This window comes from Pinus tabuliformis, chromosome 7 (genome assembly GCF_031772625.1).
Source record: "Pinus tabuliformis cultivar Carrire ecotype Pingquan chromosome 7, CPIR1, whole genome shotgun sequence".
In the NCBI taxonomy this organism is placed as follows: Eukaryota; Viridiplantae; Streptophyta; class Pinopsida; order Pinales; family Pinaceae; genus Pinus; species Pinus tabuliformis.
The window spans coordinates 2,041,958,419-2,042,030,507 of NC_142293.1; positions in this window are offsets into that span (position 1 = coordinate 2,041,958,419).

Sequence of the window (72,089 nt, forward strand, 5' to 3'; positions counted from 1 at the left end):
TAGTCTTGGAATTAAATGTAGAGTTCTTTTCAAGATGTATAGCACTTTGGCTATCACTGTATAACCTGCCCAACTCCTACTTGTTACCCAATTCATCCAGATACCTTTGTAATAAATCATTTCTTTACTAGCCTCTGTAGTAGCAACATACTCTGCTTTTGTTGTTGAAAGTGCAACAAAACTTTGGATTTTGAAACCCATCTGACAACTATTCCACCTACGGTAAATACATACCCTGTTTTGCTCCTCCTATTATCTCTATCACCTACCATATCTACATCAACATATCCCTATAGAGAAATGCTTGAACCACCAAAGCATAATGCTTGATTTGTGGTACTTCTCAAATACCTTAGAATCCACTTCACCACCATCCAATGTTCTTTTCCTAGATTGTGCATGTGCCTGCTTACAACTCCCACTGCATGTGCAATATCAAACCTTGTGCAAAGCATTACATACATTAAGCTTCCAACTACTGATGCATATGGAACTTTAGACATATGAGCCATTTCTTCCTGAGCCTTGGGACACGCCTCCTTACTTAATTTGAAATGGCTAGCCAAAGGTATAGTAACTGTTTTTGCATTCTGCATATTAAACATTTTCAACACCTTTTCTATGTACTCACTTTAAGACAATGTTAATTTGTGATTCTTCCTGTCTTTTATTCTCATACCAAGGATTTGTTTTGCAGCACCCAAATCCTTCATTGCAAATGAGTTTGTCAATTTCCTTTTGAGCACATTTATTTCCTACATGTTATAACCTGCAACAAGCATATCATCTACATACAATAACAATATGATATATCTGCCATCATTTTGCCTTTTGAGATAAACACAATGATCAGAGTGACATCTAGTATAACCTAGTTCAAACATAAACCTATCAAATTTTAGATACCACTACCTTGGAGCCTATTTTAAGCCATACAAGCTCTTCTTCAACCTACACACTAGTTTCTCCTTCCCTTTTACCTCATATCCTTGCAGTTGCTGCATATATATCTCTTCCTCCAAATCCCCATGGAGAAAGGTTATCTTTACATCTAACTGCTCAAGATGCAAATCTTCAACTGCTACTAGAATTAAAATAGTTTTGATTGAAGTCATTTTAACAACAGAAGAAAATATTTCATCAAAATCAATACCTTTCTTCTATGCAAACCCCTTCACTACAAGTCTAGCTTTGTACCTCTATTTTCCTCCATCTTCTTCCTTCAGCTTGTAAACCCATTTATTCTACAATGTTGTTTTACCTACAGGCAACCTAACTAAGTCCCAAGTCTAGTTATGTGCTAAGGAGTCCATCTCTTCTTTCATGGCTTGCTCCCACTTCTTCCTGGTTTCTACCTGCACTGCTTCTTCATAACATTCTGGTTCACCAGAATCAGTCAACAATACATAATATAATGAAGGAGAGTATCATTTAGGGGGTCTACTTATCCTGGTAGATATTCTAACACCACTTTTAGGTGTTTGAAGTGATTGTTACTATTTTGGTTGTTGTTCTCGTTGTTGATCATTATGATTTTCAGGCACCATCACTTTTCCTGTGATATCATCAAGCACTGTGTATTCTCTATTTTTTTTCTTGTTTCTTTTCTTGCAACTGATTCTTATACAAGACCTTTTCATTGAATATTACATCTCTGCTCCTAATGATTTTGTGATTTTCATAATCATATAAGCCATAACCAAAATCATTAACACCATATCTAATAAAGGTACATTTCTTTGATTTTGCCTCAAGCTTTGTTCTATTTTCTTTGTTAATGTGGACAAAAGCTTCAGAATGAAAAGTCTTTAAAAATGAGTAGTTTACCTTTTTACCCGTCCATGCCTCCTCTGGAATACCACCATCCAAGGAACTTGAAGGCCTTCTGTTTATTAGATAAACAACAGTATCTACAACATCTGCCCAAAATTGTAAAGGCAATCTTGCATGCAATCTCATGCACCTTGCACGCTTCATGATTGTCCTGTTCATCCTTTTTGACACACCATTTTCTTTTGGTGTTCTTGGAACTGTCTTCTCTCTGCAAATTCCATTCTCTAAATGGTACCTATCAAACTCTTTGCCGCAATATTCACCTCCATTATCTGATCTGAGACACTTCATCCTTTTCCCTGTCTCATTTTCAACCAAATCTTTCCATTTCTTGAAAGTATCAAATATTTCGAATACAATAAATCTAGGTTTTTCTGGTTGCATCATTAATAAAAGTAACATAATAACGAGAGCCACAAAGAGATGATACCTGAGCAGGTCCCCATACATTTGTATGCACAAGCTCTAATTTTTCGCTCTTCTTTTCTTTCCCAACTCTAAGAAATCTAACTCTCTTATGTTTTCCATAAACACAATTCTCCCAGAATTTTAAATCAACTTGCTTCAAACCTGGCAACAAATTTCTTGAGTGAAGAATCTGCATCCCCTTCTTACTCATGTGCCCAAGCCTATGATGCCACAATGTCGTATCTTCTCATGTAGAGGTTAAAGCATTGACAGAATTAGAAATACCATTTCATAAATACAATGTACCAACCTTTTCTCCTTTCGCTATTACCATGGATTCTTTAGTGACCTTCCAGGTTTTATCTGTGAAAGTAGTTATACAACCTTCACCTCCCAACTACCCTATTGAAATCAGATTTTTCTTCAGATCTAGAACATGCCTTACATTCTTCAATAGCCACTGATTTCCATTTTTTTGTTTTATGAAAATTGTACCCATTCCAACGATTTTATAGGGTTTATCATCACCCAATCAAACCTGTCCAAAATCTCCTTGAACATAATCATGAAAATGTTTCTTATCAGGTGTGGCATGGAATAGGGCCCCTGAATCTACTACCCAGGAATCAATAATATTTTCTAATGAAAGAGTCAAAGCATCTTGCAACACATCATCTGTTACATTTGCTTCATGATTAGTTTCTTGTTGTATATCTCCTTCTTTTCCCTTCCCAGACTTGCAGTCTTTCTTCAGGTGTACTTTCTTCCCGCATTTCCAACACACTATCCCCGATCTGGATTTGGATCTACCTTTTCTTGACTTATTGCAATATCTTGTGTTCTTTCCTCTTTCAATTTTTCTTCCCATAGTCTCTACAGTCAAAGCATTACCTGATGTCTTATCGGATCTTTTCCGTTACATTTCCTCGCTAAGGATTGCATCGACAACATCATCAAACTTTAAAGTACTAAATCCAAAGACAAAGTTACTAATGGCCATAACTAAACCATTCCAACTTTCTAGCAATGAGCACAGAAATAACAGAGCCCTATCTTCATCATCAAAATTTACCCTTACAGAACTTAATTGACTTGTAACTGTATTAAAATCATTTAAATGATCTGCAACAGATCCACCTTCTGACATCTTCATATTAAATAAACGCTTCATAAGAAATACCTTATTTGAGGCTAAGGGTTTTTCACATAGTTTGGTCAATGCAAACATTAAACCTTGTGTTTTCATTTCCTTTGAAATATTAAATGCTACTGACGTCGCTAGGTACAGTCGTATTGTTCCAAGTTCCTTTCTGTCCAAAATATCCCATTCTGTGTCTGTCATAGTCGTCGATTTCTTTGTCTTTCCGCTCAATGGTAGGTACAGACTCTCTGATACAGATAATCTTCCATCTGCATCTTCCACAGCTGGTATTTTTGGCCGTTGAATTTTTCAACCCTAAACCTACCATCTTCCTCCATTGCTACCACTCGAACCAGGAACCCTTCTCTCCTGCGATTTTATCAGCCAAATAGACCTTCGACTCGCATACCAGTTGTTAGAAAATTATATATTACAGTGAAATGGAACACATAAATTTTTGTAGAAATATAAACACATAAAACAAGAGAGACACAGATATACGTGGTTCACCCATTTTGGGCTACATCCGCAGAGAAACAACCAGTCCTTCCTTTTATATTATCTAGCAATCTGAAGAGATACAACCTACAACAGATCCGCCGTAACACCCTCTTCGCTCTCAATCTCCTCTCTCTTCCTCACTCAGAATCTAGATATCCATAGACACAATACAATTCCCTCATATATAGTGAGGGGTTACCTTCTAGAGAAAAAAACCATAAATTAAACATAACTTCTGCTGTCATATTATCCACCTAATGAATGGCCTAGATTAACTAGAAATTACTAGACTTTTACAAGGAAATTTTACATCTATTTTTAGCTTCGGGGGTACTGCCCCCAAACCCCCGTCGGGGGACCACTGGTCCCCAGACACCCCAGCAAGGGGGGAATTTACCCCCCTACAACCCCCCACGTGGAGGGGTGTATAGTCTTCCTGGGGTATACATTCGTCTAAAAAGTTTGAATACAGAAGATAATCAGGCTCCACACCCAACAAGAAAATTGAATGAGATGCCATTGCATCCCTAGGTAGTCCTCGAACCTTTTGAGAAGTGGGCAATTGTTTTCATTGGGCCTTTTAACCCACCTTGTCATTAAAAGTTTCACATTCTGGTTTGCACTAATTATGTGACTAAGTGGGTGGAAGTTAGGGCGGTTGTGAAAGCAACAAAATAGGTGGTTGCAGATTTTCTTTTTGAAGAGATTTTTGCTCGATATGGTACTCCAAGGGAGATTGTTTCAGATGGAGAGGCATAGTTCACATCCCACATGATAGCAAGGTTTATGCAGAAATATGGGGTCAAACACATGGTGACAACTCCTTACCACCCCTAAGTGAATGGACAAGTAGAAAGTACAAACAAGGTATTGGAAAATATCTTGACAAAAATTGTAGCAATCCATCGTTGGGATTGGTCTCAAAAGCTTCCAAAAGCTTTCTGGGCATACAAGAAAAAATGGCGGAATACAACCAGGTTTTCACCATTTCAGTTAGTTTATGGGAAATCCCTTTTGTTTCCGATAGAATTTGAGATCAGTGCACTTATAACAACTTCAGAGGTAGGATTCGATCTATCAGAGGACCAGAAACATCGGCTAGAATAGCTCAACGAGTTAGATGAAATTCATTCAGTGGTTGTTCAGAGAAGTACTGCTATTCAACATTAGAGAATTAAATGGAATGATAAATTTATCAAGAAGAAGGTGTTTCATACAAGAGATTGGGCACTACTCTATGACTCTCGTTTCAAACATTTTAAAGGGAAGCTTCGCACTCACTAGATGGGACCCTATGAAGTGGATGTTGTGCTTTACAATGGAATAGTCAGACTGGTTAAAATAGATGATACTCCTACTTCTTTCTTATTGAATGGACATCGTCTGAAATTATACCACCATCCAACTTCTAAGGATGCCTTCATCAAACATCTCTCTGATAAATCTAGTTTGATGGTTGTTGGTGCAGAGAACGTTCTCTTTGCCTTTTAATCTTCCTTTATATATATATATATATATATATATATATATGTATATGTATATGTATATGTATATGTATATGTATATGTATATGTATATGTATATGTATATGTATATGTATATGTATATGTATATGTATATGTATATGTATATGGATATGTATATGTATATGTATATACGTATGTATGTATGTATGTGTGTATGTATGTATGTATGTATGTTGTTACTAATTACATGTTTGTCTTTTGCAGGGATAATGATCAAAATCTCACAAGGAGGAGCTGACAAGTTGATGTTGTTACTCCATCATTGTTATTACTCCCTTGGTGTTGTTACTCCGCCACTGCTATTACTCCTGAAAATTTTTCAAAGTGTCGGATGTTGTTACTCCACCATTTTTGTTACTCCGTCGGTGCTATTACTCCACCGTTGTTGTTACTCCTTCGGTGTTGTTACTCCGCTACTGTTGTTACTCCTGATAATTTTTCTAATTGTTAGATGCTATTACTCCACCATTGTTGTTAATCTGTCTGTTCTATTACTCTGCCACTGATGTTACTCTGTTGGTGTCGTTACTCCACCGCTACTGTTACTCCACCACTGCTGTTACTCTGTGGATGTTGTTACTCCACTGGTTACTGTGTTGTTACTCCACTGCCAGGTATGTATCCATTGACTCTAATGGATTCAATTAAAATATTCCATTACTGATACACATATGTGCCACAGACGACCACATTTAAGTTTGGAGGGTCCCATCATAAACAAACGAAGGTGCATTAAAACCATAATAATGATACATCATTACCAAATCTGGTCCAAACGGTAACCCAAAAATTCCGTGATTTCGTAATAATTGCCTGACGCATTGGAATTTGAATTATGTACATTCAATAACCAATCGATCTTTTCCAATTACATACAAATTAATCACTGTAATCATTTAACTGTATTACTAGGATTTTCCATTATTCTTCACATTTTTCAAAAATTTACCGACTGCTTTCACCGCTTTTCACCCCGCGCTCCACCATGCTATCACCATTGTTGTTAATGTACTTGCTACTACTCTCTCCCCAATAACCGACTGTGTCCAAGTGTTGTTACTGTTTCCACAATGATGGGTGGGTTGGTTGTGCGTCACGAACCGGAAGATACCACATTGGTCCACAACAATAGGCAAGTATTGTATATTTTCGTTGATGTAAGTTGGGATGTTTATTTTAACAAGTTTCATGGATTCGATGAAGAGATTGCAATATAATTCACACTTAGTTTGGGTGAAGAGAGCTCTCGGATCAGAGGGATAGAAATCCCTATCATAGAGGAGGCTATCGTAGAAGTTAGTGGATTGCCCCAGCAGGGACAGATCTAGTTTTCATGAAGAACCTCCCTCCCAGAGTTCCCTGAGGCATTTCTGTAGGTTGGTGAGAACATTGTCCAAAAAGGTCGGGGGTATGATCAAAACGCGTTACCGCATCCATGGGGAAAGGTGGCAGGTTTTGTAATGAAATAAATAACTTGCAAGGGGTGATACACCACTGTATTTAACTATCATTTCACGGTGTTAGCTCACCTTCGATTTCCACAGCGAGAGGTATTCTCGTTGAACATGCCATTCCTTTTGCTCAAGAGCCTCCAATTGTTTGCGCATTCTGCTCAGCATTCGCGATAAGTTGCAACAATCATTAATAACCATGGCTTGGTTCAGATATTGGTTATGCATGCACCAGACCGGTTTCAAATTCCGTGGGCAACATTCCAAGAATCAAAAGAAGAGGAGATAGTAGTTGTTATAGCTGCTAGAGAAGAGGAACAGGAAGGAATGGAGGAGGAACCAACAGAGGTTGAATACCTAGCCCAAGAAGAGCTGGAAGAGATGGAAATGGAGGATGAAGAAAGGGGGCTTGAAGTGGAAGAAACAATCATGGCTGTTCCACAAGAACCAGCCTTGACTGTGGGGCCAATGGAAGAAGAGAGACCATGGGAGGAAAGATTTGAAATAGAAGAAATTATTAGTACCACGGCTGAGGCTGTTCCACAAGAAGCAGCCTCGACTATGGGGCTGATGGAAGAAGATGGACCAAAGCAAGAGAGGCTCAGAGCAGAAGAGACCATGGAGCCAACGGAGGAAGGAATCATGGATACAATGGATGGGTTTGACACAGTGATACAAAAGTCCACCATTATTAACAACGTGTCAGAGGGGACAGTGCCAGCACCATCTGCTCAAGAAGTGTTGGATATGGGTGGTGGTGTCACACAAGAACCACCACTAACCCATTCAGTACCAGAAAATGTAGAAGGAATAAATCCTAAGGTTGACACTGCTCCACAAGAACCAGTGTCAACCATGGGATAGGAGGCAACACAAGAAGGAGCCCTAGGCCAGAGCGGAATTGTTGCAGATGAAGGGAAAGAGCTCGAGGTTACAATCAGAACTAGTACAGACCAGGAAGAAAACATTTTTCAGTTACCTTTCTGTGCCTCCATTCCAAGAGGAGTAAGAGTGTCTCATTCTCCTTGACGCTCAGAAAAGGAGGTTGATGTTCCTCCCATTTTAAAGTTTGATGGGTCGGTTAAAGGTTCGATTGTTGTTAGTATGCTGGTTGCTGACTCTTAGCAAGGCCATTCTGAAAAACAAAGGGATAGAGAACATCATGTAGAAGAACAAGAATAGCGAGTGGGTGAAGAGGGTGTTGTTCGGGGAGCCCAAAAGGGAGGAAGAAGTGGATGTTTCTGAAACAAGGGGACCAAGAAGGGAGGTTTCATTTCAAGTTAATTATTAAAAAGGAGGCACGTTCTCCCGAGGAAGGGGGGCCAAGCAAGGATGTCCTGATAGGTGGACCCATGGATACTCCTTTGAGCAATCCACCACCTAAGGAACCAGCTGCAAAGTTGGTTGAATTGGTTGTCAAGCAAGAAGTGATCGAGAGAGAGGAACCAAGGGATAAGAACCTGATAGAAAGACCAGGAGATACTCCTTCGAGCAATCCACCACCTACTGAACCAGCTGTAGGGCTAGACGAAGTAGTTGTTAAGCAGGAGTGGATAGAAATGTGCGAGCAAAAGAAGCCACCCCTTAAAAATAAATACCATTTGCAATTGAAAGAGATGATGCAACTGAAAACAGAGGTCCGAAGACTGAGAAGACGGGTGCATCGAATTAAGAAGTAGGTAAGGAAGTATAAATGGCGATTCAAGAAGCCTAAAGCTACGACGATCGAGGCAATAACACCGGTAGAATATGTGCTGACAACCTCTTCTACTACTCAAACGGATCCTATCAAGCACTTGTTCGAAGGCCGTGAATTCTCTTTGACAACTGAGATTCAAACTTGGAAATCCACCATGGCCTGTTATCTAAATGAGGTGAAAAGAATTCAGGAGGAGTTGTCCAAGGCTATCTTCGAATATGTAGAGCAAGTGGACATATTACGGCCGAGGCATGTAAAGCAGCAGCTCAAGGTAGAACGGTTGGAAGGACAAGTGCTGGAATTGAAGGCAGACAAAGAACAAATGTTTAGTTTGAACAATAGGTAATGGCATGTTTCCCTCCTCCTTCTAGTTATGCCTTGTTTTTACATGAGCAATCCCTTTTCTTCTGTTTGGAAATCATTAAGAAGGAGGCCAATCATGAGATCGAGGACTCTGTACATTTCCTCCGTATATTGAGAATCCATGACGTAGTAACCCAACATTTGATGTGCGAGCTCTATTTTCATGGATACTTCCTGCATGATGGAAAAGAATTTAACCCAGCCTCATATGTGGGGGACATTCATTTAAGGGCTCTCACCTCTTATACTCTCAACTAGATAAACGGGCAGAAGGCTTCCAATAAGTTTGAGTCAAATCAAAACACGAAGCCTCTTATGATGAAAGGAGAGAACGAACAGTCTGTAACTATGTACAATAATCACACCACCTTTCTAGAGATCTAGGGAAATAGAGAATGGATTCTGAGCACATAGAAGTGGTGCATTGATCTTTATGTCAAACAAATAGTCACGTTTCAAGATGAGGCCCTTGATAGTTGTCACAAAAGGTGGATGATGTCACCTACATCTGTTTGGAATAGGGAACCTTTTGGAGCACCAAATTTTGCACGGGCTAATTCTAATGCCAAGGTATGTTTCACGCATCCAAACATGCATGGTCCAATTGATGGGACTACGGTTCAGGTTCCCTGTCATTTGGCTACCAACACAGCATTATATCCCAGCATATAATGAACCAGATGATTGGTGGAAGGATTTACTTCTCTATGAAGGATACAAGGTCCCAGGAACAGATATGGTAGAAGAATATGATCTCACCCAGCTCCACGAGGATCACAGTCATTCTAACCCAGACCTATAGAAGCGGAAAGCTACATGAGGGCATGCAGAAGGCTAGTTGGGGGGAGATGTTGGGCACCAAATTTTCTTATCTTTTCCTTACCTTTTCACCCATCCTTCCATCCTTTTTGCACCAATTGATATGAAATTATTTTGATAGACTCATGAGGTAACCCTTCTTTCTTATGTCTCTTGGAATATTTAATTGATGAAGTAAAGTCATGGGGGTTTTACCTATGCAAACTACTTAAAATTTGTTATTTTTGCAAATTTCAGTGAACAACTGTCGCATTCACAACATGTAGCAATAGTTCCGTGATTCAAAGCATCTATTTGGCAATGCTGTGATAGCATAACCAACTCACAACTGTTTTCAAGCTTATTTTGGATCGTTTTTGTTCTCGCTCTCTGAGAAACTAGTTGTTGTTCTAAACTATTGTATATTCTGGGCATTTAGTTGCCAGGTTTTGGGGAATATGTTATTACCCATGTATTGTATAAAAAGGGTTTTATTCATGTGAAAAGGGTTAGATGCATAGAGATATGTATTGTAACAACTCTTTTACATATTAATATAATACAAGCAGTTTTTTTGTTCTTTCCTTAGCTGTAAATTAACGCAGCCCTGATCAGAGAGTTGGGCCCGCTCTTCTGATCAGGTGTTGCATATTTCTTTTGTGTATGTTGTTCTACTCTTTGTCTATTATTCTTATTGTTGTTACAGATATCTATTGATTGTTGTAAATCCTTTTTAAGTTCTGCAATTTATTTTTCATTACTATTAAAGTGATGCTTTAATTTCTTAGTCACAAATCCTTGGTTGATGTGAGATTGTAACCTTTCCCCTGTATATACCTTCTGTGTTACCTTGAAAATTGTACGCACCTGGATTGATGAATTAATGTAGGAAAGGGTTGAATAGTTTATTCACACTCGGACACCAACATTAAGATTTTGAAAAAAATTCATGAGCAATTGCAAATCCACACCATAATTTCTACATCATATCATAACAGGATTCACATTAGAGCAGGAATTTCGAATTTGTTTCTCATGAGGTTCAAATTTGCAATTTAGTGTAGCAATATCTCTTAAGAGCTGAGAATATGACCTTCAACGGGCTGAGGCTACAGTATGCCTTCAAAGGAAAATCTTCATTGACTAGAAGGATCACATCGAGGAGGTATTCGATGAAAATGGATTGCTAGAATACATCAAGAGAGATGTTACAAAACCATCATGAATCTGATTCCCAGCTCAGTGGAATAAAGTTGTAACCAAGGTGTGGAGAATAATATTGAAGGGAGTACGGGACCACATTTTCAACAATCTCCATGGGAAAGAAAATCCTTATGCAATGTGGTAGGCACTGACAAATCTATTCTAGACTAGTAGTGACCACAAAAATTTGGTGCTCAAGGATAAACTTTGAAACATCAAGATGTAGAAGAATGAATTTATCCTGCAATATCTGAGGAGGTTCACACAAGTTCGTGATGAGCTTGCAAGAGTTGGTGTTACTATTTCAAAGGATGACTTGGTAAGCATATCCCTTCTGGGCCTTCCCAAGAGTTGGCATAGATATCAAGATTAAGTGAACGGGAGGGAGAAACTACCGAATTGGGAACACTTATGGTATGATTTGTTATAGGAGGAAATAAGGCATAATACTCGAGATGGAACCTCATCCAAGGGCAAGGAAGAAGAAAAGTTTGCATCAATTGGAAAGGGAAAGAAGGGAAAAGGTAAGAAATCTCAAACCAAACCAAAATCTAGCCAAGGGGGAAAGAAGAAAGATTTGTCAAAAATTAAATGCTTCCATTGTCATGAATATGGGCATTATGCCTCGAAGTGCCAAAAAAAAAGGCAAGAAATAATACCTTAGGAGGAATAGCGAGAGAATCCTTGGCTTCATAGTTCGACCTTGACTTTACCCTTATCGCATGCATGTCGAACACAGTGACGAGGAGTGTGTGGTACATAGGTGCATTGTTCCACATGACAAGCTGTAGATATTTTTTTAGTGACCCAGAGGAGAAATATCTCTATATGCACATCGAGATAAGGGATGATGGAAGGTACAACATGACCGATATTGGTATAGTCACCTTTCAGAGGGAGTCAGGCTCCCCTCTCCGGCTCCAGAATGTCATGTTTGTTCTAGGCCTAAAGAAAAATCTCATCTATGTTGCAATTTTGGAAGACCGTGGTTACAAAATGATCTTCAAAAAAGGAAAAGCATTCCTGAGACACATAGCCATGGGACTGATCTGGATTTAAGCAAGAACACAACAAATTACAGAGATAACCATATACACAAAGATGCAGCGGAAATAATACTTCATTTCATTAATGGAAATTACTGAAATATGCTTACAACCAGAAATGGAAATAAACCAGCTAGGGCGATGGTAGCTTATCTCTGAGAAGAGATGTGGTGGCTACATGCCTCTGAACTGTTCTGAACTATGTTACAATGAGGCTCGAAGGCCTATTTATTGTTGAGAAACAATGGAAAACCCTTCACATCCCGAAACCTAACCCTAGAAGATGAAACGCCAAATTGTGGGCCCCGTTTGGGTAAATTGGTACATCAATTTCCCGGGGTCATAACTTTGGCATACGATCTCCGTTTGATGCGTACGATAGCTCGTTAGAAATATCTATTCGAGTTCTACCACTTTGGGAGGCAACATCGATCCACGAACCCATGTTGCCCCAGATTCCCAAAAAAACGTCGTTTAGGGCCTCAAAACGGCTCCGGAAGTTCAGGACCCGAAAAACTGCTAAAAATAGTAAATTGTGCTACAATTTAGGAAACAGAAAAGACTGGAAGAGACAGTTGTGGGGGTCCAAATGGGATAGGTGGGTGGCCACCAACATCCACCTGGATCATTCCTCCCCCCTTAGGAAGCAATGGTCCCCATTGCGTTGAGTTCCTCCCTGAGATGAGGAAGCTTCTGCTGAGCTGGGTCTCTGGTGAGCTGTTCTGCAATCTTTGATGTGTCCAGAAATGGTGGAAAGCATGGTCGACAATGGTTCACATTGAACACTTGGTGCAGGCGAAGGAATGGAGGAATGATGTGCTCCAAAGCATTGTTCCCCATAGCCTTGGTACTGTTGTAAGGACCATGTCTGAGTGGTCTGAGCTTCTGATGGGTTCTGGTAAAGTGTTCTTTCTGTCGATGCAACCAGGCTTTGTTGCCCACATGAAACTTGTGTGGTACCCCTGTGGGTGAGGAGAAGTTGTTCCTGTGTTCTGCCATGACCGTATCCCTTTGCTGTTGCTGTTGCGTGGAGGAATCTTTTTTGGGGGCCATGGATGTAGCAACGATCTTCCCCATACAGATGAATTTCCTGGTCTGGGAGATGAGCTTGCTTTCTTTCTTAGCGGTGATCAAAGATGTGGCAGTAGGTGGGGCTACCTCCGGTATCCTGTATAATGAATTATTTAAAGAAATAATGACAGTACGAGGCCTCGAATCATACACAGCATGTCGCCTCCATAAGTATGGTTGGCCTAATAATACATCACAAACATCCAGAGGTGTAACATCACATAATACCTCATCTGTGAAGGGCTTGATGCTGTACGGAAGGCGGCACTACTGACAAAATTTTAGATCTCGTCCTTTGTGAAGCCACCCGATACTGTACGGCTGTGGGTGTGGTGTTATCGGTAGGCCCAACTGCTTCACGACCTCTGCTGAAACGAGGTTCTTTTGGCTACCACTGTCGACAATGAATTGTAGCAGTGAACCCTTCACCCACATCTGTGAGTGGAAAAGACGCTCCTCCTCCTCTAGATCTTCGGGTTCATTTTTCTGGATCTTGGCGGTAGCAACAGTGGCGTTGGGATCTGCATCAATGATCTGCTTCCCTTTGCCATTCCCCTTGTCAGGTTCTGGCTCAAGATCGGAACATGCATCTGATTCGGAAGTCTTCAACTCAACCACCAATGACTGCTTGGTCCGACACTCACTTGTGTTATGAGTGGGACTCTCGTGGAACTCACACCACTTTCTTGTGTCCTTCTTCGGCTTGATGGTGTTGTTCTTTTCTTGCGGCCTTGACGGGTTGTCTTGGGTCACCCCGCCTTGGCTTTGTCCTTTGGGCTTCGGATTTGCAGATCCAAAGTCTCGCTTCTTCTGTTTGAACTTTTGCTCGATTTTGACAGTGTATCGATAGGCTGTGCCGAGTGAGGAGATGTTCAAGAACACCATCTCTTCCTGGATGTATCTGTACAGGCAGCCACGGTATTTGAGTACCAGATGCAGTTCAGAAACTTTGATACCCAACTGTGTGCGAAGGGTATGAAAAATGTTTGTGAACTCTGGCACACCTTTGTCTCGTCCCTGCCGTAGTGTGGTCCATTTGATGTATTTGTCCTCATAGCTTCCGACAGGGTAGTACTGCTCCTTGATGGCATCCCAGAAGTCATTCCAAGTGGGTGCGGCTGAAAATAGTGAGCCTGTACTTTCATCCTTCTGTTCGCAGTAGGTTTCCCACCAATCCTTGACGTGTGGGGCTGCTTTGAGAAGATCGAAAACAATCTTTTCCCAATTTGAAAATTCATGAACAGAAAAATACCCATCTAGCAGATTTAACCATTTATCTACGACATCTGCGTCTATTTGACCCTCGAATATGGGGATTTCAAAATTAACTTGTACCTTGAAGGGTGTGGCATTTCCAGAGTCGCTGTTGGAAGTCGATGCGTCGCCTCTGGGTAGCCGCTGAAGAATCTGCGCGAAGCTATCCATCATCACGTTCCTTTGTTGCTCGAGCGCTTCTTCGAGCAAGATTTTGATAGGATCTCCTGCCCCCTCGTCTTTCTTCTCATCCGCCATAGGAGGCCGTCGGGATTTTCGAGGCTGGTCTTGCAAAGGTTCAACCAGTTCAAGCCCTAACTCCTTATATCCTGACCTCGTTGGGGACATGCAAAGAAAAACAGAGAAAAAGGAGACCACTCTGATACCACTGATCCGGATTTAAGCAGGAACGCAACAAATTACAGAGATAACCATATACACAAAGATGCAGCGGAAATAATACTTCATTTCATTAATGGAAATTACTGAAATATGCTTACAACCAGAAATGGAAATAAACCAGCTAGGGCGATGGTAGCTTATCTCTGAGAAGAGATGTGGTGGCTACATGCCTCTGAACTGTTTTGAACTGTGTTACAATGAGGCTCGAAGGCCTATTTATTGTTGAGAAACAATGGAAAACCCTTCACATCCCGAAACCTAACCCTAGAAGATGAAACGCCAAATTGTGGGTCTCGTTTGGGTAAATTGGTACATCAATTTCCCGGGGTCATAACTTTGGCATACAATCTCCGTTTGATGCATACGATAGCTCGTTAGAAAGATCTATCCGAGTACTACCACTTTGGTAGGCAACATCGATAGATGGACCCATGTTGCCCCAGATTCCCAAAAAAATGTCGTTTAGGGCCTCAAAACGGCTCCGGAAGTTCAGGACCCGAAAAACTGCTAAAAATAGTAAATTGTGCTACAATTTAGGAAACTGAAAAGACTGAAAGAGACAATTGTGGGGGTCCAAATGGGATAGGTGGGTGGCCACCAACATCCACCTGGATCAGGGACACGTGAAGAAGATTGAGGTTTCCATGAAGAATCTATATAAGTTAGATTTGGAAGATTGTGTTGCATTAAGCACTAAGGAAGAGAAAGTTCAGGGCCGCGATGTAGGTGAACTTTACCACTAGCCTCCTTAAAGGAGCACTTGAGCAACACGATGTATGCAAAGGATGTACCTTGGGGAAGTACACAAAATTTTCATTCCATGATCAGGAAAAAAAATCACATGTAGTCCAAGAAAGGATCCTCTCTGATGCCTGTGGATATTTCTCGATAGCCTCCACTATGAGACAAAAATATTTTGTCCTTTTTATTGATGACTTCTCACATAAGTGTCGTATCTCTCCATGCGGAAGAAATATGAAACATTCTCCAAGTTCGTAGAATTCAAGGCATTGGTTGAGAAATAAACCAGCAAGAAGGTGAAGGCTCTCAGGAGCAATAATGGAGGTTACTATGTGTTGAACGAATTTATAAATTTATGTGTGAAATAAGGAATTTGATGAGATTTGATAACACCCCACAACCCACATCAGAATGGGGTGGTTGAGAGAAAGAACCATAGCATTTCGGGAGAAACGTGGGTGATGTTGCACGAAAAAGGCCTACCTATGCATTTGTGGGTTGAGGCATGAAATACAATAGTCTGTTTGTAGAACCGAAGTCCTCATCGAATTCTTAGCATCATTACACCAAAGGAGGGTTTCTCGAGAAGAAAGCCAGATGTGTCACACTTCAAGATTTTTGGAGCCTCTATTTACTGCCATGTCTCCAAATAATCAAGGAATAAGATTTAGTTGACCGCAGAATTGGGTGTATTTGTGGGTTACACAAGTTCCCCACAACTAACATTTGTACTTTCCATCACTCATAATGATAGTTGTGCAAAGGGTGTAAATTTTGATGAGGCGAAACCTATGTGGTGCTCTCTTGATATGGAACTTTAGATCCCGCCAAAAGATGAGATTTTGGCTCCAAAAGAGGAACCTAAGGAAGTTGTAGAGAAACCAAAAATTATGGAGCAGAGAATGGAGACATTCACTAAAGCAAAACCTCCATAGAAGGTAGAAAAATAACTAAGGAAGTTGTTAGACTTGTGCAGGATGTGAGGGAGAATTTGGGATATCCTTCAAATTTTCATAAGCAAAGGAGGTCACCTGAGAGGTACACTCGCTACATGGCTCTTATGACTGGGCTTATAGAGATTGAGCCATCCTATTTGAGGAAGAAATAGAGTAACCTGTATGGGTTGATGCAATGGTGGAGGAATATGAATCCATTGGAAAGAATAGTGTTTGGGAAAATATCCCAAGACCATCATATAAATCAATAGTGGGTTTGAGATGGATCTTCATGGTGAAGCAAACAACAAATGGAAGCATAGAGAAGTATAAGGTTATATTTGTGGCCAAGGGCTACTATCAAGTTGAGGGAATTGACTCTGAGGATACCTTTTCTCTTGTAGCAAGGTACTCATCCATTAGATCAATTCTTGGTCTAGATATGCAAATGGCGTGGAATATCCACGAGATGGGTGTAAGAACAACATTTCTCAATGGGGTTATTAAGGAGGAGGTGTACATAGAGTAACAAAAAGGTTTTGAGACATTTAATCAAGAGTCTCATGTGTGAAGACTCAAGTAGCCTATTGAGAGGATTGGGCGAGTAGCCTATTGACTTGTACTGCCTCCGACAGTGAAATCCCAAGATGTTTTACATGTATCTTTTCTTAAGAAGTATGTTAAATATGATGATCATGTAATTGACTGGTTTGTATTGTAGGTGGAACCAGATGGAGATTTCCAATTGGAGCCTCAGTGTATATTACAGAAAAAAGGTTCTCATGCTCACCGAGAAATCGAGTAAGTTAAAGAGTAGTGGAATCACTTTGGGCCCAATGAAGCTACGTGGGAGATAGTGGATCATATGTGGGCCATGTATACTTCCTTGTTTTCCGCTTGGCGAAAAGTACCTTGACATGGTGGTTTGGTATTTTCTTATTGTGGTTTGGTACTTTCTTATGGTGTTTTAGTATTCTCTTATGGTGGTTTGGTATATCCTTTATGGTGGTTCGATATATGACTTATGATGGTTTAATATATGCTATATGATGTTTTAATATGTCTTAGATATGATGACTAGTATATGTTTGATATATGTTTTGGTATATGATTTGGCATATGTTTTGGTATCTATATTTATGATTATGTTGCTTGTTGTGTTATAAAGCTCCACTATGTGGTATGGGTATCAAGTCATTATGTTTATGTTATCATGTTATTATGTTATCATATGGTTATGTTATCATGATGTTATGATGTCATGTGGATTGGAACTCAGCATAATGATCATTGTAAATACCGTAATGAGCTGTGATATAAAGCTCCACTATGCAATATGTTGTCATGTTGTCATGATGTTCTTCACTTGAGCAGATATTTCATTGTAAATATTGCATCAAGCCATGTTATAAAACTCCATAGCAGTATGTCTTCTTTCAGCAGGTTGTTCATGTATATGTGTGATTGAACACCTAGGATGGTGTCCCCCAAGGGGGAGGGTTTTATAATAGCTCTAGTGAAAATTCCATGTAATAAAAGTTAAAAACAAAAACCAGTGATGAATGGGACACTTATTCCAAGCTAAATGTAGGGAAAGACATCTTAGGGGGCTTTCATTTAGTTGTTTATGGCTAAAGGAAATTAGCAAAGGAAACAGCTAAGGCTTTGGAAAGGCAAAATGGCATTTTTGACACAATTATTTATGAAGATAATGGAAATTAGGAGAAAAATGAGCTGAAAGGTCAAAGGTTGCATGTGAGGAAGTGGAGCACTTTGGCATTGGAGCAAGAAAGGAAAAGAAGGCAAGAGGAAGAAAATATCAAGCAACTACAACAACCTTCATTGTAGGTATCGACTTGCATTTTTATTTTCCTTGCTAGATTTGGCATGCATGGGATTGCATGTGTTTCTTTTCTACCACAACATGGGTTTTTCTAGGTGTGACAGTATTTTCAACCTAGCCTTGCCATTTCCTGATAGCTTTGATGAGATGGGTTCTCCCATTCATTTTATGTGGGATGGCGAGATTGGATTCGAAGCTGAGTGGGGTGGATCTCCAAATTGACAAACACATGGTGTAGTGTTCCCTGAACCAAACTGAGGATGCATGAAGACACTGGCCTAATAACCCATAAACTAGACTGTGGGTTTTGGTAAAGCCAGATTGTGGGCCTCGGTGGGCATAGGAATCCTTGTTGGTGAATGGTGGGATATACGATAAAGCCAAGAGGTGGATTTTCTCTCTGTTGGGCCTAGTGATTCGAGGATGGAATGCATAGTAAAACCTGGAGAGTATGTCTTGGTTTAGGGCCTAGTGATCCCTCGATCAGACTACACATGCACGGTAAAGCCTGAGAGACCATGAGGCACTCAAATTCCTCACGGCGAAGGTAGAGAACCCTTGTGGCATCCACATTGATTGATGTTTTTTATGTGTTCTATGAGTCGAAATTCATGCTTGGAATATGTCACGGGGGTGATTAGTTGAAGAGATTCTTGGCTCGTCCAATCTATGGTTGACTGGAATGTGGTAGTCCCATCACTGGTTGGTTCATTGCATTGATTAATGAGAAATTCATTCCATTCATTTTCATGTGTAAAGTGACTGGTGTATATATGGATTTTGATAGCTGATATGTTTATTGTATTTATGTCCCTATTATGTTGGTTACATGTACATTTTATGGCATCAGCTATGAATGGCTGTCAGCATGTTTCTACTTGTATATGAATGGATAAAGTGTCAATGACATAATAGATGAATATGCAACAAATGACATGAGGGAACAATGGTTTATAGGGATTCAAAGATAAGTATGAGATCCCTACACTTAATTCTGTTGTTTACACCTATTGGTTACATGTCGAAGATATGTTTGACGAAATTCCTGTCATGGCTAGTAGGAATCTGGTTAACGTCTTATTGATCTTATTGCTTTTTTTGCATTGTTTCCGTATAATTCCCATGATTTCAAGCTTTCATTCCATTTTGGGCAATGGCCTGGGCTATGGGCCTGAAAAAGTGGCTTAAATTCTAGGGTCACTGGCATAGAACTGGAAATTCTGGTCCACAGTTGTTGGTAGGTAGGCCTATGAGAGCAACTTTGGGTTTCTAGTCACTCCCTTTCCCATAGCATGAGAGCGACTATGGTCTAAGAGGTCCAGAATAGTAGTGGGACCCAGGGACAAGCTGTCTGAGTGGCTGACTTGTTTCCTGAGGGGTTTGTTGATGATGTTGGATGATTGTGTGTGATGTTTCATCGATTCCACTTCCTTAAGGTCACATAGGAGGTCGAATATTATCATAGTAGCCTCTTGTCTCATGTTTACCCTAGTTGGCATGGTTACTTGGGTGGATGTGGGAGGAGGGTGTTACAATAAACACAAAAACAAACACATATACAAACAAGGTGTACTCAAAGCTTGCCTTTCCAATCTTTACTCTTTTATGAACAAGTCTTCAACTTGAATATGTCAAAGAAATAACAGAGTCCACACACAAAAAACCCTAACTAGTTCATCTTCGCATAATTTTGTTCAGATAATTAAAAAACCCACAATGTGTCTAGACCTCCTCTTGTTCCTCTAGTATTTTTCTTCCTAAATGCACATTGTGGTTTCAAACCCCATGGCATGAAACCAAATAATTCACTTGGAACGTAGAGATACAAATTCACTTAACGACATGATTTTTCTTCCATTTTCTCTACACCAACACATCATGGGTTTGAATCCCAAGCATGGAGTGCCACAATAAAAGTGAGAGTTGCGTAGGTCAAAAGTTGACCCAAATTGAAGAACCCATTTTCTAATTCCCTAAAGTTAATGTTAACTTCCACAATCATAGTCTTCTTGTTGACACTCCCCTAGACCTAGGGATTCCGTGGCCAATATAGGGTGGAAGTTCAAATACCTCAAAGGTCTATATCTCCCCTAGATCTAAGGAGGATGTGGCTTCCATAGTGCACATGTTCGAATCCCTCAAAGATCTATGTTTGACTCTATCACTATGCAAATACAAAAAAAAATGTGTAAAAAATTCCTTCCTTCATTCATTTCCACTCACCCACCCTAGCAACACCCTCTCTGGATCCCTTTGCAAACTATTTTTTATTCCTCATTTTATTCATTTTTATTCTTTCTTCTTTTTCTTCTTCATTTTAAATTGGTTTTGTGGTTTTCATTATGTCGTTTTCTAGAGCACCTAGGGTTGGATACAATAGAAGATTATGTGTTGTAGAGCACCAAGGGTTGGATACATTAGAAATAGGTAACTCAAAATTGCACACACATAGAGAAATGGTTGCAAATAGAGGTGACAAAATGATAGAGCTACAGAAAAATATTACCACAAATAGGCGATGTAATGGGTAACGATTGACATGGAATTGTACACCTATCAACGTATATGTGATAGACTCTATACAATGCTGAAGGCTATGTCCAGTACCACAAATTCATGGATTTTATACTGTTATTGTGCTCATGAGAATTTAATTTTAATTGTTAATAATTTATTCTTTGCCATTCAATTTCACCTTTTATTTGAATTTTCCATCATTTCGTACAACTTAGGTGGCTTTGATTCCTTTTCTTGATTCAAACTCTCTCTTGAACATGAGGTTCCTTTCTTCATTTAAACTCTCCTCAATACTACTCAAACTCCTTTCTTAAATGTCAACTTCTATTTTATAAGGGTAATTCGTATGTAAAGGTACTTCTTTGTTAGTAGGCCTAGGAAAATGTGCATATGGTTATCCAAATAAAATCAATTATTTAATCAAGCTAATTCCTTTGAATATTTTGGATACATAATTGGCTTATAAAATGTTTTTGTCCTTTTGCTATGTTTGAGAGTTAGACCAAAATATTTGAATTCTGATGTGAAAGGTAGGACCTAATTTGGAAACTTTATGTTAGTGTCATTAATGCGAAATGGAAGAAATTTTCAAAGAGGAAGGTACGAAAATTCCCAAATTACAAAATGAGCCCAATTTGGAAATGTGAAGAAATTTTGGCTATGAAGGAATGAAGGATCCTCAATTCAAAGATTCGTCTTGGTGTATAAATCAAGGTATAGAGGAGGAACAATGTATGAAAGGAGAAAAAAAAAAAAAAAGTATCTTGAAAGCAAAAGAAGAAAATAAGAAACATAACTCTAAATTTAAAATATAACTCAAATATAATTGCTAGTAACAAGGGCCCTAATTTGAGAATTTAGCTTGACTTGGAAATATACAAGGAAAAAAATGAAGAAGTGGGATTGATTTTCAAATTGGGCCTAATTGTGAAATAGGGTGGTGAATAAGGGAAGAAAGGGTCTTATTTGGAAATTAGTCGTGGTTTCCAAATTGGATCAAGGGAAATTTCAATAAGTCCAATGTTTGAAATCAAGTAATAAAGATTTAAATAAGTGTAAAAGATCAAAGAAAAGAGTTTGAGGAGAGGAGAGAAATTTATGGAGTTTATGGACATGAAAGAAGGACCAAATTTGAGAATCAAGTTTTATAAGGAGATCAAATAATTCTAGGATGGTAAAGGAAAATAAGTGTCCCAATTTGATAATTAAGGATCAAGTTAAAAAAAACATGAATAGAAGAAGCGTGACTTCAATATAATGTTTGATATAAAATAATTACAACAAAGGAAATTGAATTTAAAGAGATGAAACAAAATCTCATTTTATGAATATATAACCGGGAAAGAAACAAATCAAAATTAATTAAGTAAAACATGAAAGTTCATCTAACTTAACTATAAAGACAAATAATCAAGGTGCAAGGTGTGACAAACTAAATTCAATATAAGTTAAAAAATTCTTTTAGCAAATAAATTAAAAATTAGGGTCTCCAAATTTTTCCTAGTACTTATGGGGTTTTTCAAGCTCATCATGACCTTACACTAGTTTTTTTAGTCAATCAACTTGTCTAATTAAGTGCTTCATTTGCAACATTGCTTATATTATTCATGATGAATTTATCCATTAATGAAAATAGAATTGATTTTAATTAAATTTCATCTTTATTTTTAGAAAAGTGAATCATGAAAATATTAAATTCGTAAGCGAGGAAACACCCTCATGACATGCACTCTCCAAAAAAATAAAATTAAAATAATAATAGTAAGAATATATATATATATATATATATATATATATATATATATATAATTCAATTCACATTAATAATAAAATAAATCCAAAATATAACAAAATTCAATTCACAATAATAAAAAAAGAAATGTGTATTAAAATGAAATTTATAAAGCCAAATTTCCCAGCAAATAACTAGGAGTATGACAACGTGATAGGGGTATTTGTCTTCCTAAAAATACGTTTTATACAACATATACCCAAGAAACACCCATTTGTGGGGAACAACGCTAAACCAAATTAAAATGAAAATAAAATGGAAGAAAGTTTAAAAATAAATAAGTAAAATGAGGAAGAAAAATAACCTATAATGGCAAAAGGGATATGCAGAGGGAACACAAGGTGTGCAGGACAAGAGGTTGGGTGAGTGGAAATAAATGAAGAGTTGCACACTAATTTTGTATGTGGATAGATACAGACCTAGACATAGATATTTTAGGGATTCCGAATGGCGGCCATCGCCTCCACGAGAGTCATAGACCTTTGAAGGATTTAAACCTTCACCCTACAATAGCCACAACCTCCTCATATCTAAGGGGTTTTCAACAAGAATAACATGGTTTTCAAATTCAGCATGCACTCGAGGGAATTATAATGGGTGTTGTTCAGTTTGGGTCATATTTGCACCTTGTTGGTGAGCAGTGCTGCTTTTATTGAAGCACAAACGTGTTGATGGAATTTTCGTGCCATAAAGTACATTATATCTATGGGTTCCGAGCAGCTTCTTTGGTTGCACATCATGGGGTTCGTAACACATCATGGGGTTTGAAAACTATGATGTGTGTTTAAGAAGATGCAACGCGGATTGTTTTATTCTTAGCACAAAATTATGAGGAGAACTAGTCAGGGTTTTTTGTGTGCAACTTTTATTATTTATTTTAATAGATTCGAGCCAAAGACTCACTCAATTAAGATAAAATACTAGAAAGGCAAGCCTTTCTATTTATATATTTGTTCATTCTTAAGTTCAAATTCTATGCTTTCAAAGATGTTTTGGGGGATTTTGGAGTTTGTCCGAGGAGGGCTTTTGCAGTGCGTTTTGTAATTATTCTAATGGGGTGCTTGTGCAATGAACCCTCCACGAGGGCTACAGATTATGAAGAGACATTTGTGGAGAATGGGGCATCCTTCAATATCCAATATTTATCTATGGTGTCTCGGTGGTCAATAGCACCCGCTACCATTGGCCAAGTCATTGAGGGTAGGTGTTGGAAGTACTACACACCTACATGCGGACTCTTAGTTAGAGCATGTGACTACATGCAAGATTCCTTTTTCATGATTTACTCCTTGATTTGATCCTTCTTTAACTCTGCAACTCGTTAGTTCTTCTGCATTATTTACTCCCTAATTTGCTCCTTATTTAACTCCGCAACTCGTTAGTTCTTCTACATGATTTACTCCGTGATTTGCTCCTTCTTTCACTCCGCAACTAGATAGTTCTCTCCGGAACTTGTTGTAGGTGTTGATTCTTCTCATTGATCACCACTATGGTGCATTACCTTGGATCTTCACCCAGTAATGCTATATCATGAGCATTGTAACCTGTCTTCTAATGAATCATTCTTTTGTTCTTTCGATTTTCTTTTAGTGTTTTTGCTCTGCAACGCTGTGTGTTCAACCTTTACTAGCTAGATTCATCTGTGCAGGTTTTCTAACACATTTACATGGTATTAGAGCCCATAGGTTGCTAGATAAAAGGCAAACGAGTACTTTATTTTGCATGTATTAAATCTTGGAGATCGAAGATCGACAGAAAAATGGAGTTTCCCAAAGCATCGATCCTAACACCGTACAACTATCACGAATGGAAGGACCAAATGTCTTGATACCTTCGTCAAAAAGGGTTGTACAGGATTACCATGGCTACAGAGGTGTAACCTACTTCAACCATAGAGAAATAAAGGCACCTCAACCGCATGGATGAGGCCCATGGATCCATATGCATGTGCATCTCTCTAGAGTTGCAATTTCATCTATCTGTCTGCAATACTCCTAATGAGATTTGCACAAAGGTTGAAGAACTCTACGGGAATGAGATGAAAGGACATCTGCTCGAAGTGGAGCTGTTGTCATTAGATCCATGGAACTATGACAAAAGTCAAGACTTCTTCACCAAATATAATGATCTATTGTTGCAACTCAAGGGTTGTGGAATTGACAAATCCAAGGAGGAGAGTCTCCTTCTCTCAAAGAATTCATGGAGTACCTTACTTTTGAGCAAGATAAACTCATTAGCGTGGGGAAAATCAAACCTCCAAAAATGCATGAACTTGTTGTGCATGATGGTAGCCATAGTAAAAATTACAGATCTGATTCAAATCAGAAAAATCAGCAACAAAAAGACAAGGGAAAAGCACATTCCCATCCAAAGAAGGAAGGGTACACCAAGCCCTTCAATGACTCCTCCGGCTCAAGAAATGAGAAAGGGAAGAAAGGAAACAGATGAACCTAATGTCAAAGAGGATTCCATCCAGAATCCTCTTGCATGAAGAAACAAATTGACCAAATGGTAGAAATCCTTCAGAAGCACAACCTTGGGGACCACATCCCTCAGGGTGCCAAGAAGAAAACTGAGGATCTCCCACATGGGAAAGGTAACAATTTTCATGCTTTAGTTGTAATTAATTCTTCCCCTGATGCATGGATTATAGATTCTGGTGCATCACATCATATGGCTGCTACAAAGAAAGTCTATTCCTCTTTGGATGCATGCAAAGGGCCTCCCATCCTCATGGGAGATGACTCACCTATTGAGGTCACCGGAAAAGGTAGAGTGGAAATTTTACACGGAAGCTTTGAAGATGTGCTTCATGTTCTAAAATTTTCGGTAAACCTACTTTCAGTTTATCAGATCAGTCATTCCAGCACTGGAAAGAGAGTGGAATTCACTTCAGATGCAGTGAACATACATGACCTACATAGCAGCTCCAAAATTGCAACCGGTGAGGTAAACAATGGAGCCAGACTGTATACATTTTCTGAATTTATTGAATCTGAATCCTCCTTATTGCTTACACATGATGATGATAGTAGTAGGCTTTGGCACAAGAGGTTTGGTCACTTAAATTAGAGGTATATGCAGCAGCTAAGAAAGCATGAGATGGTGGAAGGCTTGCCAAATATCAGTTTCTCCAAAGGAGTTTGTGAAGGGTGTGTCCTTGGCAAACATCCTAGAGAAAGGTTTGACACCGGCAAGACTCACAGTGCATCCTCTCCTCTAGATCTGATCCATAGTGATCTCATGGGGCCTTTTCCTCATCCTTCCATCAACAAAGCAAGGTATGTGCTTACATTTATTGATGATTTCTCACGATATACTTGGGTGTATCTTCTTAGGGGCAAATCTGAAGTTTATGCGCACTTTGAAGATTTCAAAGCACTAGTTGAGACAGAGTGAGAGAGAAAGATCAAAGCCCTATATACAGATAATAGGGGGGGGATATGTTAACACAACACTTTGGAACCTTTGCCTTCAGTGCAGCATACAGTTGCAGTACACAGTTCCATACACTCCGCAGCAGAATGGAGTTGTTGAGAGAAAGAAAAAATCTCTCAAAGAGATGGCTTCCTGCATGTTGCATGCTAAGTCACTGCCTCATAAGCTATGGGCTGAAGCACTTAATTGTGCTAACTACATCGAGAACAGATCTCCTAAAAGGTTTTTCAAGGATCAGACCCCCTTTGAGGCTTGGAGCAGCACTAAACCGGAGGTCACCCACTTCCGTGTTTTCGGCTCCTAAGCATGGGCCAGGATCCCCTCTAAAAAGAGGAAACCTCTTGATCCACATAGCATTGAGTGCATCTTTGTTAGATACCCTAATGGTGTGAAGGGATCTGGTCCCCCTTCCTTCTGGAAGGAAACTTGTCCGATGCAAATGGGTCTACAGGACCAAGAGTGCTGCAGATGGGAAAATCACGAGACGGAAAGCAAGGCTAGTAGCTAAGGACTTCCAACAAGTGCATGGCATTGATTATGACAAGACCTTTGCTCAAGTAGCATAGATGGATTCCATACACCTTACACTTGCCATTGTGGCTACCTAGGGATGGGGAGTACATCAGATGGATGTGAAGAATGCCTTTCTTCATAGAGACCTATCAGGGGAGATCTACATGGAGCAGCCACATTGTTTCGTTCAGGATTCATCTTTGGTCTGCAGACTGAAGAAATCTCTCTATGGCGTTAAGCACGCCCCGAGAGCTTGGTATGTGAAAATGGATTCTTTTCTCTTATCACAAAACTTCGAAAGATGTAAGTCTGATCTGAATGTTTACATGCTGAGGACACATGATCCTCTTCTTATCTTAGTTTTGTATGTGGATGATCTCCTGATCATCGGAAACTCGTTTTCAACCATTGCTGCAGTCAAGAGGGCCTTGCATGATAGGTTCTTGATGACGGACATGGGTCCATTACACTTCTTTCTTGGTCTTGAGATCAACCAGGATGCCACATGCATCAAACTCTCTCACGCTAAGTATGCATGGGATCTCCTCGAGAGATTTCACATGACTGACTGCAAGCCAGCACCGACTCCTTTTCTGTCTGGGGTCTGCTTTGAGGATTGAGGTGACACTCCATTAGTTGACAACACTCTCTACCGACAGCTAGTGGGGAGCTTATTGTACCTCACCCACTCCAAACCAGATCTCTCATATGCAGTAGGGGCAGTTTCGAGATATATGCACGAGCTGCATGAGCTACACTGGAATGTTGCCAAGCGCATCCTCCGATATGTGCAGGGCACCATCACCTTCGGGATTCACTATGCAGCACGCATTGCATTGAATCTCCTTGGCTTCACTGATTCTGATTGGGCGAGCGAGAGTATTGATCGCAAGTCCACCTCCGAATATTCACTTAGTCTAGGGTCTGGCCCTATCTGTTGGTTGAGCAAGAAGCAGGCTGCTATTTTTCTCTCTTCAGCCAAGGCCGAGTATAGAGGAGTAGTCAACATCACCATTCAGGGTCTGTGGCTACAAAACTTCCTCACTGATTTGGGCGTCTAGCTCCACCAGCCCATTGTCATCTGGTGTGACAACTAGAGCACTCTCAAATTTTGCAGGGATCTAGTACAGCGGCAGTGGACGAAGCACATAAAGATCCATGTGCATTACATCAGAGACTTAGTACATGATCGGGTCATTGATTTGTAGTTCTGTCCTTCAGCAGAACAAACTGCAAACATCTTCACCAAGACATTCACTGAGCAGAAGCTTCGCTCCCCACATGATCGTCTTGGAGTGAAGGACACAGTTGCTTAGCAACTATCTTTTCTTCCCCTTTTCTTTTGATTACATTGTACTTTGAGGGCGGGGGGGTTTCCCACAAGGTTTTCCCTCTTTCCTCAATTTTAGTACAAGTTGCACTATATTTTGGGTGACCTTTGGCCTTAGTTACCAGGGCCCATTTTCTATTTTTCGCCATAGTGGTGTTCAGGGAGGGTGTTGGAAGTACTACACTCCTACATGCGGACTCTTAGTTAGAGCATGGGACTACATGCAAGATTCCTTTTGCATGATTTACTCCTTGATTTTCTCCTTCTTTAACTCTGAACTAGTTAGTTCTTCTACATGATTTACTCCCTCATTTGCTCCTTATTTAACTCCGCAACTCGTTAGTTCTTCTACATGATTTACTCCCTTATTTGCTCCTTCTTTCACTCCACAACTGGCTAGTTCTCTCCGGAACTTGTTGTAGGTTTTGAGTCTTCTCATTGATCACCACTATGGTGCATTACCTTGGGATCTTCACCGAGTAATGCTAAATCATGAGCATTGTAACCTATTTTCTAATGAATCATTCTTTTGTTCTTTCGATTTTCTTTTAGTGTTTTTGCTCTGCAACACTGTGTGTTCAACCTTTACTAGCTAAATTCATCTGTGTAGGTTTTTTAACACATTTATAGTAGGAATAGAAACAAGGGGGATTATAGGAATGAATTCGGAGGAAAATAGAACAATGGTGTTCACGCATCTCCATTTCTTTCAAACGAAGCCAAAAAGGAAAGATGCTATCAATACCATCGATAACAGTAGCATCATCCTTTTCATTCTCAGCATTTGCAACCACAAAAAATATTCATTCCCAACACCAATTCTAATCCCAGACTTGGGAATCCCCCAGGCACATGGAAGGTGAGAAGGCTACTACAAGATGCCAGCGTGACTTACTGTTGTTGGTGGTTAGATCAAACATTGGTTCCCGCATCTGGTCGATTGTTTAGAGAAGATTGATAAGGTGAGTAGGCTTCATGTATCTCATTTTATGCAATCACTATAAAGAGAATGATTTAATTTTTACAGAGTAGGATAAAATATTGAATGAAAATATGCATGTTACCATAGAAACCTAAAAAATTATAGGTTGATTTGAGATTTAATGTTTTTATATCATGACTTCAATTAAGCATTGTGTGTTAACATAAATTACTCCAATGCGGTTCTATCCCTTGTCCATCCGCAAGTGGAAATCAAAAAAATGTGGATATAGATAGATTCATCAGGTAGTTATAAGGCCCTATCAATAAAAAAAAGGGTTGGTGGGAAGGGAAATCTTTGGCCCTAATGGCAAAGAATGGTTGTGGTGAGGGGAGTTGTAGATTCATGAGGTAGGGGAAGGGGAGTGGAAGAAAAGATAAGCAAAGATTTGCCCTATCAATAAAAAAAAGGGTTGGTGGGAAGGGCAGTCTTTGGCTCTAATGGCAAAGAATGGTTGTGGTGAGAGTTGTAGATTCATGAGGTAGGGGAAGGGGAGTTGAAGAAAAGATGAGCAAATATTTCTCTAAGTATGGGGGTTTACGCAGTGCATTATATTAGATATCATTTTTGGGATTCAACTGCGTTAAGTAAGTCATTCACGTATGACCATTTCCATGAGAGGTAGTCGTAACTCACTAATTTCTCATGATTTTTGAATAGTTCACTTAGCACTCATTGCATCGGGTGATGCTCACAGGGGTGAAGAACTGGGATTGAAACTAGTGAAATAAATCACATAGCATCAATCATCATTTCCGGGGCTTGCACCTGGTAACTAGGACTTCCTAGGAGATCACCCATCCCAGAACTCCTCTGGCTCAAGCGCGCTTAACTGTGGAGTTTTTCCCACAATCATGCCCACTTAGCTTGCTGCCCCATTTGCAAAACCTTAGCAAGATGAACCATTCAAGTAGAGATCCCTTGACTCTTTTTGAATTTAAGTATGGGGGTTTACGCAGTGCATTATATTAGATATCATTTTTGGGATTTAACTGCGTTAAGTAAGTCATCCACGTATGACCATTTCTATGAGAGGTAGTCGTAACTGACTAATTTCTCATGATTTTTGAATAGTTCACTTAGCACTCATTGCATCGGGTGATGCTCACAGGGGTGAAGAAGTGGGATTGAAACTAGTGAAATGAATCACATAGCATCAATCATCATTTCCGGGGCTTGCACCCGGTAACCAGGACTTCCCAGGAGGTCACCCATCCCAGAACTCCTCTGGCTCAAGCGCGCTTAACTGTGGAGTTTTTCCCACAATGAAGCCCACTTAGCTTGCTACCCCATTTGCAAAACCTTAGCAAGTATTGTGCCTCATGAACCATTCAAGTAGAGATCCCTTGACTCTTTTTGAATTTAAGTATGGGGATTTACACAGTGCATTATATTAGATAGCATTTTTGGGATTCAACTGCGTTAAGTAAGTCATTCACGTATGACCATTTCCATGAGAGGTAGTCGTAACTCACTAATTTCTCATGATTTTTGAATAGTTCACTTAGCACTCATTGCATCGGGTGATGCTCACAGGGGTGAAGAAGTGGAATTGAAACTAGTGAAATGAATCACATAGCATCAATCATCATTTCCGGGGCTTGCACCCGATAACCAGGACTTCCGAGGAGGTCACCCATCCGAGAACTCCTTTGGCTCAAGCGCGCTTAACTGTGGAGTTTTTCCCACAATCAAGCCCACTTAGCTTGCTACCCCATTTGCAAAACCTTAGCAAGTATTGTGCCTCATGAACCATTCAAGTAGAGATCCCTTGACTCTTTTTGAATTTAAGTATGGGGGTTTACGGAGTGCATTATATTAGATATCATTTTTGGGATTCAACTGGGTTAATTAAGTCATTCAGGTATGACCATTTCCATGAGAGGTAGTCATAACTCACTAATTTCTTATGATTTTTGAATAGTTCACTTAGCACTCATTGCATCCGGTGATGGATGGTCACAGGGGTGAAGAAGTGGGCACCGGGTAAGTAACGAGGACTTCGGAGGAGGTCACCCATCCTAGAACTCCTCTGGCTCAATCGCGGTTAACTGTGGAGTTTTTCCCACAATCAAGCCCACTTAGCTTGCTACCCCATTTGCAAAACCTTAGCAAGTATTGTGCCTCATGAACCATTCAAGTAGAGATCACTTGACTCTTTTTGAATTTAAGTATGAGGGTTTACCCAGTGCATTATATTAGATATGATTTTTGGGATTCAAGTGTGTTAAGTCATTCAGGTATGACCATTTCCATGAGAGGTAGTGGTAAAAGATTTCTCTGTGTATGGCCATTTCTATAAAACATATATTTTTTGACTGGTTGAATTATTTGATCTTTTAATCCATCTACATGGACAAAAGCATTGCAAGAGTGAAGTAACCTTTGAAAATTACCACAATTTTAGTGAAGACAGGTGCTTTAATGTGTGGGTAAAATTTTGACAAAATTGCTAAAATTTATATTCACTTGTACCTACTGCTTTACGGTTCATGTAGAACATGGTAAAATTGAGTTAAATTTATTTTTACTTATCAAGTATTTCCATTAAATATTTTAAATTTATGTATTTTTACCCATTCTGCATGGATTAAAAATGTTTTGAATGTTTGATGATTACTTGAAAACCTAAATTAGCAGATTTGTATTTGCTCTTCTCAATGTTATCAATGTTTTTACTAAGATCATTTGTTGGCTGGAGGCAACCTGAAAACAATAGTGATGATAGTTTAAAGAAATTAAATGGTCCTATGTTGACTAGAACTGCAAATGAGCAAGACACTCTGAGAATTCAACATTGTTGGTGATTATTAAACAATTCAAGGAGCTGACTTTTTCTCATACACTCTGAGAATTCAACATTGTCACTGGCAAGCTGTCTAAAGATGGTCTTAATCTGTCATTTGGTGAGATATGCTATTCATAATTTGCAAACCACAACAGGCATGGAAGAAGTAAATTCTCCTATATGTATGATTAATTTGGGTTAGGCATGAAAAAAGTAAATTTTCTTTTATATATGATTAATTGAAGCTTCCCATTAGATGATTTCATTCTAGAGGTGGTCTTTTTGGTATCACGGTTATGATTTCTTTTCTACACTTCTTTACCTCTGGCAAGATATGGGAGATTGAGACTTAAATGTTGTTGATTTCTCTTGAATCGGTTTTATGCACTAGAACCTCTAATTTTGGTAAACATATTTATCTTTTAAATTATGTAAATGTTAATTCAAAAATGTTTTATGTTAGGTTTGTAGCTCATGATATTAAGCATATCTAATTTGCAGATGTCAGATACTATCTTAGATAATCTCTAACATTGGATGTTTGATGGTTTTTGTAGGTTCGTTTGAAATGTATCTATTCTCTGAGACATATGTGGATACTTATATGCTGGCATATTGACTTATGAAATATGTAAAGTCACTTTTTTTTTTAATATAATAGTGTTGGTTTTTTCTGATGGAAGAAAACTCTAGTCCAAATGTGGCGTAGGAACTAATAAGAGGCACTACGTGAGATAATTTTTTTTCAGTAAGAACTAACTGAGATAGTTGACATAAGAGGAGCTAATAAGCCTACACTACCTGGGATAGTTAAACTGTAAAATCAGATCTGGACGGACTCAGCGGACTTGGATTGATAATTAAAGCACTCTAATTTTACAGCTAACAAGACTATAGTATGGATTTTAGTGAATCTGCAGCTAATGCGATAAGGTCAGACAGATTACACCTCCTGCGGATGTTCGTTGTTGAAAGCGATAACATCAGCGAGTGTGCGGACAGGAGACTCGGGCAGTTCTGAAAGATACATATTCAAATCCTGTTTAAAATCGTACAAAAAACAGTCTCCAGGTCAGTCAAATCCACGTTGAAGATGGCATTGATACCGCTTTTTGCCACCAATGTTGCCCCTTTCTGCCTGCAAACCAGAAAACAGCAGTCTCTTACAACATATATTTTTTCATAAATCGGATGTAGTGCTACTTTATCTTTGGTAAACTGAAAAGATTAGAATTCATTCTGATATGACCTTAAAGTGGCCAGAAGTTTCTCAAAGGATACTGCTTCACTGGATCCATTAATGCCTCGAAAAATGCCGAGTCTTTTGCCATGCAACCCATCAGGCTTGAGGAACTGCTTATAGCCACCCTTTGGGATAAACTGAGCTGCACTCTTCGAGGCTTTGTGATCTCGTGGGTCATAACCAACAATTTCGTCTAGAAGGTAAACCGCGTCAGTTACAGTTCTGCAAATGGGTCTGTTATGTACCACCAAATTGGGCTCAACACATATTCATCTCCAAATCAATCCAAGAGAAAACCAAGAAAAAAATGTAAAAGATTACACAATTCTGCAAAACACATTCATTTACAAGTCCGAGAAAAGACTGTTAGAGGTTATCGAACTACGCTGATAACCTCACCTTGGCATTTGGAGATCAAGGAAAGACCAATTTCCACCGAGTAAGGTCCTGATCTAGCAAATAAAATTTGAGGGTTCTAACTAATTTGGGGTTCACATGCCCAAAAGTCTCTATCTCTAGGTTCCGAGAAGCCCTTGCTTTCTCTTGGTAGTGATATTGAAATTAGTCAGGTTTCGAGTCTCTCTATACCCGCCATGATGGGGAAATTCCATTATATTTCTCTCTCAAAGGCTCAGATACTAACATGGGTCTCCATCCACTGGAAGTAGCTGCTAGGATATTGTCCTACTTTTAGTCTTTTGATGAACAATTGGATTCACTTTCATTTTTGGAGGAAGGCGAGCTACTCACTATTTTGCAATGCACTTGGGTCATAGGTTGAGGGTTTTTATGGCTGAAGCGATGACAAACAAGGTTTACCCAACTCACTGCAAAACTTAAGTCACATTATCTGCGGGTTAATATGGTAGGGTTTCCTTTAGGGTTAATGGATGAGCCAAATTATCATGAAAGTGGCAAATAATATCAGTGAGTTAATATTTTTTTGAGGATATGTCTCTAGTCACCTTCGAAAAGTGGATAGTGTGGGTACTGGTGGAGATGGACCTTGGAAATGGTTAACCATATTAAATGGAGATTATTTTAAGTGATTCATAGTTCAATTTACGTTTGGCCTACTGGAAAGTCTCATTCCATTGCTTGGTTTGCCACTAAATAGGCCACCTCAAGGCGACGTGCAATTTTTTGGGTTCAAAGAGTTCTCAAAACCCAAGTCAGTGTGTTTGGGTTTCTCACATGACCTGGAATAACCTTTTTCTTTATGATGAAGATCTTCAAGGTGGTAGGGCGAGTACTTTGAAGTAGTCATTTTCTGTTGGCTTTGCCACGATGATGTTTGGGTCTTTTCTAGAAACTCTTAGAAATGGGCCTTTCAATGGGGTTTTTCCTTCTGTGGAAGTTTATGGTGCGGTGGAATTTGTCTCATCTCCTCACATTTCAAAGGTTTAGGTGAACAATTTTTTAGACTATGGAGGTGCCATCCTCAAGCCCATGTGATGGATTTGTACTTCCTCCTTCGACAATTGGGGTTTCATCGAATCTCTTGGACGCTATTTCAGGTAAGCTTCTCCAAACACTCTCGAGAGATGGTATTTTATTGTTGGATAATCTTGCAAATTTTTCTTCAAATCCCTTTGTTGTTATTGTAGCTTCCTCTTGTAGATTACCTCCACTTGATTCTCTTTGTAACCTTCCCCTTACTCCTATCATTCCTAGTCTCCCTATTTACAAACCATCACCCTATTTCAGTATAAATCCCATTCTTCTCTCTTCAAGTATCTCGAGGTCCTCTCTCTTTGCATCAGGCCTTTTAAATAGCCATGTATCAACCACAGGCCCTCCTGCTGATGCTTGACCTCCTCCCCTAAATAATCCATCTCATCATACTACTATAAAGGAGGGGGTTTCACAAGCAACTAATTTCCCTCTCGACCCTTCTTATTTTTCATCCTTAAACCTAGTTTCCATTCCCTCCTATAATTCCCCACTATCCAACATATCATTGCAAGAAAACCATATGTCCCTCTCGACCCTTCTTATTTTTCATCCTTAAACCTAGTTTCCATTCCCTCCTATCATTCCCCACTGTCCAACATATCATTGCAAGAAAACCATATGTCCTCCTTTAAATATGTCACTGTTAGAAGTGATCAATCAAATAAAATATTGCCCGTGAATCTATCACTCACAGTGATCGTTTTCTAGAGGTTTTTAATATATATGATGTGAAATTTTCAACTCATATTACAATAATTGGAAATTATTCTTTTAACTCATTAAAATTAAGTGCAGTTTATTTCCTATGACAAACAACGAATAAGATCACAACTGCAATTTCACCATAAAGCATCACGGAAAATAAAATACTACAACTAAGAAATATAGAGCACACACACAATAAAAATGACACCATTATTTTTGGAAAAATGTCCTAGAAAAAATCCAATTTGGGAAAACTGGTGTACAAGATGAGGGTTTTATTTATTATATGCAACAACAAAAATTTTGAGTACAAATATGGATGCCAAACTGACTATCCTCTAGAAAAATATACTACCAAAATTATATGGAGGAAATTCCTCCCTTTTGCAATCAAACTCGACCCCTCTGCCTTGGTCGCACTTCCTCCTAATAACTCACACTCACAAGAAATACACACTTCTTGGCCTAGATAATTCACACTGCCCTGCTAGCTAGGTCTCAATGAGCCGTCCTACCTTCCTCTGGCCTTAGAGGTGAATTGATCTACCTTTCAGGTGATCTGTCGACCTCCAATAATTGAAAGGATCACTTTCTCACACTTCAAACTAGGGTTTATGGTTGCTCGGCCTCTCTTCAAAAATAATTCAGCCTCCCAACTATTGTTCCTCTGTTGTCGATAAACTCTGATGGAAATGAATCTCTTTCTCCCTCATTATCTGCCACGTGATCACTAGCTCAAATTCTTCTCTAACTAGACTTTAAGCTCTAAAAAATTTGATCTTCCTTGATCACTAGTGTATCTTCTCCATCCCCATCTACTTTCTCTTATAATCTATAGTTGGTGAACCAATGGCCATGATTAGATCCCCATCAATGAATAATATCATCTCCAACTCAATCCATGTGAGTTTCTTAAGGAATCTCACATTTCTCAATTAATTGTTTTAAATTAATCACTTTTCCTAAGTTAGACTTAGGAAGCATTTAATTGTTGATTAGTTAACTTAATTGAGACATCTCTATGTGTTTTCTCTTGAAAAATGTTCTTGGTTCTCGAGATATTGTGTTCCTTAGCCTCTCTCACCAAAGTCGAGATTATAACACCCGTCTAATGTTACAAAAACTAACACTCCCTCTTATCGAGGAAGGTGTTCTCTCACTCTGTCTCCATAACATCCTCTATACACACTGCTGATGTCTCACAACTGTGAACCACCATGCCACTGTGCAACTCTGATTCATCTACCACTCTAAGATGAACAAATCCTAAATTGTTGTTTCTACTCACACTGCACTATACAACTTGTACTGCTGCCAACTCTTCTCTCTGCTACAACTGATCTCATGCTGCTGCAACTGAGAAATATATTCTAAATCAACTGTGTCTCTATACTGGATGTGTCTTTTTCTCCTAAGTTTCTAACTACTTCTAGTCTCTTCTCTATCTACTAAGTTAGTCTTCTCCTTGACTTTTTTTGCGCCCCTCAAGTACGTGACTACAACTAGTTATGTCATTGTACCTTAAGATCTAACTATGCCATCCTCAACACTAATCCATATGCTACTGAATATTGGTGGCCCTTATAGCAAGGGTAATGTTATAAGAAGAAACACCCATCCAATGCAATCTTCTTTGGACCTAGCCCAAACACCTGCAACTCAAGGATCTAGAGCTCAATTTCTCCCCACCTCTCTTGTGGAGGTATAACTGCATATAGTGAGAATTCATCCTCCAACCTGGAAGAAAAATTATATATCTTTGTAGAAGTTGCTTCCTCCTCCTTCTTCTCCTTCTTCTCCTTCTTCCCTTTCAAAAATTGGGTACTGTAGTGACCAAACTCACCACACTTGAAGAATTTTATCTTTGACAAATCCTTCTTCTTTTCTCCTCCCTATGAGCCTTGTCCCTAACTTGGAACTTTCTTTACCTTCCCCTTTTATGCAAGGGCTACATTCTCCTCTTCCTTCACACCCTTCGGTCCTTTTCTACTATTGCAACTGATATTTCTCTCAACTAGAGAAAGCCTCATCTCCTCCTATGTAAAGTCTTCCCACAATCGATCCCAACGTGGTAGGTTTTCTCGTCTAGTGATGCCTTGGATGAAAGTGGCCCACTCTGGGGTGAAACCATTGAGATTTGTACACACCATCTCACTCGAGTTGCTTCTCCAACTATTTCAATCTCATCTTGGGCATTCTAAATCCTAGTGAGATAAGGAGTGACTCTTTCATCCTTATGCATCCTAGTGAGCCTCAACTTCTCTTTCAAGAACATCTTCTAGTGCTCGGAAGGATTCCGAAAGAGCCTAGCAATCACATACCACATTTATTTAGTCATATTCTTGGCTTCTAAGTGTGATACTATATGATCCCTAATGCCATCAAAGATCAACCACTTTGCCTTGGCCATCTCCTTATTGTAGGTCTCTAGTTGCTTCAGGTCTCTGAGTACAACTACAAATCTATCTACATATGTCTTCAGACCATGCTCATCTAGTATAAAAGTCATCTTGGATTTCCAGATACAATAATTCGAGACTACATCTAGCCTATCTTGATCTCGAAGTCCTACTAAGGCCATTTTATACAAAACTCGCATCTCGGAAAAGAAATAGGAATAAAATCACGAAAAACAATGAACAAATAACAACTGCAATTTTCATGACAAAAACATTATGGAAAATAAAATACTGGAACTGAGAAATATAGAGAACACACACAATAGAAATGGCACTGTTATTTTTGGACAAATGTCCCCGGAAAAACCAAATTTGGGAAAACCAGTGTAGCAGATGAGGGTTTTATTTATTATACGCAACAACAAAAATTCTTAGTACAAATATGGATGCTAATTTGGTTACCCTCGAACAAAATATACTACGAAAATGATATGGAGAAAATTCCTCCTTGTAAAATCAAACTTGGCCACTGTGTCCCTACTCGCACTTCCTCCTAGCAACTTGCACTAGCCATAAATGTGCACTGCTTGGCACAAATAATTTTCACTTCGTGCTAGCTATCTTTGTATGAGTCTTCCTACCTCCCTCAAGCTCTAGAGGAGACTCACTCTACCTTTCGAGTGATCTCCCGACCTCCAGCAACTAAAACGATCACTTTCTCACACTTCGAAGTAGGGTTTCTCACTGCTTAGCCTCTCTGCAGAAATAATTCGGCCTCCCAACTACTCATGCTCTGCTGCTGAGAAACTTTGTTGGAAATGACATTACTTCTCCCCCAATCTTTGCCACTTGATCACATGCTTAAATTCTTCTCTAGATGGACTCTGTTCACTGAGAAATTCGATCTACCTTAATCATGAATTTATCTTCTCCATCCCCGTAATGTTGCCCTTGTAATTCCTTGTTGGTGAACCAATGACCATGATTAGATCACAATAAGTGGTTAAGATCATCCCTAACTCTATCCATGTGAGTTTCTAGAGAAATATTACCTTTCTCAATTAATTTTTGTTAATTAATCACTTTTCCTGAGTTAGGAATTATTTAATCATTAATCAAATAACTTAATTGAGCTATCTCTAGGTGTTTTCTCCTGAAATTTTTTATGTGTTATAGATATCTTATGTTCCTTAACCTCTCTAACCAAAGTTGAGACTTGGAACACCTTCCCAATTCTACAAAAACTAATATATGATTCTGTTAGGGTCCTTAGAGTGATACAACCCTCCTCTTATACTTCTTGATTAAAATAATGTCCTTGAGTATAAGGGGAGTTAGGGGTCCTCCCAAAATAAGTGCCCTCCATAGATTAGTGTCTCTCCATCATCCCTCGATCATCTTCTTTCAAGAAAAAGCTAGGGAATTCCTCCACCATATTCATCTGGATTGGTGCATATGTTCAGTGGATGTAGAGGGACAATCTAGGGGCCTTGTTGTCCTTTGGAACCAAGGGGATGATACTCTCATACCTTTGTCTTCTTTTGCTGACATCATTCTAGAAGGTCATCTCAGGGGCTTGGATGATCCGGTAATACTTGTTAATTGTCATGGCCCCTATCTGGAAAGGGAATTTTTTCTGAAATCATATTTTAAATAGTGATTTACTCCTAGAACACTCCCTTATCCTTGCTAGTGACTTGGATTTTACTTATTTGTTAGTGAGATCTAGAGGAGAGTGCCCATCCTGATCCTTTTTCTTAGGTTATTTCTCGGATTATCAGTGAGTCAAACCTCATTGATATTTTCTAAAATCCTCTTAGACCTAGGTGGAAAAATGGAAGATTATGGATTGAGGGGGTGGAAAAATGATTGGATAGATTCATGATTTCAGAACCTCTAATTTAAAAATTGGAAAAATATCATTCCTGGATTTTGTCAAGCCAGGTAGTAACTCCACGAAATTCAATTCATTGATTTCATTTAGGTTGGTGTTTATTATATACATGAGGCAGGCTATTCATTTCATCTCCCGATGACTATTCATATTCTCCATTATTTATTTACATCAATTTCAGTTATTCACCGAATCCTGTTGATTAGGTGTCAACATTCCCCCCCTTAATCTGAAGGGATGTTTGTGAGTCCAAGCTTCATTCTAAATCTTTCAAGTTTTTCTCTTCCAAGAGCTTTGGTGAAGATGTTTGCAATTTTCTCGGTTGTGGAACAATGGCGGAGATGGATTGTTTTGGCCTCAACATGATGTCGAATCAGATGATATTTAGTATTGATGTGCTTCGTTCGATCATGGAACTTTGGGTTCCTTTCCAACTTTATTGCAGATGTATTTTCAATCATGAGTGGAGTTGATTGTACTTGTTTTACCTACAAATCTTCAAGAAATTTCCTGGGCCACACAATTTCTTTTGTTACTTCAGCTGCTGCCACGTATTCTTATTTTGTTGTGGAATCTACTGGAATTGATTGTTTGCATGATCTCCAGGAGACAGCTCCTCATCCAAGACTCATAACATATCCTGAAGTAGATACCCCAGTTTCTTTGTCTCCATCGAAGTCTGAATCAGTGTATCCAATCAAGCTAAAGTCGTCTACCTGTGTATACCTGATTCCAAAGTCTTGAGTTCCCTTCAAGTACCTTAGAACTCATTTTGCAGCAGACCAAAGCCCCTCACAAGGCTTTTGCATAAACCTAGAGAGGATTCCAACAGCAAACGAAATGTTTGGTCTGGTAGTAGTTAGGTAGTTGAGACTTCCTACAAGCTGTCTATACTTTGTTGAATCCTCAAATTCTTTTCCTTCAATAGATGTGAGCTTTAAGTTTTGTTCCATTGGAGTAGTAAGAGGATTGCATTCTGTCATGCCAAACCTGTTCAACAGATCTCCAACATATTTCTTTTGAGAAAGAAATATGGACTTCGAATGTTGGGTTACTTCAATACCAAGATAGTAATGAACATAGCCCAAATCAGTCATTTCAAAACTTTTCCCCAATTCCTTCTTTATGGATGAAATGTAGCTTTCATTGTTCCCTGTTATCAAAATATCATCTACATATACCACAAGATATACCACTGTTTTGCCAACTTTCTTGACAAATAAAGTTGCATCATCAAGATCATAATGTTTGAAATTGAGTTTTAGAAGATGCTCAGTTAGTTTTTCATACCAGGATAAGTGATTGTTTTAGGCCATACAAGGACTTCACAAGTTTGCATACTTTATGTTCATGTCCTTTCACAACAAATCCTTCAGGCTGGGACATAAAAACATTCTCTTTTAGATCTCCATTCAATAAAGAAGTTTTTACATCCATTTGATGGACTTTCCAACCGTTCTGAGCTGCTATGGAAAAGAATGTCCGGATGGTAGCCCATTTTGCTGTGGGGTAAAAAGTCTCCTCATAATCGACCCCTTCCTTCTGTGCAAAACCTTTTGCCACAAGCCTAGCTTTGTGCTTGTCAAGTGAGCCATCAACTTTATACTTGTTCTTGTAGACACACTTGCAGCCAATTGGTTTGGTTCCTAATGGAGGATCAACCAGCTTCCAAGTGTCGTTCTTTATGAGGGCATCATACTCCTTTTGCATCGCTTCTTTCCATTCATCTTGAGAAGAAGCTTCTTTGAAGGATGTTGGTTCAAAATATGTCGACAAGTTAAATTCACAATCATAAGAAACATCCATATCAACAGGTGAATTAGAGTCATCTACATCACCTCCATTTTGCCGATTTGAATTTCTAGTTCGTGCCTTTCCAACCTCATCAGGATGAACACTTTCAAGTGTCTTTGTTAGCCACTTTGGGGGACCTTTCTCAAATGGTTTAGGCTACTCCGTTGATTGAGTTGGGACTACATCAAGATTGAGTCTCCCAATTTTATCAATCACATCACTTAAAGCATCATCCATTGTTGGAGTTTCATGCGGGGGAGAGTGTTCTTCAAAAGAAGATTCCACATGTTGATCTAGTATAGGAAATCCCCTTCAAGATGTGGAATCTGATTATCAAATTCTTGAAATGATTTTTCTTTTGCGAATCTATCCAAGCGATCAAGTTGCTACTCAACAACATTGTCAGTTTTGGATGATTCAAGAAAAATTACACCTCTAGATACAACAAAATTTTTATTTACTTCATCATAGAGACAGTATGCTTTGGAGGTGTTTGAATACCCTAGGAAGATACACTTACGACTTCTTGCACCAAGTTTTTTTCTATGTACCTTTGGTATCAAGGCATAACAGGTGGAACCAAAGACCCTGAGATGCTTTATCAAAGGAACATGTCCATACCATATTTCATAAGGAATCCTATTTCTAATAGCATTAGATGGACATCTATTCTTTATATATGTAGCACATAGAACAACATCAACCCAAAACATTATCTTTACATTTTTGAAGAAGAGCATGGATCGTACCATATTTAAAATTGTCATATTCATTCTTCAGCTACACCATTCTATTGGGGATTATAAGGTACAGTTATTTGATGTTTGATCCCATGTTGGTGAAGATAGGTTTCAAATTCATTTGATGTGTACTCTTTTCCATTATCAGTGCAAATAGACCCTGTTATCACCCCAAGGAACTCTCCTAGGTTGTATATCAGAGATGCTCGGGAACATTACAAACTCAACAAAAGTGTTGGAAATAGGTGGATGAATGGAAGGAATGATGCATATTCAAGCCAGATAACCACTTCTACTATGCTTAACCCCAGACATGGATGAACACCCCCAGACTACAAGGCTTTAGACCACCAATTACTCACAATTTGAGGATTAAGTGGAAATGGAGAATACTGACCACACCAGCAGATGCACAAGACCATGTGATGGCCAGCTGCAACTAGTTTAAAGGTCTGTAAATCTATTTCCTAATGTACAGACAGGATGACAGCTCTCTGGCATTAAAATAACAGAAACCTACATACACACTCAATGATACATACTAGATTTTAACACAGAGGTGGGATGACAGCCCCTCTAATGCTAAAGATCCAGAGCACATGAAAAATGCATAACAAGCATAACTTGGAACAAAGAAGAAGTGGAAAGTGAGCAACTAATAGCAAAAGAAGCTTGTATTAGCTGAAAATGAAGACCAGACACTACAGGTATCACAGTAGTTACAGTCTCTAGAAGTTGAACTTTACATCAAAACAATATCCATCAACCCTGATTACATCTGTGTTTTGGGTATATATAGAGTTTGATTACAAAAACACTTTGCTATGCTACACGAGGAGGGGTCATAATGGACCACCAACCACATTAATTCTTTGGAATGGACCTCTGCTATGATCTGCTGCTTTAATGGATGAATTTGGCATTTACTGGTGCTCTGCAGTCCTCCTCTAAGCAGGTGGCATGAAATATGAATGAAACCCATAACCATTGAATGCTTTTAACTGCTCAAGAGTGGTCCTTTCCATCTCGACCATGCTGTTCCTTGAATGCCGTGGTTGAAGATTGAATGTGCCGGGTACAGGTAGCTGATTGTGGTTGTCCTTTCGGAGCTCAAGACAGTCAAAGGAGTTAAGATTTCATGGAGGAAGCATGAGGAGGCCGGGATTATACATCAACCGTTGGATCAAGTGAATGGGTGGCAGAGATCTATTAGCGGGAGGCATCAGGAGGAAATGGGCAGAGACAATCATCAGCCATCGCATTGCGGGCGGGTAGATCTGACGGCTATCTGGTAGAGGAGATGCACTGTCATTAACAAGCAGGAAATGGCGGGACAGGCCGTAAGCGGTTTCCCCGCACCACTTACGGGAGGTAGGTGGTATCTGTATGTGAGGGCGCGATCCAATCTAACTGCGACGCGTAGCTTCCGTGACCAGCGGGAAACCACTTTCCCCATGCGTTAACGAGCGGGCAACTCACACGATCGGGGCTTGTGACTATGTCCAATTGCGCGACGGACGGTCGGATTGAGGGGAACATGCACGCAATTTAACATGCGGTAAAAACAATAGAGACTGTCGGATCAGGTAATGTGCGATCGACGGTGGGGATTAAGGCGGAGGGTTATATGGGCGATTTGTGATAGAGATTGAGGGACAAAGGCCTATAGTGCTTTTTGCGAAGACGCGTGGCTATGTGGGTTTGAAAGTATAAGCGGGAGCAAAAAGGGAATACAGATTTACAAAGGATTTTGGAAGAAAATAGAAATAGCAGGAGTGAAGAGAGTATAAGGCAAATGAAAGAGGAAGGAGGAGAAGACTACTGCTAGCCTTCTTTAACCACAAACAACACCGACAGACCCGAATTTGACCTTCACACGCTGAAGTTGTAGCAGAGCTAACACTGGCTCCTTCTGGGGATGAGATCCTCCCTACGAGGTCTCAAGAACTGCAGACCAATGCCTTCAAGCTTAAAGAGAGTGCCTAGTGTCCATTGGGCATAGAGTCAAACTAAGTCCACACTAAAACCTGTAAAAGAAAATGCGTACAATCATTAAGTCCTGAGGACCTTAAGCAACATAAATATTCAAAAACTGGCCAACTACTCGGCCACCAAAACTATTTCTTCTCCTCTCGATCGGTTCATCATAGATAAACAGAACTGGATTTATTTGATCATCTACCTCAAACAGTTTAGGAAATTTGAGCTTAATAGGTAGATATGGATCAAATTTCATCTCCCTTCTGTGTGCTCTCCTCCTTGGATGTTCTTCATGGGAGCCCTTGTACACCTGTTGAATAATCATGGTTGTTGTGTACTTGTCTATGTCATATGTGGCCTGCACAACCAATATGAATGATGAACCATTGTATTCTTATGCAGGGGACACAAAGACATTATCTGCTCCTTCATTTTTCTTAAAACAGTCCACATCCAAGTAGGAGTTCCAAGACTGTGCATCCTCTTCCTCTATCACCTGACAAGCTACCTTTTCAATCTGTATGAAGGCCATCTGAGTAGGCATCAGAATATCAAGACTGAGATGATCAGTATCAGCCTTGGGCTTTGAATTATGGCCTGCCTCAGAGTTCAGGGGGCAACTTTGAGGGATTGTCTTTTGAGCAGGCAGAGGGACAAAAGATGATGGGGAGCTTTCCTCTCCCTTTTTAATCACTGGACTGGGGACCAAAGCAGGTTGGAAAATTTGCAGATCTGCAAAGCCATTAGAAGTTGAGCTGGCCTTGGGCTCAGATTCTTCGAGGATGGAGGGATCTACTGCTACTTGCTTCTGCTGATCAGCTTGTTGTTCTGTAGGTAAAACAAACTGGTGAGCAGTGCCTTTGGATAATGCTTCTTCATAGGCAGCTCCGGTTAGGAAAGGGGCACTGCCTTTATCCTCCAAACCATGGACCTCATCCTCTTCTTCATACTGCTCTTCTTCCATGAGTATACTCTAAAAAAGGGTCATCACCCTTTTATCTTCGTTTGCATCTTTATTTCTTTGCAAAATCTGCAAATTCTCATTTGCTCCTCTATATGGATTTGGAGTTGGAAGAAAAAGGAAACAATGAGCTCCTGCTTCTTCGGAATGCTGCTCAGCCATTAATTTGGAAACTTCAGAGGCCAAAAACTCAATCATCCTGGACATTTTATCAATCTCAGGATCTGAGGATGATGAGGACTCACCCCCCTGACTTCTCCTTTCAGTATCACCTTCAAGTCTCTCTGTAGCAATGATGTTTGCTTCTACCCCAAAGGTTGTGTTTTTCATATCAGCCAAAGAAGCACATTTTCTTTCTGTTAATAACAAGTAGAATTGAGAATCAAAGGCATTGGCATAAGTAATCATAGAAGAAGTAGGGGTCGGCTTCAATTCGACTGGCATTCTGTTGTACATATGATGGAATCTGCGGTTGAAAACAGACAACAACTCGCCATCTTCTCTCTGCAAGTTCCCAAATTCACTATATATAAAGAGCGGGTCTTTATTATTCACCTAGTGCTTTAGGAACACATCATCTAGGGCCTCAATGTCTGCAATAGACCTAGGGGGTAATTCTCTAAACCATTTTCTAGCTTCCCCATCTAGGCTTTGAATAAAAACCCTCATCCACAAATCCTCTTCATTGATATCAAGGTTATCAGCATAGCTATAAAATGCCTCTAAATGCTCTTCAGTTGTTACTCCTTCTGCACCAGTAAACTTATGCATATATTCTTCATAATCTCCTGCAAGCATGTCATTCAAAGGGACAAGAAAGACCAAGGGTCCATACCTAGCAGCAACGATTCTTTCTATCTTTGTAAGGGCTTGCTGACCTACAATGACTAGGGTATATGAAAGGATACTCGTGGACTGAGTGGTATGAATCAATGAAAAAAATGATAGAAATAGAGGAATATGATGGATAACATGGAAAGCTTCTTTCAGCTGAGGTCCGAAAGGGAAATGCATGACTAAGGAGCTTTATGAATCTCTGAAGATGACTTTACTAGCAGAGATACATGAAACTTCTAAGGCTTACTTGGTCCTGATGCTCCTTTCTACGATACTTTCTTCTGCTTACCAATCTTCTCAGGATCAGGCACTGGTTCAGCTGGTGATTTCTGAAGATATCTCCGAGTATGCCTCACAAACTGAGCTAGAACTGCAATATGGAGTCGCCAAAAGTTGGTCTTCCTCGAGTGGAGTTTCCAGATAGATGGTTACAACCAGAAATGTGTCCAGACCTTGTCTATCATCGAAATCTGGAACTGTGTCATTCTCACAGGGCAGCATAGAAAATTTTAGGGGAAAATGTTCGCCCTTTGGCGAAATTAAGGGGTTTTAAATTTTTAGTGGGCGAATATTTTGTATCATAGTACATTTTTACAAATCACCTCAAATACCCCACCTTATTTTAAGGGAGAGGGTAAAAAAGGTAAATTTAGCCCTTGAAATTAGGAGTTACAACCTTCCATTCGCCTATTTTTAAGAATAGGTTTTATTTAAGTGAATCCATTCGCCCATTTTCAAGAATAGGTTTTATTTAAGTGAATCCTATGGGCCAAAGGCCCAAATACCATATTTATAAAAGAGGTATGGTAAATTAATAAAAATATAAATAAATGAAAGGTATGGTAAATAAATAAAACATTTTTTATATTTACTCTGTAAGTCACCTTATATACATGCAAGGGTGTAAACAAATAAAAATATAAGTAAAGTGGAGGTATGGTAAATAAATAAAACGTCTTTTTATACTTACTCAAAAGGTATGGTAAATAAATAAAAATATAAATAAACTAGACGCATGGTAAATAAATAAAAGCTCTTTTTATATTTAGTCCATAACCCTCGTTCTATTTATGAAGGCTCAAGAAAGAGGTTTTATTTAAGTGAATCCTATGGGCCAAATACCATATTTGTAAAAGAGGTATGGTAAATTAATAAAAATAAAAATAAACGAGAGGTATGGTAAACAAATAAAACATTTTTTTATATTTACTCCATAAGTTACCTTATATTTACGAACACTCAAAAAATGCATTATATTTAGGTGAAACCTATGGGAAAAATACTATGGGACAAATACCATGGACTAGATTGTTATTAATACCATGCCAAAAAACATTATTAACCCTAATATTAGTATTAATAAAAATAAAAATGGCACATGGTATTGACCCATGGTATTCACCAAAATGGCACATGGTATTGACCCATGGTATTCACCTAGAATGTAGCCTATCTAAATGGGGGAATTAAACCAGCATAGATCCATCTTTACTCTGGATCTATTAACCCTCGAGAGGTATCAAATATCGTGATATGCAAACTAGCATAGAGTGAAACAATATATGATCCGATCAAGAGTAAAAATGGATGTTGTAATTTAATGTATGTTAAACATTTTAGCTTGGTTAAAATAAAAAAATAAAATAAAAATTAACTATTAATTTTATTAATTTTTATAAATTACTAATAGTAATTTTTAAGCTCCAGGTTTGTGATAACCCATGGTATTGACCCATGGTAATACCATGGTATTCATGTGAGCATAGACTATTTAAAGGGGAAATTCTATCATCTTAGATCCATCTTAATTATGGGTCTACCAAGTGCTCAGAGGGATAAATAGATTTCATCCCCCTAAGAGTGGTAGATATGGAGTTAAGATGGATATAGGTTGGTTTTTATGATAATGAAGATATTAAATAGACTTAGGAAATTATATTGTAAAAACATCTTAAGGTGAATGGTTAAAGCATAGACATTGGACAAGTATATTTGTATACTTTTGTTTTAAACTGAAACAAATCCAGGGCTAAAAGGAATGGATTGATTGCACTAGTCATCCTTCTATAACTTTCCAACATAAGCTGGACAGGAACATACTTGTATATTGTTAGGGTGGTTATGAGGTCCCTAGAAGTGATGAATTTGAAGTTTTCTTGGTTTTATATATAGTATTAGGTTTTTTCTCATGCTTTCTGTGAATGGCACGGGTGAATTTTATCCTACACCCACTAGGTTATCGATATGTAATTTCGGTAATTTTGATTTCAAAAGATATTTTAAAGAAATGCAATGATTTCATTTGTGTATTCAATAAACACAAGATTTTATAATTGATTAAAATATTCGCCATGCCTGGTGAGAGATTCGCCAAAAAATTATATATACATATCATATTATTGATAAAATCGCCTTCCATTTTTCCTATATACCATGGAGATTCACCCATTTATTATACATGTAAATTTAGGGGGGGTTCTCAAAATTTTCCCTGCAGGGAAGCTGAGCTTCAATCTCCTCTCTCTGGCAACGGTGCCAATTAATGTTATCACCCCAAGAAGCTTTCCTAGGTTGTATATGAGAGATGTTGTTAGGTAAACTTGACTTGGGATAGAGTCAAAAGTTGACTAAGGTAAACAGTGACGGTTTTGGGGGATATGGTATTGTGCACCCATGGTATTATGCCAGTGGTATTATATATAATGGAGCTTATAAAATGCTGGAAGGACTTCATTGTAATGAAAAGGCATGGAGGTGAGAGGTGAAGGCTCACTTGGCCGGATTGGCTAGGGTTTTGGCCAAGGATAATAAAAATTCATTATGGATGGGTTTTTCCCTACATTTGGGGTTTTCTCGGATAAACATTTGTGTTTATGTGTTTATGGTTTTTGCTAGTTATTTTCTTATATATATTCATCTCGGTAATTATTTGTGTTCTCGAGTAAATTTCTTAACAATTGGTATCAGATCCAGATATTGGCTTCAAAGGGATTCTTTGATGCCAGGGGTTTATAGTTCCTAATGAGATTAATGCAGCGTTTTTCCAGATTTGGGTCTGGAAAATAATGGTGGAACAATTGTACGCCGAAGAACCTCGAGGAGAATGTGCGGAAGATAGTGCCATAACCACCAGGGATCGTAGTGCATTTGCGATATTTACCGATTTGGAACATTTTGACGAATTGTTCAGGGTTCATGCAGCTTCAAAAATTGTTCATTTTCTGCTACATGAGGCCACTTGTGCTGGAATCTACAAGCTTCTATCAGGCTTGCAGTTGGAGCGGTTTGATAGAAGTTTTTGAGCAAATCATATTGAGAGAGGATGGATCAGAATTGCAGCAACAAGAAACTAAAAAAAAAAAAAAATTAATGAAGTCAAAATTATTGCATGTAAATGGGCATACTAATTTAAGACCTGGTAAGGCATGTGTACCCCTCGGTGATCACCGGTAAAGTCTCGGTTAGACCTAGGTGATAGGGGGGATGTCGGGTTAACAATATCCCAGGTAAAAACTCTAAGGGGGGTAAGAGCTAGAGTGAGTGGTATTAGCTCACTTAGTAGGTTTGGCTGGAGTTAGTCAAGGAACCCCAAGTCAAGTTTAAGGGGGCAATTGTTAGGTAAACTTGACTTGGGATAGAGTCAAAAGTTGACCAGGGTAAACAGTGATGGTTTTGGGGCACATGGTATTGTGCACCCATGGTATTATGCCCGTGGTATTATATGTAATGGAGCCTATAAAAGGCTGGAAGGACTTCATTGTAATGAAAAGGCATGGAGGTGAGCGGTGAAGGCTCACTTGGCCGGATTGGCCAGGGTTTCGGCCAAGGATAATGAAATTTCATTATGATTGGGTTTTTCCTCGGATTTGGGGTTTTCCTGGATAAACATGTGTATTTATGTGTTTATGGTTATTGTTGGTAAATTTTATATTTATTTCTCTTAATATTTATTTATGTTATGTAGTGAATTTCTTAACAAATGCTCGAGAACATTACAAACTCAACAAAAGTGTTGGAAATAGATGGATGAATGGAAGGAATGATGCACATTCAAGCCATATAACCACTTCTACTATGCTTAACCCCAGACATGCGTGAACACCCCCAGACTACAAGGCTTTAGACCACCAATTACTCACAATTTGAGGATTAAGTGGAAATGGAGAATACTGACCACACTAGCATATGCACAAGACCATGTGATGGCCTGCTGCAACCAGTTTAAAGGTCTATAAATCTATTTCCTAATGCACAGAGAGGATGACAACTCTCTAGCATTAAAATAATAGAAACCTGCATACACACTCAATGATACATACTAGATTTTAACACAGAGGTGGGATGACAGCCCCTCTAATGCTAAACATCAAGAGCACATGAAAAATGCATAACAAGCATAGCCTCGAACAAAGAAGAAGTGGAAAGTGAGAAATTAACAGCAAAAGAAGCTTGCATTAGCTGAAAATGAAGACCAGATGCTGCAGGTATCATAGTAGTTACAGTCTCCAGAAGTTGAACTTTACATCAAAACAATATCCATCAACCCTGATTACATCTGTGTTCTAGGTATATATAGAGTTTGATTACAAAAACACTCTGCTATGCTACACGAGGAGGGGACATAATGGACCACCAACCACATTAATTCTTTGGAATGGACCTCTGCTATGATCTGTTGCTTTAATGGATGAATTTTACATTCACTGGTGCTCTGCAGTCCTCCTCTGAGCAGGTGACATGAAATATGAATGAAACCCATAACCATTGAATGCTTTTAACTACTCGAGAGTGGTCCTTTCCTTCTCAGCCATGTTGTTCCTTGAATGTGGTGGTTGGAGATTGAATGTCCCGGGTACAGATAGCTAATCGTTGTTTTCTTCGAGAGCTCAAGATAGTCAAAGGAGTTAATATTTCATGGAGGGAGCATGAGCAGGCTGGGGATTATACATCAGTCGTTGGATCAAGTGAGTGGGCGGCAGAGATCTATCGGTAGGAGGCATCAGGGGGAAAAGGACAAAGACATTCATCATCCATCAGATCGCAGGCGGGCAGATCAGTCAGCTATTGGGTGGAGGAGATGTGTTTTCATTAATGGGTGGGGAACAGCGTGACAGGCGATAAGCGGTTTCCCCGCACCGCTTATGGGAGGCAGGTGGTATCTATATGCGGGGGCGTGATCCAATCTAACTGTAACGTGTGGCTTCCGCGACCTACGGGAAACCACTTTCCCCGTGCATTAAAGAGCAGGAAACTCACGCGATCGGGGCTTGCGACTACCATCCAATCGTACAACGGATGGTCGGATGGAGGGGAACATGCACGCGATTTAATGTGTGGTAAAAATAGCGGAGACCGTCGGATCAGGTAATGTGCGATCGATGGTGGGGATTAAGGTGGAGGGTTATATGGGAAATTTGCAATAGTGATTGAGGGACAAAGGCCTATAACACTTTTTGCGAAGGCGCGTGGCTATTTGGGTTTGAAAGTATAAGCGGGAGCAAAAAGGGAATACAGATTTACAAAGGATTTTTGAAGAAAATAGAAACAACGGGAGTGAAGAGATTATAAGGCAAATGAAAGAGGAAGGAGGAGAAGACTGCTGCTAGCCTTCTTTAAGCACAAACAACACTGACAGACCCGAATTTGACCTTCACACGCTGAAGCTATAGCAGAGCTAACAGATCCAATATGAGATTGTGCATCATTTTCAATCCATTTATGAAAATTCTTGAATGTTTGAAAAGCATCAGATTTGTTCTTTAATAAATAAACCCAACACATTATGGTGTAGTCATCAATAAATGTTATCATATATTTATTTCCATTTGCAAAAGGAACATGCATTGGACCACATAAATCTAAATGAATGAGTTCAAGTTTTCTATGTGCTCTTGAATGTGAATCATGAAAATACTGTTTGCTATGCTTTCCTAGAATACAAGCATCGCATTGCTTAAATTTCCTAGGAATTGTAGGCAAACTAGCAACACCATTTTTCTTCAACAAGTGGAGACTATCATAGTTCAAATGTCCAAATCTATCATGCCATAATAAACTTGATGGAAGTGTACCTTCTTGATAATGAGAATTGTATGAGAAATGTTGTGCATGAGTAGAGGTTCCTTGCAGCTTGAGAAGTCTTTCTTCTCCTATTCTCCTCATGACAAGTGAGTGGTTAGATGCTTTTCTTACCTCAAGCTTACCATCAAACATATGAACGGAGTGACCTTGCTGATGGATGTGGACCAAGGACAGTAAGTTTCTCTTGAGCTGTGGGAGATATAGAACATGATGCAGAAGAAAGTCTAGAAGACCAGGCAGTTTAAGCCTAATTGTGCCAAACCCTGATGGCTTTATTTTTGATTGGTCTACGAAGTATACTGCTCCATCAACATTGTCATTAAATTCTTCAAAAAAATCTTTTCTATGAGTCATGTGGCAGGTTGCTCCTGAATCAAGAAACCAATCATTTTTCCAAGAAGCAAGTGAAGCATTAAATAAATCTTCATTTACTCCAATATTACATTATGCCACAACATAGTGAGTGGATTCAGGTTCTTTACCTTTGTCTGTATCATCAGTTTTACCTTTCTGTTGGTTTCTTTGCTGCTCAATTTTGTCCCATGGTAACTTGCATATAGAGGCATCATGTGATCCATTTCTTTTGTAGCGTATGCAATGCAGATCTACCTTTTATCCTTGAGAGTTTTTGCCCCCCCCCCCCCCCCCCCCCCCCCCCCCCCCCCCCGCCTTTGAAATATCTTCCTCTTCCTCTTCGACCACCTCTTCCTCTTGAAGAATATTGAGCAGGATGCTTTTCTTTATGAGCAAGGCACATAGCCTCTTCAAAAGATTCATGGACTGTCTTCTTTCCAAAAGCTTTCTCTCTTTCAGCAAACTTTTTCACAAGAGAGTCAAAGGTGATATCTTTGAGATTTCCATTTGCTTGCAATGACTCAAGATAATTGGAGTAAGTAGGATAAAGTGCCTTGAGAAAAGCGATAAGAGGAATATCCAATTCAACCTTAGTGGATTTGATATCATGCATTATAGAATTTACTTCAGATGCAAGAGCAAGAGGATCATTATTTTGTAGTTCAAGAGTGAAGAGTTTAATCATGAGTTGAACAACTTCAAGTGTAGAATGTGAGTCATAGAGTTCTTTCAGCTTTTGTAAGGCTTCAAAAGCCGTTGAAAATGGCGAAATATAGCGACTCACCTCCTCATTTACAGATGCTACAATTAATGCATAAGATTTGATGTTCTTGTTTTCCCAAATGACGAGCTCTTTGTCTAATGTAGGTTGTTCTAGCTCTTTGTCTTCGTCTCCAACACACACTCCTTTCCACAACTCATTGAAAATGAGTGTGTGTTTTATCATCCGGGACCACTCAAGATAGTTCTCTTTGCCAGTGAAAACTATTCCCACAATAGATATGATTGAATGCATACTGTAAAAAATACTTTTGCTGATAGAAAAATACTTCTACCAATATACAGTAAAATTGTATTTCTGGTGGTAATTTTTAAAAAACTACAATTCAAAGGGGCATTCTATCCATATCAGGTATGCACTCTTAAAAAAATTTCAAATCTCTTCCTCATCACTTTTTTTTTTTTTTTAGGTTCAGACTTTCACTTTTCCTCAACGACACAAAATATTTGAAAACCTATGTTCAGAGTTCCACTTACTACCAAAACAGAAAGAATTGAATCCACGTCATATTACACACAGGTAGTGTAAATCATATTACAGGCAACGTTCAACATATGGGTGGACAAAACTGTGGTAAATAGTGGTAATGGCGATTTTACATATTACAACCCAGTAATATAAATAGTGGTAATGACGGTTTTACATATTACAACCCAGCAATATAAACAGTGGTAATGGTGGTTTTACATATTACAACAGAGCAATATAAACAGTGGTAATGGAATTTTTACATATTACAACCCAGCAATATAAACAAAACATTGTTCCTCCTACGCAGAGCGTATTCATACCAGATACTAAATCTTGGATAAGTCAGAAACGGTGCCACATATCAGTGGTATACATCATGAGACCATAGCATTCACAACGTTGCGGCGCAAATGTTCTAAAAATGAGGGTGGTATTGGATTTGCTACCAGCTGAAAGAAAACAATTTTGCAATGTATTGCTTGAACAGTTCGCCAAGCGTGGTATGAAACAAGTGGTCCTCCATGTAGCCACACATATGATGGGCTTATTGGAGCAGGGCCCTGACATTTCACGCACCATTCACTTAGGCAGCCTTCCAGTCATGCAGGTATGCCATTCACTCAGCAGCGCTCCCTCAAAATTCAACAACACACTCTTCACATTTGCGTTCCTCCACGCTCATACCTAGAATATGGCACAAGTTTGAAAATTCAAGGGTGGTAGACTGTACAAAGATGGGCATAAGATTTCAGCCGAGGATGTTCAATCATGTGGAGAACGCCTTTTTTTTCAAAAAATTCCCTCTGCACTAGAACATTGTTACCAGGTCAGAGGTGTCAGTTCTGAAATATGGATAGAATAGGAAAATAGGCAGAAAATCGAGTTACAAGGGCAGGATTACTAAAATTAGGACTGGCTCTGATACCATGTCATGCCCGGTAGTAACTCCACGAAATTCAATTCATTGATTTCATTTAGGTTGGTGTTTATTATATACATGAGGGAGGCTGTTCATTTCATCTCCCGGTAACTATTCATATTCTCCATTATTTATTTACATCAATTTCAAGTATTCACCTAATCCTGATGATTAGGTGTCAAAAAATTTGTCAAGAGGTCATATCGGACCATTTTCTGATTTTCCTACAACTCAACTTTAATGTGGCCCATTCAAAGGTTCCTTCTAAATTTAATAGATCTAAAGAGGAGTTCTTTATTTCCTTGGTTCATGATTTATGGAAGAATTTTTAAATTTTTCCTTCCTTATCGACTATGGGTTCATGGATTATAAAATGAAAAATTTTAAATTCCATGTAAAATCATGGGCTTGGAACCTTATTTGTGAACAACATTGTGAGTTGGAAGCCAATGAATCTAAAATTAATTCATGTCAAAATTATTTAATTTATACATGGTTTTTAGAAGCTATTAATAGTGTTTTCTCCTTAGCTGAGAGGAAAGTGTGTTTGCTTATAGAAGAGGAGGAATGTTGGAGACTTAAGAGCAGGGTGATTTGGATAAAGGAGGGTGACAATAATTTTAAATTATTCCGCAAGTTTTCCTCTTATAGGAAAAATAAAAATCTTATTTGGGACATTTTGGAAGAATATGGTAAGTCCATTTTTTCTCTATAGGATCTAGAGAATATTGCTAGGGATCACTTTTCTGAGATTTTCAGGGATTCTGGTGGCTATCTTACACAAAATAAACTACCTATTATTCAACATTTTCCTAGTATCTTTTTGGAGGAGGACACAAGTAGATTGGGCCAGTTTGTCTCACTAAAAGAGATAAAGGATATTTTGAATTCATTCGCAAAGGATACAAGTCTTGGACCTGATGGCCAGACTGCAGAGTTTTATCTAGATTCTTTCAATTCGTTCGGGATGACATCTTTTGTGTGGTGGATGATGTGAGAGTTAATGGGAAGGTGTATGGGGCTATGAATTCTACTTTCTTAGCTATAATTCCTAAATATTCTAAGCCTCAGTCTTTTAATGATTGTCTACCCATCTATCTTTGTAATCTTATTTACAAGATAATTACAAAGGTTTTGTCCTCCAGGCTGAAATATATTCTTTCTTCAGCTCTCTCTAAGGAAAAATTTGGATTCCTCTCACGCTGATTGATTTATGATTCTATGGGTTGAGCCCAAGAGGCTCTTCACTTCATAAAAATTAGGAAACATTGTTCTTTCATCCTAAAGATGGATCTTTGTAAGGCATATGACTGGGCGAACTGGATTTCCTTCATTTACTTTTTCATATGGATATGGACCCACTTTCGACAAACTAGATTATGGGATGTCATATATCTGCTAATATTGAAGTGCTCATAAATGCTTGTCCATCTATTTTTTTCATGGCATCCAGGGATTTAAGACTGGGATGTCCTCTATCACTGCTTTTATTCCTATTAGTGATTGAAGGCTTGAGCATGATGATTATCACGACAAAGAGAGAAAGGCACTTAAAAGGTGTCAAGATGAAAAAATCTATTTATCTCTCACATCTCTTGTTCATTGATTATGTCCTTATCCTAGGTGATGTTTTGAATCTAAATGGAACACCTACAACAATATTTTTCCTATCTTTTGTTCTACCTCTAAAATGTTGATTAGTTAGAAAAAGTTTACTTTTTTGGATAACAATGTTCTAACCTAGACTATTTCATATATTGAATCTTGCTTCCATATAAGATGGCCTATTTCGATCAAGGATTTTTCTATTTGGGTTATTACCTAAAGCCAAATTGTTATTATGTGGAGGACTGGAATTGGTTTCTTAAGTGGGTTGAAGACAAGATAAGTAACTGGTGCTACAAATGGCTTTTTATTGGTGAATGAATGGCATTGATCAAGTTGGTATTAGAAAGTATCCATGCGTATTGGTTCTCCCTCACAAATATTGCCAAATATACCCTCCACAAGATTCGACAGTGTATAAGTAATTTCCTCTGGAATGATAAAAGCAACTATATATATAATTGCTTGGTCAAGTGGGATATCCTAGCCCAATCCAAATGTTAGGGTGGCTAGGGTTTCAAGAATATCCAATGGTTCGTTATTGCATTGACCATGAAGAGTACCTATCGGGCCATCACTCAGAACTGTATTTGGAGCAACATTATTTTGGAGAAATATTGACATAAAAAACCTATTCTAAAATGTCTTTGGTCCTTTAAGCCACTCAAATACATTATTGGTTTGAATATTTAGAGGCTTCTGGTGGTCACTATTCCTTAGATCACCAAATGGTTGATGTGGAAGGTTGGTAATGGGAAGCAGGTCAACTTGGGTATTGAATCTTTTATTGGGGGATATAAATTCTATCTATTATCTCCAATGTTCATTTCACAACTCAATGTCTAGGGTGTTTGCATACTTTGCCATGATTTTTTCCATCCTCACAACATTCTTTCATTAGCAGGTCAAAATTATATTTTGAATGAGGAATTTAGTGCCCTCTAGTAGATGAATGGGACATCTTTGTCAAGAATCTAATTCCTAATGGACTAATCTCCTAAACCCACGGTAAATTGGTGGTATAAGAAGATTTGGTGTTGGCCCATTTCCCGTAAACTGAACTGAAATGTTTTATTTTGTTAGATTTGGAGAAGTGGACACAAACATGGGACATATTGTTGCACAAAGTATTTTCTAGGCCAAATATATGTATCCTTTGCTCAAAGGACTCTGAATCTGTCAATCACTTATTTTTTATGTGTGATTTTTCTAGGGATCTCTAGGATGCATCCGTTAGTTTGTTTAATACTCTGGACCTTGGTCTTGTGTCTCCTCTTGATCACCGTCTTCTTTAGTGGGAGCACAATATGGGCATATTTAAAGCTCTTCACATATTCATTGCATGGGGTATCTCGAAAGTTCAGAATAAGCATATTTATGAAGGATGCTTTGATGAGATCTCAGGTATCCTTTCTTAGATTATGGGTTTCTTCACTTATTATATTAGGCATTTGAAGTGTTCGTGGAGTCAATATTTAAGATTTCCTCCTAGTCCACTATATGTTAATGTAGGCTTATTTGATGGTGCATATCAGGATAATGTTTGTGGAGAGAGTGCAATCATATTTCTCCTCACAATGTGTATTTTCAATTCTCGCTGAATTTTGGTTTAGGGTCAAACACTAAAGCAGAGGTTATAGCTATTTGGTCCCTCTTATATATTCTTTCCTCCATGAACATTTTCTATATTCATATTTATGGAGATTCAAAGTGTGTGATTGACTGGCTTGTGAGGAGAGGAAATTTGAAGGTTGTTTTCCATCCATCATTAGATGGGTCGAATTCAATTTCTTAGGGGTCTCTTCCATAATATATAATTTTAGCGCAAATTAAGGGAATGGAACAAAAAATCTGATTACCTATCCAAGAAATCTCTATAGGTAGAGGAAGGGTTAATCTTCCTTGATGAACAAAGGGGCCTTCAAACATTGAGAAGGGGATAAACTCAACTCCCTAGTGAATTTAAGCTATCTCCAAACTTTTCATATGTCATGGTGTTCGTTTATTTTATGTTAGCCCATGAATAGTTTATATTATTTGACTATAAATTGGTTAATCCTTTTTGTCATCAAGAGATTATTGGTTCAATGTTTATGACTATGTATCCTTTTTGTAGTAATATTGTTTATGTTATTTTCAAGATATAGTTGTAACTGTCATTCCCATTTTTGGTTACTACTACACGTGATGGTCACCTCAACTGAAAGTGTTTTCTATATATATATATATATATATATATATATATATATATATAGAGAGAGAGAGAGAGAGAGAGAGAGAGAGAGAGAGAGAGAGATAACTGTACTCTTTCTTAATGAAAAGGATGATTTATCCTCTATGAAAAGATTGAGAGACCCTCCAATCAATCCACTTGAGAAAGCACTTCTTCTCGTACATACAAAAATTTTATAAACCATATCCTAATCTTTGACATACAAAACTTGTATCCTATTTTCTAACACACACAAACTTAAAATCTAAATTTCATTGTGAAACCTAGCTAGTGGTGATAGGAACGTATGGTGAATTTTTGTCTTATACCATATTGTGGAAGTCCAATTAACAAATTAGAGGATGGACCATGTGTGAATGGTTGTGTTCTTAGAAAAAATATGTAAATACATATTTTTCTGAGCATGTAAAATATTTTTATTAATTTAGATAGTTTAATTAAACCAATGTAGATATTTTAATTTTGGATTTATGAGTGTAGAGAAGGATTAAACATCTTGAGGTGAAAACCTTTATTAAAGTGCAAAACTTGAAAAAAGGTTTGGACTTCAAAATATGATACATTTGATAAATCTAAGTTTAACATGGATTTGATAAATCTAAGTTTAACATGGATATATGATGGTTACACGCACACATACACATAATTTACCTTTCAATCCCATGTTGAACATAGAAGGAATTATACATCTCCTTTATTTTGATAAACATAATAATAAAATGTTTTAACTATATGATTTTTTACTTTTATTTTCATTTCCTGTGTATAATATATACATAGCTAACCCATGATATATACACCTATTAATTTGTGTGGGATTCTAGATTTTTTTTGGGTCATATATGTGTGTGTTAGATGTTGAAATACTTTACTTGATCTTTAATTTGTTAATATGTGTATTATTTTTAAATGTGTCTAGAATACCTGTGGACACAAAAATAAGAACATTTACCCTATATTTCTTTACAAAAATTATGTTATTTTTAATCATAAAAATAAAATGTTTGTATTGTTGGAAATTATGTGCAAATAGACATTTTATCGATTTTTTATGTAATAATTAAAAAATATTTCCTTTATAAAATTGGTGACTCAGGCTTAGAGTATGTTATGTCTCCCTTAGACATAAGGAAACAAGTTAATGTCCGATAGGAGTGAAAGTCTGCCCCATTATTAAGTGGCTTGGTTTTCCTTGAAGAACAATGATGAGTTAACCTACATAGGGGATACCAAGCCAATAATGACTATCCATACTAATGATTTGACAATTAAGTTACAATAAGTTTTCTCACCATTTAAACAAAAAAAAGCAGAGAAAATAAATAAATTAATGAGTAGTATAATTGTAAAATCTAACATTAACATTACTCAAATAATTTAAATCATTTTTTCAATGTAAAACATACCAAAGTCCTTTGATATTTAAACCCACCTTAACTTTGAATCTACTAAGCCGAGAGAGATCAAATCTCTTGAGGTGCAAACCTTTTTTAGAGTGAAAACATATTTTATCCCTCTGGACACTTGGTAGATCTAGAGTTAAGTTCAATCTAGGTTGGTTTGCTTATTAGTTTTTATTAAAGCTAAAGTTGTTATGATATGTGCGCATAAATTACTCACCATTTTATATTTAAAAGAATTTTATAAATATATCTATTCAAAAACGTTTTTCTTTAAAATATATATTTATATATTAAAAAATGTCATAAATATTTTTTATTGATCTAAAATATAGAACGTATTCTCATATTTGCAAATATGTAGTTGTGTATTAATTGAATTTAGAAGTGGTAATTTTTCCTTTCTACATTTTAAAATTTTTTTTTGAGTGTATTTTTAAACTAATTTTAAATATTGTTGAAATCCAAGGAACTAATGGATATCACAATTAAATTAATATCTAAACACACAAAAGCAAATAAACCTTTTTTACTAATAACTTCTCCTTGAATTATAATATCCTAAACAATAATCTAAAATAACAATTTAAAATTTAATTTAAAAAAAATCAATATATTATCCATTATTGAATGTTATCACTAATGTAAGTATCATTCTAAGAGAATTGATAGCGAGTCTACTAATTTCAAGAATCTAAGAATTAGGGCTTCACTTGAAAAATGAATCTAAGAATTAGGGCTTCACTTGAAAAATGTTTTGAATATTATTTTCTATGAAAGTTATTATGATATATGTGTATAAATCGATCTCTATTTTATATTTAAACAAATTTTATAATTTTTTTAAATATATATTTATATTTTAAATATTTTTAGTTGATTTAAGATGTTGATCATATTCTTTTATGTAGTTGTGTGGTAATTGAATTTAAAGTAATAATTTAACTCTTTTTAAAATGTTTTTTTATTATAATCTTTAACTATTTTTATTTATTATTAAAATTGCAAGAACTAATAGAGATGACAATTAAATTAATGTCTAAACACACAAAATTAAACAAACTTTTTTTTAGTAACTATCCTTTAAATTATAATCTTTTAAACAATATTCTAAGAGAATAACTCATAATTTAATTTTAAAAAGTCAACATAGTACTCATTGTTCAAAGTTATCACTAATGTAAATATCTTGTCACATACCCTGGTAACCTCGCATGTAAAAGCATGGAGTCAGAATTTTTTTATACAGATTACTCACAAGTAATTATCAAATTCACAACTTCACAATTCCTCATTAACCATTACATATAATGTTCATTAGTACATCAAGTAAATTGCAATAGAAGACAGTAAGTTGCATAACCATTTGCATAACCATTAACCACCACTGTGGTGTCTCATGAACCTTTCGTCCATTTTATGATTGTCCTTAACCATATTAAATAATCACGTACTAGGACATTATGATTATACCATCAAATAAAGAACCATCATCATCAAGGATTCAACATCATCAAACTGACACAAAAGGCAATCAAACCATTGAACACCAATATACCCTGGAAACCTGTAGGGTGAAAACTAGCAAACGTTTAATCTTATTATTAAACGCTCGTGAGGGATTTCACCCATCACTCAATGGCTTATAAGGGATTCCACCCCTTAACCATTGCTATAAAATCATTACAATGAATTATCATTAAGTTGTCACATAACTAGCTAAAATCTAATACAGTTTTCATGTAATCTTTTACTTACATACCGTCACATACAACATTCCTTGTGGCATGATTGTTCTAGCAATGTACGTTCCCGCAACTCAAACTCATCTGCATGGACCATTGATCACTTTCCTGACACAATGTTAACATCACTTTTCTTTGGCACCAACCGCCATAGTTTCCTATCAATGTTGTCGTCAACAAGCTTTGACAACAAGTTTAGATACCATAATAATGAATCAATAATCACCTCTAAAAGAGATCTTTTAGCATCTACTCATATGCATCAACAAGCATGACATACTATTTAACTACTACATACACCCAAGTAAATATTGTTCGACCTCCACAATGTTTATTAACACTAATGCATAATTCTCTTTAATATTTCTAACTCATTAGTTCTAGTAACATGTATAACACATTCGTTATAGCTTCATACATGTAATAAACTGTTATTTCCATGCTTACGCACATATGTTCTTTTCACATAGTTTATTTTCGAGAACAACATAGTCTCTCTAACATACAAAGAACATAACTCCATATCACAATGACTATTCCTTGTTCATACCATTGCTTATCATATTAGCCCTTCTTTAATGTATGTAACACATATTCCCTTCACTAGAATACTTCCATCATTTCATACAACACACCACATACCTCTTTCTTAAAGGAAGTCATTATAACCTCATTTCTGTATCTTCCTATATGAGGGTTTCTCAAGCTTCCCTTTCAGGAAATTATTAAAGATATCCATCTTTATGCATAAAAAGCAAGATACAAAAACAACGTTTACTTACCCTTTATGCATCAAAATCAAGAAATCAATACAACTCATCTAACAAGACAATCTCTTCAAAAGATTATTATTTTCAAGAAATTTAACATGATCACTTTCTCTATGTACACACAGATTCATATTTCCAAAGTCACAATAGCTACCCTTATGTGCATGCAACATGTGTTTTTTCCTAACACAATTATTTTTACTTCGATGCACATAGTCTTTTCTTGAAACAAGTATGGATTCTAGTTCTTGTATGAACACTATTCATATGTGTCTTTAAAGGAAAGAACCTTTATTTTTATTTCCAAGAAAACTCTCATAAAAGCCTTCATCTTCATACATGAAGTATGCACTCTCTTTCCGAAAGAAACTATAGAAACGAATATATATGTGCCTAGAAACACATCATTAACTATTTCTATCATGCATGTAATGCATAATCATTTCACAAGAAACTTAGAGATTAGCTAATATCCAAATGCAATAAAGCATATATCCCTTCTCAATAAAATCCAACTTAACTGCTATTTCTTCTATATGCATTCATTAAAATACTTTCTTTACCAAGAAAGCATATAAAATGTTCAATCTTTTACCGCATGCCTTAACATATTTTCTTTATCAAGAAACATATAAAATAATCATCTTTTACTGCATGCATTTGCATGTTTTCTTTATCATGAAACATATAAAATAATCATGTTTTACTGCATGCATTAACATGTTTTCTTCACCAAGAAAACACATAAATGTTGGAATCCAGAGGCATAGCAAACAAAATAAATACACAGCAAAATAATTCAAGCACATAAACACAGTTTTTAACGTGGTTCACCCAACCAATCTAGGCTACGTCCACCAAAAATAGGCATCAGGAATTTATTAATCAAATTGGAGATTACATCAAGAAATCCTCACAAAACTCTCACACTCTTAGCAAACCATCCGAATGGTTGCCTGTTATATAGCATAGAGAATCTAACAGCCTCATTAACTCCCTCACATCAAATATAGGAGGCATTAACTCCCTCCCAACAACCTAGAGTTAATCTAGGACCTGAATTCTATTGTTGTCATGAGCTGAGATTTTTCCTATTTTGCTATAAACAAAAAATCTCAACAATCTCCACCTTGACAACAATTCGCCTGATGCCCTATTATTATTATTTTATCTTTTCTGCAAGCCAAGAGAAGCCAAACACCAGCGTAGCTTCTCCAACAAAACTGGTTTCATGAACATGTCTGCATAGTTCTCCTTTGTATGCACCTTTTCAAGAGAAACTCCCCTTTCAGTGATAACCTGTCTTACAAAATGATATTTGATGGGAATATGCTTTGACTTACTATGATAGGCCGGATTCTTAGCCAAATGTATTGCACTTTGACTGTCACAAAGTAACCTGATGTTATCTTGTAACCTACCAAACTCACCAAGCAAACCTTTCAACCAAACCGCCTCTTTGCAAGCATGTGAAGCATCAATGTATTCTGCTTTAGTAGTGGACAAAGCAACAATGTTCTGTAGCTTTGACATCCAGCTTATATCTCCACCTGCAAGAGTAAAGACATACCCTGAAGTTGATCTCCTGTTATCCAAATCACCTGCAAAATCAGAATCAACATATCCGCAAACAAATTCACTACTCTTATTGTAAGAAATACAATAACTACTTGTGCCTCTCAAGTACCAAAGCACCCATTTCACTGCTGACCAGTGTTCTTTACCAGGATTTGCCATGTACCTCCTGACAACCCCAACTGCATGAGAAATATCTGGTTGCTTACACACCATCGCATACATTAAACATCCTACTACATTGGCATACAAAATTCGAGACATATAATCCTTTTCTTCATCTGTATTAGGAGATAAACTCGAAGAAAGCTTAAAATGGGAAGCTAAAGGGACTGACACAGGCTTCATATTATTCATACCAAACACTCTGAGTTTAGAATAGTCACAAGGGTGTCCTTTCCATACCTCTTGCGGAATCTTGCAGCCTATTGCCGTTGATGGAGATCGGTTTATCACATAACAAGTTGTTGCCACTGCTTCTGTCAACAACTCCTTCTGCAACCCAGCATTACTCAGCATACACCTTGCTCTCTCTAGAAGAGTCCTGTTCATGTGTTCAGCAACTCCATTCTGCTGAGGAGTATAAACCGTGGTCTTATGTCTTTCGATCCCTGCATCCTTGCAATAGTTGTCAAACTCCTTGGAGGAAAACTCACCACCATTGTCAGTTCTTAAACATTTTATTGTTCTACCAGTGCTGTTTTCTACCAATGCTCTAAATTGCTTGAAAACTTAAAAAACATGAGACTTCTTTTTCAGCATGTAGACCCATACTTTCCGAGAAAAGTCATCAATAAATGACACAAAATATGACGAGCCACCATATGACGTTGTAGGGGTTGGACCCCAAACATCTGAATGGATATAATCAAGTATGCCTTTACTAGTATGTTTGTCTGTTTTAAACTTTTGTTTACTTTGTTTACCAAACAGACAATGTTTACAGAAATCCAATTTTCCAGATCTTAGATTAGGAAGTAACTTTCAGTCAGCCAAAATTTTCAATCCTCTTTTCACTCATATGCCCCAATCTTTGATGCCATAAGTGAATGGAACTACTGTCATGTTCAGACACAGACACATGATCTGACCCAGTTCTACCTTCTAATTGAAAAAGATTTTCTACCTTCTCAGCCTTCATCACTAGTAAGATACCTTTATAAATTTTCATAACTCCACCTTGAATTACAGTTTTATATCCATTTGAATCAAGTGCTCCTAATGAAATCAAATTTTTCCTTAAATCCGGTACATGTCTCACATCAGTTAACAATTTGGTTGTGCCATCAAACATTTCCAGTTGTATACTTCCTATTCCAACAATACTGCAAGTGACATCATTACCCATGTACACGACTCCATCATCAACTAATCTATATGTTTTAAACCAATCTTTATGAATACACATGTGGTTAGATGCCCCGGAATCTAACAACCAATGTTCATGTTTAGAAACATTAACAGACAATACCTCATCACTCATAACTGAACCTGATACTGAACCTGTATCTGTGGTGTTGGCTTCCTTCTTTTCTGTCGAAGAGCCTCCTTTAGCAGCCTCCTTTCGCTTCTAGCAATCCTTTTTCAGATGTCGAGCCTTGCCACAATGCGAGCACTTCACCTTTGGCGTTTTTCCTTTGGACTTTGAGCGAGAGTCGCTATGCTTTCCCCCGGAGTGTCTCTCTCTTGAGCGACCTCTGGCCATCATTACCTCTGATGTAGAGGTGTCTGCATTCGACCTCTTCCTCGTCTCCTCGGCCAACAAGGCTCCAACAACATCGTCAAACTCAAGAATTTCTGATGTACTAAAACTTATGGAAGTAACAAAGTGATCCCAGGATTCAGGCAAAGAACATAATAGAGTTATTGCCTTATCCTCTGAATCAAATTTCACATCTAGACTGTCTAATTGCACTAGTAAGGTATTAAAAACATTCAGGTGATCAGCAATTGAGGTACCTTCTTTCATCCGCAAACCGTAAAGCTGTCGTTTCAGGAGAATCTGATTTGTCAAAGATTTCGTCATATAGAGCTTCTCAAGCTTCGACCACAAGCCTGCGGCGGTTTTCTCTGACACAATGTTGAACAGAACATCGTCCGCCACACATAACCGAATTGCGCTCAGAGCTTTATCGTCCATCTCATCCCATTCATCCTCCGTCATGGAAGGAGGTCTTTTGTTTTTCCCCAACAGTGCTTTTGCCACACCTTGTTGAACCAGCAGATCGTGCATCTTTACCTTCCAGATCTCAAAATTATTCTTGCCATTAAATTTCTCAATTTCAAAATGGGCACTTTGAGTTTTGGCCATCTTGTATCAACAAAAAAACACAATAATCTCCAATATCCAACCAGCAATAAAAGAAAAAATTGCCTATGCCTTTCTGCCTTTGCCTTTAAAAAAAAACTGCCCTTTGCACTTATATTACTTTTCTTTTTAAAAAAAAAATTTCCTTTTACTTGTGCAAATTCCGCCCCACAAAAAAAAAACATACACTTTCCTTTTAGTCTAATTTGCTTTCATTTAACTGTTTGATCAACCAGCAAATATATATAGTGCCGTCGTTATGAATCCAAACAGAAGGATCCAGATCATTTGCGTAGGCAAAAAAGTGCATCAAAAAACCTGTGGTCTCTAGATTCTGCGTTGACAAAGGCTAGTCAAGGAGTTAAACACCGGCATTCTGCCACATTCCTCTTCCTAACGAAGGAATCGAGGATTCGTTCCAGCAGAATATCACTGTGCCGTTTTATATTACATGGTCATGCTGTTGTTAATCTATATACCCACGCAGTTTGCCAAAAAAACAAAACCACGTTGTTTATCACATAAATCTGTGCTGTGTTTTAAAGATATATACACGCATTTGTTAAAGTTTTAACTATGCCATTTTAGAATATATCCGCATCGTTTTCAATAAACATTCATGCTGTTTATAAATCCATACCCCCGTTGTTCTAATATAATAAACGGTGATGTATTAAATACATCCCCACGCAGCACCGATGTTAATATGTATCAACATTGTTTGATACAAAAAAAACAAACATCTCCACGAAGGTTGTGTATACCAGATCCACGTCGGATTTATAAATTTAAGTCACACTGTTTTCAAATATGTATCAATCGTTTTTGAATGCGCATACCTTTACTCCTCACTATGATGTAGTGCCTTACGCTCATTCCTCCAGCAATCCACGCATAGAACAATCAAGCACCAGCGCCTTGGTCCACGGTACCAACCACGCACAACAATCACTCTCAGCAGAGTCTTCCAGCGCTAACAGCATTCACACGCAGGCAGGTTCAAGCCCGCACCAGCACAATCCGCCAGCATCAACAGTCACGCACGCAGCGCCTCCAGTCAGCTTCTCTAGGCAGCACCTCCAACATGCTCTCATACCAATTATTGGAATCCATAGCCATAGCAAACAAAATAAATACAGAGCAAAATAAATCAAGCACATAAACACAGTTTTTAACGTGGTTCACCCAACCAATCTAGGCTACGTCCACCAAACATAGGCATGAGGAATTTATTAATCAAATTGGATATTACATCAAGAAATCCTCACAAAACTCTCACACTCTTAGCAAACCATCCGAATGGTTGCCTGTTATATAGCATAGAGAATCTAACAACCTCATTAACTCCCTCACATCAAATATAGGAGGCATTAACTCCCTCCCAACAACCTGGAGTTAATCTAGGACTTGAATTCTATTGTTGTCATGAGCTGAGATTTTTCCTATTTTGCTACAAACAGAAAATCTCAACAATAAAATATTCAATCTTTAATTACATGCATTAACATGTTTTCTTCACCAAGAAAACCTATAAAATATTCAATCTTTAACTGCATGCATTAACATATTCTCTTTACCAAGAAAACATATATTTTCTTTACCAAGAAAACATATAAAGTAATCATTCTTTTACTGCATGCATTCAAATACTTTCTCTACCAAGAAAACATATAAACTATTCAATCTTTTACTGCATACACCAACATATTTTCTTAGCTTTTAAGTCCACTCATTTTTCACATTCTTCTTTGCATACTATTATGCATATATTATCTATATTTGGTAAGAAATCCTTCAAGAAGATACCCAAATAAAGCATACCTATATTTTTCTTCAAGAAGGCAAGCAAGTTACTTATCTTTTCATGGCAGTCTCCTTGTCTCCATCACTTCTGTTCTGGTAGCCGAACCTACCAGAGACACTACCTCGTGCTTCTATCTCTCATCGAGCGGTCTATACATCATAGCAGTTAAATAATAATCTCCAAAGAGTTGCTAGCTCTCTATCATCACAAACTCGACGTTGGCTCCAATGCAAAACCTATAAATCCACCTCGCAAATCGACTTCCTCGGCTTTTACCTCTATGCTTTATTTAGTAGCAAAGCCCAGTCTCCTTACAAGCATGCTCCAGCCATCCTTTCAGGTGAGCCGGTAAGCATACTGAATCAATGGAAGTAGGGTAACTGGGAGGGAGACGAGATGCGGAGGGTTATGGCATCATTCTCACCTAGGGTTCCCCGTCTATCCGTATCCATCTTTATTTCCCCTCACTCAGTTTCCTCAATATCAAGAATCAGTTTGCAACTGATTCGTAAGTTTTCAAACTACAATTACTCAACTGATTATTTTTACACTCAGTTATTTTAGGGATGTTACATATCTTCACCTGTAAGAATGTGAATAATTCTCTAATTATTAGTTTTTATTAAAATTATTATGATTTGTGTGCTTAAATTTCTATTCATTTTATATTTAAAAGAATTTTATAATTTTTTTTAAATATATATTGATATATTAAAAAAAATAAGTTGTTTTTAGTGATTTAAAATGTGGAATATATTCTTATATATAGTTTTATAGTACTTGAATTTAAAGTGTTAATTTAAATTTTGTACATTTTAAAAATTTCTTGAATATATATTTTTTTAATTAATTTTACTTTTGCTAAAATTGCAAAAACCAATATAGTTCATAATTAAATTAATGTCTAAACACACAAAATTAAGTAAACCTTTTCTGAGTGAAGACTTCTCCTTTAATTATAATATCTTAAGCAAACAACTCAAAATTTCATACCCATTGTCCAATGTTATCACTAAGAAGCAATATATTAATGTCAAAACTATGATAGTTAGGATTTGAGGTTAAGGATTCTTACTTGGAGAAGCTCCTAAGGCAGAGATCATTCACAATGGAAAACATGGGTGGGAAGAGTTTTTGATAATTAAAATTTCATGTGAAAAATGATTACTTGGAGAAGCTCCACAACATGTGAAGGGAGAGATCATTCACAGTGAAAAACATAGGTGGGAAGAGTTTCTGGGTTGACCCAATGTTCATTTTTTAGAACTTCCAGCAAATGATATTTTGATGATGGTAAATTCAAATTACAAATTGGTAATTCTAAATCCTAATTTTTGTCTATACATTCTTTCTTTGGAAAAAGGAAAATCTATTGGTATTTGATGTCTTTAAATAACTTAGTTAAAAAAAAAATACTATAAGAAAAATAATGGTTTAAGAATATTATGAGAAAAACTATAAACTCTCCAAAAAGATAAATGGATTCTTTTACCCTAATTTTATTTTAATTATTAATTATTATTATCTTATATTATTATTATTTTATGTAATTTAATTAGATCAAAATATTTATAAAACAAATATTACAACATCAATTAACTAAAAATTATATAATGCAAATTCAATTTCAAAATGGATGCTAAATAATCACTATATATAATAATATGAGAGAATATTATGATTTAATATTGTGAGTTTTTGTGTTTAATGCTATATATAATGGGTAATATTTTTTGAATAATTTTGGTCAATATCTTTATTGATATTGAAGTAAGTTTTAAATTATATAATAATATGAAAGAATATTATGATTTAATATTGTGAGTTTTTGTTTTTAATGCTATATATAATGGGTAATGTTTTTTGAATAATTTTGGTCAATGTCTTTATTGATATTGAAGTAAGTTTTAAATTATATAATAATACTAGAGAATATTATGATTTAATATTGTGAGTTTTTGTTTTTAATGTTATATATAATGGGTAATACTTTTTGAATACTTTTGGTCAATATCTTTATTGATATTGAAGTAAGTTTTAAATTATATAATAATATGAGAGAATATTATGATTTAATATTGTGAGTTTTTGTTTTTAATGCTATATATAATGGGTAATATTTTTTGAATAATTTTGGTCAATATCTTTATTGATATTGAAGTAAGTTTTAAATTATATAATAATATGAGAGAATATTATGATTTAATATTGTGAGTTTTTGTTTGTAATGTTATATATAATGGGTAATACTTTTTGAATAATTTTCGTCAATATCTTTATTGATATTGAAGTAAGTTTTAAATTATATAATAATATGAGAGAATATTATGATTTAATATTGTGAGTTTTTGTTTTTAATGCCATTTATAATGGGTAATACTTTTTGAATAATTTTGGTCAATATCTTTATTGATATTGAAGTAAGTTTTAAATTATATAATAATATGAAAGAATATTATGATTTAATATTGTGAGTTTTTGTTTTTAATGCCATCATCATCATCATCATCATGAAATATAACATACTTGTATACAAAGAAAAGTTAAATATACAATAAAATTGTAAATCAATATTCAAAAGATTTTCAATAAAATATGCACAATAAAATTAATTAACAAAAAAAAAAAAAAAAACAAATTAGAAATCAATATTTTATAATATTTTATTTAATACTACTTATATAATGATGATCAAATTCAATCAAATAAATTAAACATTTAATTTGTTAAAACCACTAAATGTAATTATCATAAAGTGGCCAATAATAAAAATATTTGTTTTTTAATTTTTTTTTGAGAATTAATTTAATGTGTTAAGTACTATTTGTATTAAATAATATACAACATTTGATTTTTAAATTTCTTTTAAAAATTAGTTTAATCTGTTGCATACTATTATGTGTTAAGTATTAAATAATGTACAATATATGAATAAGGGAAATTTAAAATATATATATATATATATAATAAATCTAATTTATGTTGTTGCTTTGGGGACTTTAGAAAGGCTTTCGATACAGTTCCTAGATACAACCTTTGGAATAGATTAGAAGAGCTAAAGGTTCCTCTCGAGTTGAGAGCTCCCAATATAAGGTTATATATGAATGTAATTGCCAAGCTACCCTATTTTCCATTTACATCGATAAGATTGAAGGATATTTAGAGGAAGCAGGATGTGATGGCACGATCTTAGCTAGGATAGTCGTCATCCTTCTTCTCTATGTTGACGATACTGTTCTTTTGGCAAGGTGCCCATCTGATCTTGATAAGCAACTCAAGCTTCTTAAGGATTTCTGCTCTACCATGGGTATGACTATTAACACTAACAAAAGAAAAGTTATGATTATCAAATCCAAGAAGGACATTTAAGCTAATTTTATGTGTGACAATAATAACTTGGAGGAAGTGTATTCTTACAAGTACCTAGGAATTGATATTCATCGCAAGCTCAACTGGAACCATAGCATTGAGAAAAGGATTAATGGGGGATGGAAAGCTTATTTTGGTCTTGAAAATAATTGTAAAACAACAAACCTCGTAATGTGGGATAAAAATAAGTTCCTCTTTGAAACTTTAGTCACTCCTGTTATCTTATATGGCTATGAGGTTTGGGGTTGTAGCATCTCGAGAGAAACATGGAGAAATATTGAGCAAATCCAAAAGCGTTTTATAACTTATAACCTGAAAATTAAAAGTAATACACCGTATCCTATTCTGCTTCTAGAAGCGTCTTTCCCCTATTGAGAGCCTAGCTATGATTAGGTTTCTACTATACAAGCACAAACTCAATAATATAGACGATCATAGACTTGAGCCTAGCTATGATTAGGTTTCTCCTATACAAGCACAAACTCAATAATATAGACGATCATAGACTTGAGCCTAGCTATGATTAGGTTTCTGCTATACAAGCACAAACTCAATAATATAGACGATAATAGACTTCCTAAGCTAGCTTCAAATTCCAGCCAAAACCACCTAAGGCTCAATCGGGGGTGGCATAAAGACACAAGGGCCTTGTTAAACTATTGGGAGATCAACGAGAATGATGCATTGCAAAACATAAATAACATTAAATATATTGTTACTTCTAAGTTCAAAGAAAAAATGTTGTGTGAGAAAGATTTAGCGGCTAAAAGAAAATTAAGTTATTATAAAAAGGTCATCAACCCCACCACCTTAGAAGATCAAAAGTATCTCTCTATTTTAACTAGCTCAAAGAAGAAAAATAATATAGCAAATATTAGAACGAATTCTCATGAGCTCCATAGTGAAACAGGTCGTTGGGCAGTTCCTAAAACGCCATGGATGGAAAGGATCTGCCATATATGTGAGAATAGGAACATCGGGGATGAAAACCACTTCCTCTTAGAGTGCCCCGCGTAGAGCCACATTAGATCTCGGTTCCATAATCTTTGTTACAATACTAACCTTCCTAGCCTTTTACAATGTCAAAATTA